Source organism: Lonchura striata, chromosome 5, assembly GCF_050655825.1.
Source record: "Lonchura striata isolate lonStrDom1 chromosome 5, ASM5065582v1, whole genome shotgun sequence".
NCBI classification, from domain to species: domain Eukaryota; kingdom Metazoa; phylum Chordata; class Aves; order Passeriformes; family Estrildidae; genus Lonchura; species Lonchura striata.
The window spans coordinates 9,646,969-9,719,057 of NC_140707.1; the positions used below are offsets into that span (position 1 = coordinate 9,646,969).

At 37.0% G+C, this 72,089-nt stretch overlaps 1 long non-coding RNA gene across 2 annotated transcripts; it reads right to left on the reverse strand.

The window, feature by feature from the left end:
• Window positions 1-6,358: 6,358 nt before the first annotated feature.
• LOC110473831 (uncharacterized) lies at window positions 6,359-40,383 on the reverse strand. 2 transcript variants are annotated; one of them, XR_002465974.2, is made up of 7 exons: window positions 28,420-40,383; window positions 19,759-19,862; window positions 19,150-19,260; window positions 18,068-18,193; window positions 14,928-17,539; window positions 11,786-11,894; window positions 6,359-6,832 (listed from the first exon to the last, which is right to left on the reverse strand). It is a non-coding gene; the product is annotated as an uncharacterized LOC110473831 (long non-coding RNA). The 2 variants fall into 2 exon arrangements; XR_002465975.2 differs by lacking the exon at window positions 19,759-19,862.
• Between the last annotated feature and the right edge of the window lie 31,706 nt (window positions 40,384-72,089).

The window sequence follows — 72,089 nt, forward strand, 5'->3', positions numbered from 1 at the left end:
GTCACTGCTGATTTACCTTTGGATCACCTTCTTGGGAAATACATCTTCCATGGGCTGCTCTCAGGCTCTGGGACGTTGGTACCTTCCCACTTTAATAACAGCCTGGATCCTCTTCATCTAAAGAAAATGCTGCATTCTGATTTGTGGCTTTCAAATATCTGATGGAAATTTTCAAAAGCTTTTCAGGAATGACTGGGTTTGTTAAAAAATTATGCTACGTGGCAATCAGATCCACAAGTCATGGTTTAACCAAACAATCTATATAATATTTAACCACAGGGAATATTTCTTCAGAAACTGAAGCATTTTTGAGGGAAAAATATGTAATTTACTTGACAAATTATCACTTAAGACTAAAGATAAACATGCCTTCAACTTGGTTTATTTTGTTACATGAATCTTATTATTCAGACTTAAGTTAGAATATTTTTTGGTTAAATATTGAGTTATGATAACACTTGTTTTTATGTATGCTGATAATGAACTGGACTTTAGGCATTTAGCTTTCCCTTAACCTTTGGGTTACTGTAGAACTTGACACAACAAAGGTTTATACTTTTTTTTGTTGTTGTTGTTGTTCATTTCAGAGTATTAATAGGAAATTAAATGAAACTCAAATTGAAGAAACTCAATGAGGAGAACCAATAGATACTTCCTTACAAGCTGTGACTTCTTTCTCCCCATGCTAGGAGAAAATGAAGAATTGTTTCCAAGAGCTGGGATGATTTTTTTGTACCTTTAGAAATGAGAGATTTAAAATTGAGAGATGCCATTCTGGAGGAATTGCCACTGCTTATATTGTGAGGAACAAGAGAGAATCTGGGAATTTCATTTCCAATCAAAAAGTTAGTCCAGTTTACCCACATTGGAAAATAGAATTATGGAGAAATTGGTCTAAGGAAAGTAGGGGAGATCTGTGAGTGAATGTCCTGGCAAAATGAATCCCTTTCCTCAGGCCTGCAATTTGATTGGAGATGAGATGGAAAATTAAGGGAAGAGCAACAAATTATAATAATCAGGTTTTGATTATTAATCCTAACTCAATATCACTTATTATTTGCATGTTTTTAAAGTGGAATAGAACATTAAAAGCAAGTTTCTTATGCTTTTTAACTTTCTGAAAAACTAGGTAACAGTCTTCTTAACTCACTTACTTGGAGAACTTCTTTGGGTTTTGTGTTCTATTTGTTTTGGCAGTTCTGTTTGTTTTGGCAGCTTGTTTTCTACTGAAGAGAAAGCAGCCTATGCCACACTAAAAGGAAAATATTACAAGTGACAACAGCCCCTGGAAGTTACAGTCACAAATTTGATGACAAGTCTTCATAGGAAATGGACAAAATTAATTTGATTTCAAAATAGTGTCACAGAAATTTCTTTTAGATTTAGAAATTTCTTTTAGATTTCAGCTTGAATCTGTTGAAAAAATGAATGGCAGTTACCGTGTATTTACCATTTTAAGGCATCTGTGGCTCTTATAGAATGGAAAACATATTTTTAATAAAGTCAAATAAAAATATTTTATTATCAGGAGTAGTGTGTGTTTGTTTAGTGAGAACTTCAACTATGTTAAATTCCTGCTTTTGAATTCTTGTAGTCTTGAAGTCAAAAGGTAGAGCAATGAACTTTGTAAACCTACACTGTGATGGAATTAGTAATTTCTAATTGAAAGAAAAGAAATTAGTAGCCACATACCATTTCTAGATTGTATGTGAAACACCTATATCGAAACACCTGTCTGTTACATTTCTCTGGAGGAGAAAGAACAATGTCTGTGGCAGCTGGATCTTGCTGGATGCTGAAATAGCAATTAAAATTAGTCCATAAATAGAAATAGAGTTTATTATATGGAGTTAGTTTGTATTCTGTCCAAAAAAAGCCATGCAAATAACTAACTAAATAAAAATATAACCAGGAAAATAGCAAGTATGCATGCTATCAATATTTGGCTTTAACCCACAGATTGCAGACTAAAAGCTACTATAGAACTTAAAGGGAATAAATCAGAATCCCAGGGTGGTAGTGTGTCTGTTGCTCAATTTACTATTAAAAACTTTTATATTTTTTGACAGCTGCCCACAACCAGAAAGAAGCTAATAGGTAAGGAGAAATAAATCACAGCAGAAAAGATTAAAAAAAAACCAAAACACCAGAATAGATTGGCTTTTGGAATTTCTAGGTTGTTGTATTCTCACATATAAGGTTCCTGGGAAAGGAGGAAAAGGAGATACTGCTCTTGGTCCCAAATACCATTAGAAAGTAGTCCCAGTTTAGGAGGGAAGGCATTCAGTGGTGTTGGGCCCACCCTAAAATCTGTGGAGCTTCTCTTTCCTAAAGCATCACCCACACCATTCCCAAAGACTAAATCCTTCCTCCACAACAGTAATAAAAGGATCTCCACATTGAAAAAAAAAAAAAATATTGACTTGCTATTCAAAGATTTGAGACTGCACAAAATCCCTTTCACATATTTTATTCTATTTTTTTCCCAAAATCTTGAGGACCTTTGATGGCACAAAGCTCCAATGGAGTCCAAAGAAAGCTAGGATTATTGGTATTGCTCCTTCATCACCTCTCAAAAGAGGATCATAATTTCATCCCTTGCAGAAGTGGAAGGGATAATCAGGTTTTAGAATTCAAGCATTATTGGGATATTATGTAGATTTAAGTTAGCATAAGGGGGATTGTAATGCCATAATCTATAGAGGCTGAGAAACCAAAGAGACAGAGCACTGTAAGCCTCCAGTTGCAGTATGGAGCAGTAAACCCAGGAAAATGCTGACATCTGTAATGCATCAGGAATGTAAATGAATTCATTGAAACAGAAATGGTAATGGAGAGCTCTCACTGATAATTTTGGATGCCTGAAAATTTTTAATTTTTTTTTTTAATTTTTAATTTTGGAGCTGTATGAAGCTTTTAGATACAGTAAGGGTTGGTTTATTCCCTTAACTGTTTCTATTTGTTGCTACTGCATTGCCTGTGTTTCCTGATATTCTGGTTTTGTATGCAGAGACATTATAAAGTTTCTCATAAAAGTTGCATTTCTGCCTATGTGCATGTCTTTTTATGTTAATGACTCTATATTAAATATATATTCTACATTGCTATATATTATATTATATATTACTACATATGACATTATATTATATATTAGTATAAGGTTTTATTATTATGTTGTTATGTTATGTTATGTTATGTTATGTTATGTTATGTTATGCTATGCTATGTTATGCTATGTTATATTATATTATATTATTATATTATTATATTATATTATATTATATTATATTATATTATATTATATTATATTATATTATATTATATTATATTATATTATATTATTATATTATATTATTATATTATATTATATTATATTATATTATATTATATTATATTATATTATATTACATTCTATTCTATTCTATTCTATATTACTATAGTATTACTAACTGTGTTACAGTTACTCAAGAGAACAAACATGTTACAACATTAAATTCAGGTTTAAGGCAATCTAGTATCCCAGCTCCCATTTTCCTCACAGTATCCAAAAGATTGTAAAGGACAAGTGAAAAGGCACTCAGAGTATACGCACTACAACTAAAATGTTTGGTTACCAGTGGAATATCTTTTGGCCATCTTATTAAATCAATAATGTTTCGTATCTGAACGCCAAGCAGTTTATTTTCCCCTAAAGTAAAACCTCATGGTAGAACTCAGATTAAAAATGGCCTAAGGATTTAATCTGATTAGAAGATGACAGCTCCATCCCATATCAATTTACAGAAGTCAGAAGTGGTTAGTTATATCAGTTTTCCTTGGTTATTACGTTCAATCTTGAATAAATGAGGGGGAAAGTCTGTCTGTGCTCCTCACATGCAGTCATTTAATTCACTGTTCTTTTCTGGCAAATCTCATTCATAGTGCTCCTTTGAAATGTGATTGGTGATGCCAATTACCACAGGCATGTTGGCTGAACAGAATATATTTCATTTTATTAGAGAAAAAGACGTCAGTGGAATCTGCTGTAATTTCTGTGTCCCTTGCTATTTCATTCCTACACTGTTTATTTTTTATTTCAGAGGGTGAACATGCATCCTCTGCTCCCACTCAGTTTCTCCATTAAGTCAAATTACAATATGATTCAAGAATATCCAAATTGATGAAAGATGGTATTGCTTTAGGTTTTAAAAGCTGAAGAGCCATAGAATAAGCAGCTTCCCTCATCTATAATCTCAGTCTTATCAGATGCTTAATTCAGTTGAAGGCAATATAAAAGTGGGAGTTAAAAAAACAGCAACAAAATTGATAAATTGCCTACAGTAAGGATATTTTATCATGCAAATGTCAATAATCTCAGAAATAAGCTTTAAAGGAGAACAGAAAATTCAAATGAAAACCAGGGAGTTCACCGACATAAGACAAATTGTAATTTAAAACTGAGTTTGTTAAGAGAAGAGAGTTTTATATTAAAGTCTTACTGATATTTTAAATTGAGTTGAAGTCCTGGCTTCAAAAGAGTTTGGCTTTTACCCGCAGTGTACAGCCACATCCATCCTTCCTCAATAACAGGTACTTGCTGTCTGGCAAGGGTTGGCAACCTGTTCCGTTTTTGTGGGGTTTATTAATTACTGATTAATTACCATCTCTGCTCTGTCAGGAGGTTTCCTGAAAAAAACCAACAGAACTGAGCTGGTCTCTGCCTCACCCAGAGCTTGGGAATGTCATCCTACTGTGCCGAGCAGGCTCCTGCACCCTGGGCTGAAATGCAGCAGATAAAATAAAGAGCATATCAAATTAGTTAAACACTGCCACAGCAGTTTAAAATAGAGCCTTACCTAAAAATCTCCAAAAATAGATTTAAAAAGTTAATAATAATATAAATTAAATTTCTATAAATTAATACTATAAATTAATAAAGGTATATTATTACAGTACTAATAATGGTATTATACTACAGTGCTATTATATACTATATAGTATAATATTATTACACTATACAATTAGTACAATAGCATTATTGGACTAATAGTATAGTATAGTATAATAATATTATATTATTATACTTACAGTATTATTACACTAATAATACTTATAGTATTATTAGTGTAATGATACTACAATAGTAATATAATAATATAAGATATATACTATTTATCATTTCTCACTTTATATATATATATAATTATAAGAGAATACATAATATAACTATACTATAATATATTACACTAAAATTAATAATACCATAAATTAAACCACTATAAATTAAATAAAATTCCATAAAGAAATACTATAAATTAAAATAGAATACTATAAATTAAATAGAACACTATAAATAAATAAATATTCGATATATGCATCTATAGAATATATTTATTTATTGTTTATATCCTATAGACTATAAATAAATATATATTATATTAAATAAATAAATATTCTAATAAATTGAATAATACAAATAAATACTATAAATTTTATAAAATACTATAAAGTAAAAAAAAAAAGTCCTGGTGTATAGTGCTAGAACAGAGCAGAGCAGTGATTTCAAGAGCAGCTATTTGTGATTCCTGACAGCGTGGGTGATCCCACAGCCCAGCACTCAGGTCTGTGCATTAAGTGCACCAAAAACTCAGCCAAAATCAAAGGTGCTGCCTCATTCTGATGCTCTCACAAACAACTGACCTTTGCTGCTGCCCTTTTGTTACATTTTGAAATGCTCACAAATGCCACAAAGAGAGAAATAGCATTTTCCTTCAAAATTCTCAAAAAAAAAAAAAAAAAGTGGATGAAGTTTAGTAATAAGGTGATGTAAAAGACAGAGGTTGTCAGAATCCCAGAAAAGATAAAATTCTGAACTCCCCTGATTTACCAGGGAGGCCCAGAGCTTAAAATACCTTTTCCACTTCATTGGACACAGCACAGTCTGCTGGTCCAGATTTATCTATATATCTCTTTATCTATATTATACAGATGTATCCTGCAGCCTTACCCTGCCCAGTCACACTCACTTTTTAACACAACCTGTTGGGAACTCACCAGCACTTCTGAGCTATAGCTGCATCTCATCTACCAGCTGGAAAAAGAATTCAACTGGGTTTTTTAAAAAAAATTATTTACTTTGAGAAAGCAACTTCAATTTCTCACAGCCTGATTTTTATGCATCATGTGGATGAATCCAGCCTATAATATAAAACAATCAGAAATATTTAAATTTTTCTAATTATTTAAAATATGATCTTGCTACTTAAGGGTCTCCTTTAACTTTTAATATATTTCAACAAATATATAAAAAAAGGTGTTTCACAACAATGAAAACAAATATAAATACACAATTACAGTTTGACTGAAAGCTCTCTGATGGGAACAGGGAATTTTCAGTCAAACTGTAATAGTGTATTCATATTTGTTCATATTCATCCTGAAAACAGAGTGGAAAGCTACAAGCCCTGGTATACAATATTTTTATATTTAAGTAAAATCTATTATATTAAAATATATTCTAAAAATTAATATAATTTGTAGAATCAGATGTCCTAAGGAAGACTCTCACTTAACAAGCATATCTTTGCAAATAGGAATTTCTCTTCAGCTATGAAGAGAAATCTTGGTGGAGATATCATATTGAAAGGATGAGGGAGAACAGAAAGTTTTAAGACTGCTGTAAAAGAGACCAAGAAAGCAGCAACACAGTATTAGACACAGTGATGCAAATAGAATGACCCAGGAAAAAGTGTATTGGCAAGGTGGTCTTGGAATATTCTATAACCAAACTAAACTTCATAGTCTGTACCTTATAGTCTGTGTGGATTCGAGGAAACGGGATTTCATCATTATTCTAGGGGAAAAAATAGATTTATTGCAAAATAAGTCTATATACGTGACAAAATAATTCTACATATGCAGACTTATGCACATATTTACATACATATGTCTACATGTCTACATATTTAATACATATAATGCTTTATTCTTCATTCTCTTTCTGCAATGCATAGTTAATCTCTCCAGCAAAGGTTTTTAAAAGTCATTTTTGTGCAGTACTTGAAGCAGATTTTACTTGAACTCCTTGCAGCTGCCAGGACATGCCTGGGGTGAGCTCCAAGCAAGAGCAGAGTGCTGGAAGTTGGTAATCCACATGAACTGGGGAGCTGCAGGCAATGTTACTGCCTTTGCAGGGCAGCACAAACACTCCAGGACTTCCCGTGGGTCGAGATTTAACCCCAGCTGGCAGTGCTGAGGCATCCACTCCCTCATTCCCACCACACCGGGATGGGGGAGAGAGTTGGAAGGGTAAAAGTGAGAAGACTCATGGATTGAGATGAAGACAGTTCAACAGGGAAAGCCAAAGCAACCCACAGAAGCAAAGCAAAGCAAGGAATTCATTTCCCCGTCCTGATGGAGCTCAGCCATGCCCAGGGCAGCAGGGATCCATGCCCAGGGCAGGAGGGATCCAATGCCCAGGGCAGCAGGGATCCAATGCCCAGGGCAGCAGGGATCCATGCCCAGGGCAGGAGGGCTCCAATGCCCAGGGCAGCAGGGATCCATGCCCAGGGCAGTAGGGATCCAATGCCCAGGGCAGGAGGGATCCAATGCCCAGGGAAGCAGTGATCCAATGCCCAGAGCAGCAGGGATCCATGCCCAGGGCAGCAGGGATCCAATGCCCAGGGCAGCAGGGATCCAATGCCCAGGGCAGCAGGGATCCATCCTCCATGCCCAGGGCAGGAGGGATCCATGCCCAGGGCAGCAGGGATCCATGCCCAGGGATCCATCCTCCATGCCCAGGGCTCCATGCCCAGGGCAGCAGGCCTCCATCCCACAGGACAGGGACCTGGGGGGACAAACACCACCCTCCAGACATCCCCTCTTCCTCCTCCTTGCCCCAGCTCCGTAGGCTGAGCCTGGCCCAGAGGCTCTGGGACATCCCTGGGGCTGCCTGGGCTCAGATGGGTCCTCTCCCAGTGCCTCCCTGCTGGGCTGGGCTGAGAGGCAGGAAAAGTCTCGGCTCTAAGTGCTGCTCAGCTGCTGGAATCCAAAATGTAGGTGATACCTTTAGAAGGCTGAGCTGGAACAGAGGCTGGACAGAGCTAAAGAATAGAACAGGGATTGATTAAAAGCATCTCCTCCATGGATCCACCTTGGGCAGCACCAGAGCCCAGCCAGGGCTGCACCCAAATGACCCAAAATGGTCCCAAAATGCACGAGCGCTCCCGGGGCTCTCCCTGGGATCAGTTCTGCTCCATTGGCACCTTGGAGTTCATTGTCCCATTCCAGCTTCAGCCCAGGCAGCCCCATCCTGCTTGTTTTTCTCTCTCCAGCCCACGGTGTTTGTGCTCCTGGGCTGAGATTTGGATCATTTGTCCTTGGTGCCCAGCTGGAGAAGGAATTGTTTTGTGTCCCTGCTCTGTGCAGAGCTCAGCATCCCCTCATGGGAAGCTCAGAAGTGCACACTAAAGCAGCACAGAATGGGAAAAATAGAAAAGCTGAAACCTGAGGCATCACAGGGAACTCTCAGGACTTTGTGCCTGTGAGCCAAAGCTTAGAATTAAACCCAGGATTTGATCTGAGACCTTGCAAAACGCTCCCAAACTGAGGTGCCAGAAGCGAGAGTGTGGATTTGTAGTTTAAAGCAGAGACACGTTAAGTTAAAAAAAGGAAAGCATAGAGTTTCAGAGTTTATGATATAGAAAAATAAAAGTAGTGACAGAAGTAAAAACAAGGAGTTTAGAATGCAGCACTGTAGGTTTGTGTGCCATAACAGGATTGGCTAAGAAAGCTTGCACTGTAGCATGGGTCAATAACACTAAATATTTAAGGATGGGGTCAGAAACATAAATATCCTTGTTGGCAGTGTTTTATTGGTCAATAACTCCTTAAAAGGAGTCTTTGGCCTTCTGAGCCATGCAGTGAAGATGTGAGCCCAACTCACCCTTCCTGCCTATGAAAAATAAATCCCATCATCAAAAACAATTCAGAGGTCCTATCTCTAATTCCTTCAAATCCTCACACACAGCAATAACAAAAACACCCCTACTCAAACACTATTTCCAGCAAAAATCCAAAACACAGCCCTACACAATGGGAAAAATAACTCTACCTCAGCCCCAGGCAACACACTGTACTACTGAAGAGATTTTATTGTTTTTTCCAATGTTTTGGTACTGACACAATTTTTCATTTTGGATCATTGATAGGTTGTACACATCAAAGACATATTAGATGAACCCAAGATAATTAGGCAGCAATCAGCTGAATCAGAGAAAATCAGTTTTGACCATTTCTTCATTAATTTTATGATAAAAACATATAAAATAAAATAGCTTTTTAAATTTATATATATAAATATATTGTATAGACAGTATATATAGAATAGCTCTTCATAAACAATACAGTTAGAAACTCTAGTTAAATTCTCAACAGCCCTGTGCTACAGGGATCTGTGGAAATAATCTAATAAAGAAATCAATCCTAATAAAGAAATCAGTCCTTGAATCTCCATGTTTTTTTGCAGTGAGCTTTATGCTGTTTTAGCCTCTCAGTCATACAATGCACATCTTTTCACAATCAGATCTCTTTTTTAGCACCTCTACCTCTGCAAATATTTTCCTGAGGCATAAGTTCCCTGGTTGGGTTTATAAGCATTCAGATAAGCACAAGTTTTTGCAGCTGGTTGATCATACAAGCACACACCTGTTTGGGTGATGCCAGTTTAAAAAATTTGAGTAGTAACAATCAGCAATATGCCAGTGTGGCAAAATATTCAGGTAATGATATTACTACAAATTTCTCTCATCATTTTAGTTTTGGAAAATAAAACAAACGATTCCTTTTAAATACTTCAGTGAGTGCTTAAAAAAAATCAAGGTACTTGATTTTTTTAAAAAAATGATTGATTTTTTAAAAAAACCCCAAAAAACAAGGTACTTGGGCTTAGCCAAAAGTATCTTTCTGAGTGAAGTTTGGTTCTGGAGTTGATTATGGCCAACAGATGGTCCAGATATTGCTTAAATTGTAATTAAGCTATTTTAGTTTTCATTTCTATTTCATGATTGATCTTTTTCTTTACTGAAGAAAACAGCTATTTCTGCCCTAATGCTCAATTTTAAAATTGCTGGTTTTCCTGTACATTTTGTGTCCAGAATAGAAATGTGTTTTGCCCACAGTATATGTTGTAAACATATGCTTGGTTAATCCCTCCAGTCTGATTTGGAGGCATTACTTGTAATCTTCTGTTGGGCCTTATTTCATGATGTCAACACCCTCAACAAACTGCTTAACACATCAGCAAGCCACACAGTATTAAGGTTATTAGCACCAGTTGTTGTGTCTTACAATCCATGCAATTTCAATACAGCTTTGAGGAAAATGTTTCCAAAAGCAAAATGAAAAGGTCCTCTCCAGTTCTACAGCACATATCCTAAAATATGACCACATGACCAAGTGCTGAAATATTGACTGCTTCTCCATAGCAATGAAAATAAGCTGTTAAATTCTGAAAGCAAAGAGTATCTCACAGTATTTCCACTCCTGGCTGTTTTGAGAGTCCCCCAAAGGAGTTGTTAGCACTGAATCCAGTTTTACTGTCCTGTATGTGAATATTCATGCACATATCCATAGGACTATTTTTTAGTCTCTGCAAAGATCATCGTTCTTGCCTTCTAATCAGTCAAAATACATTTACACATAAATCACATGTACATTCAGGTGTCTTGCTAAGGCCTTCATAGACTGTAATTAATCTGATCAGGATCTCACTGGGGTCTTAAAAATCAGTCTTTGATAAAGCTCTTATATACCATGAAAAGTACTGTGTTGATCTAGGATATAAAGTGTATTGAAATCCCTCTGCATACTGTACATTTGCATTGAATTTGAGTCATTCCTGAGTTTTTTAGTCCATCTGTTGTGGGATTTCACTACCCCTGGAGAGGGCTCCTTGTCTGAGCCAGTGTAGCTGCTTTAAAGGCTGGTATTCACCTTCCTAAAATGGAAATCATGTATCTCAGGTTACTGAGCCTGAAATACTGAAAAAAAGCGAGACAAAAATAAAAAGAAGTATTCAGGAACACAGAGCTCTAGCAAATGCCTAGGTACTGTTCTCTTCAGAACAAGTCAAAGGAACAAATAATCTGTTAATCTGATTTGTATCTAAATTAGTCCAAGGGTTCATATATACAAAAAATTAATTAGATGCCAAAGCAAAAACAGCCTATGTCATTTTCTTTCCATGTTGTGTTTAACAAGCCATTTCCCACTATTGAAAGACATATTTTGGCATAAGGGATAGCTTGAAAATAACCCAAATTTACTTCATATTGCCTGTGCTTTCTATCTAGTACTTTGCTTGGAGAGCACCTGCTACATGGTGACAGCTCTGGTACACAGTAATAAAATCTGCTATATTTAATTATATTTTGTAAACTGCTGGGGCTTTCCACACAGAGGTTTATCTACTTCACTTTAATATAATATTAAGTGTCACTTAATTAAAAAAAAAATTGGTAACTATTAAGTGTCTCTTGCCTTGAGTGATGTTTATGGATTTGTAAAAAATACAGTGGATTCTACTCTTTTGTTTTAGGAAACCTGAACACTACACCCCTTTTGTGAACCTGCATCCAATAGTTTTGGTCCTCAAAATAGACAATACTATTCCTCCAGTGCCCCATAAAAGATCCCTTTTGCCAAAAATTTGCACAGACAGAGCTTCATGTGGCAGAAAGGCTTTTCTAGGTCGAAAGACATAAGTGCTAAATTGTGTGAACAAGTTTGGAGTTGCAAGAATACTTACATTTCATAAAACCTTCCAGCAAAAGCTCCTAACTACACTCAAAACAGTGCCTTGCAGGATGCTTTATGACATCAATCTTGCAGCTTTCTCCTTCTGAGTTTTTTGGCATCTAGGTCAGAAAAAAATGTGTTATTTTCTAAGTATCATCACCTTTTTTTCCACATATGTCAAAGATACATGCAGTACATCTATGGTTCACATAATGGTCCCATTATTAGGTTCATATGGATTTGTAGAAATCAGTCAGTACAATCAGAGCTATTATGGAAAATACCTCTGAAAAAGGAGAAAAGTGAAAAATAACTAAAGTACCTGAAGAAGTTCCAGAAATCAGGTGGATTAACAAAAATATTTCAAAGTGAAAAAAATTCTATTTATTTTAAATGCTTTTTTGACATTTACTTTTCTAGTATTACACACAGTGTTCCATCAGGCAGTGAGGATGGTGTTGTACCACCTTATTAACATGTACCCACTGCTTAAAGCTCTTACCCTTAAAAATGAAAACAAGACAATGTTTCTAACATGCTAGGATAAAGAATTTATTCTGATTTTACTAGTTTAGTTTAAGCTACCAACACTATTTCATTCATTTGCTCATATACTGGACATTAATAAATCAAAATTTAATAAAAGGTTGAGTTATAACAGTTATCTCACAGAAGGAGAAGATGGTCAGGAAGAAAAATCTAATAAATATTATTTATTAGAATAAAATCATAACCATAATCACCATTAATATCACAGGAGTAGAAGGTCACATTGCTGAATGGCCCATGATGAAAAAACAGATGTGTAAAAGATGTGTAAAAGGGCAGTCTCTCCCTGGCTGTTGCAAACGAGAAGTCTTTGTACTTAAACTGAGTTGCAAATGAGGAAGCAAATATTGCAAAATCTGAACCATAACTGCTGGAAGACAAGGGAGATGCACAATGACATCTTATAGGGGAAAATTTGGGTGAATAACCTTTGAGTAATTTTTACTGAAACCAATTTAATGTAAAGCCAAATCCAGAAAAATGAATTTTTCTATCCACAATAGTGAAAATCTCATTTTCTTGCTACATTTTTATAGTTGTTTGGTTAATTACAGGAAAGAAAAACATACTGTAATTCTTTGTATAGAAAAAGCTTTATAGCCGGAAAAAGAAAATTTAAAGATCAGGACTAGAACATAGGACTGCCTTTTGATATATGCCTTCAGTAATGTTTTCTGAAACAACTGAGGGGCCTCAAGAGTGGATTTTGTTTGGGTCATGAATCTTAGTTTTTCAGATGAAGATGATCCTTGACGAATCAGAAATTACTTTGTGAAGGACTAGGAAACCCCAGAAATTATTAAACCTGCCTAGGAAACTGCTGAAGAAGGGACAAGTGAGAGGATATCTAACAAAGGAAACTTTTTCTTTTGCACTCTCCATAAAACTGCTCAGCCATTTTGGTCTTCATGTGTCTGAAGGGCTTAAAGAATATAAACTGTGGCAATTCCCAGCCCATCTTTTTTTTTCTTTTAGCAGAAAATTTGATATTCTAGTATCAAATGTTCTGCTAAAAATATCAATAATGCCAGGTTAGCATTGTTTTAAAACATTGGCTTTAAAAACAGGGAGGTCAGAAGACTCAGATTTACTCAGTTCTTTCAGGGACAACAGTCAGTTCTCTATAGTGTAAAGAAAGCAGCTTTTAAATCAAATTTTTTTTTGTCATTATAATCCTGAGTTGATTTATAGCTAAAACTGTCTGACACAGAATGATATGTCAAATGCAAGGGGATCAGATATCACAATATTTACACTTCCAAATGTTTACAACTCGCACATAAGCAGATTAAAAGGTGGAATTTCTCTGTACTTTGACAGTAGTTTGTACTGAATCACAGTACTTTAAAAATTCATATAGTGATCATGTCATACAAGCAATGAAAGAGATTTTCAATACAATAGAGGGATTAGGAATTAATTTCCTAAATCTGCTTCCCCCCCCTCCCAAATGCTTATCAAAAAGAAAAATAAAAAATATTTAACTACACAGATTGGTAGATTCAAATGGGTAATCACCATGATCATCCAAGTTTGCATTACATACAGGCAAAATAAAAATTTTGCATTTTTCTTCAGCACACAGACTCCAAGATTTTCTCAATTCCGGAATTTGTATTTTTAAACCATAGCTGAGGTAGCTCAGGTAGGATGTTTTAAGAGAAAGTCCTGGGTAAGTGTAAGATAAAGCCCAATAATCAAAGCCTAGATAATCCTAAACTTTCATTCCTTATGCTGTAACAAGATATAAAAGGAGCAAAGCATTTTTCAAGTAACCAAGTCTGTTAATTGTTAACTGTTAGATCAGTTAACCACTGTTAATGCCAATAGAATGACTTTAATCTCAAGTTGTGAAAACACCAGAACAGGAATTTGTGTCTAATTTATTTTAGAATTACCTAGAATTCAAAATTGAACACTGCACAGTATTAAGGAGACTCCAAAGCTCTTTGGGGGAGGGAGAAAATCTGCAAAAATGCAAAATGCAAAAAACATCATCTCTGCTCCCAAATGGGTGGAAAAATCACTGCACAGGTGCCTCTGGTACCTGCAGTATCAGTCTGCCCTCCACACAGAGAAAAACTCCCTGCACATATTTAAAAAATTACATGTGAAGTTTGACAATTGCAGTGTTGTTTTTGTTTGAAGTGAGTAGTCCCAAATAGGGTTTGCATTCATAGTCTGTAGCACATCAATGCCAGGCAAACTTTTCAACATTCTAAAATTAAAGAGAGAGATTTCCTCCTGGTTTGTAAAGTGCTTCCTTTCTTTCTTCCTTTTCTTGACTTTCCCTTTCTAGATTTCCCTCTCTTTTGAAATTATTTGTGATGCAGCAGCAAAGCCCAGTTCTTTCCAACATGACAGCTTTGCAAAAGATGTGTTTGTTTAACTTCTTTCCCATCTATTAATTCTCCAGGCAGCATGCCACTCATTAAAGTCAGCGTACACATTTTTAGCCCATCGATTCAGTTTTGCTAGCAAAAGCATAAAAAAGAAGTGACATTGGCAGTTTTTGAAGCAAGGCTGATATGTCAGGAATCCCTGCTGTTACTAGTTATACCTACAGAGTGATAACTACCACACAATCATCCTTTTATTATCACCTCTTATTGAACTTCGTCATTTCCACAAGCGAGATAAATGGTGTTGATTTTCAGGAGCTTCCACAGGGCAGCAGCTACCCAGGGATGGACAAAGTAGGAGTGAACATTGCTTAGGAACTGGAAGAAAAAATGAGGAAAAGAAAAAAAAAAGTTATCAATTGAGTAGGCGTGGATCTAATCACTGTGAAGCAGAAATTGCTTGGAGAGTTAAAATACAACTTTTGGTGGAGATTTTCAAAGGTACAGGAGGAAGTGAGGTGTGCAGCACTCACTGCACTTCAACAGAAGCAGCAAGATTCTTGTTTTGGTGCACAAAAAAGGGATTGAAGGTGGAAGGCACTGAAAACCAAGGAAGTCACCACAAAGAAAGTGTTACACTGCTCACTGAAGAGTACCTCACTCTTCAGGTCCTTGGCTTAATACAGGACTGTCCATCCCCTGTTTTTATGGCAGGTTTTAATTGTTAAAGTAGTCACAGAGCCTGATTATTGTCCCACTCTCAGGAGCCTGTTAAAATACAAAATACAACAAGGCTGGACAGAAATCTCTTCACTCCATAAAACAGGTTATTATACATTTAAAACTAATAAGGACAGACAAACAAAACCCAAAAAGAACTATTATTCTCTATAATTCTTCAGTTATCTTTTTATGAAGAACTTAATTTCTGGTCTTTCCTCTCCATTATTGTCTGTCCACATGCCTTAAATGTAATTAATTCAGTGGTATTGTGTGGAATAAGTTGTTGACGTCTGAGCCACCACTTCTGTGGTGTCTAAGTCCTGGCATTGATTGCACAACTTCAATTTTAAAACTTTCAATAACTGCAATGATATTTGGAGATGGTTATAATTAAAAATTAAATATATAATGTAATGTAAATGTTATTAAGTAATCAGAATTTACTGGACTGCCACCCATCTAATAACTAATGATCTAAAAATATAATTGTGAATTCAACATGAAATTCCTTCTTATTTTTGTATTTGTTGCTAATCTTTTAGTTAACCTCACATATTTGTTTCCATGTTATTCCTCTTTCAATTGACCAGCTTTGGGGATTCTTGAAGGAGTTAAGAATGAGATAGAGACGAGACCTCTGAATTGTTTTTGATGATAGGATTTATTTTTCTTATGTTCTACATAGGCAGGAAGGGTGAGTTCGGCTCACATCTTCACTACATGGCTCAGATGGCCACCAGACCCTTAATTACAAGACCTGTTAAAGATCTATTAACTAATAAAGACTGCCAAAAAGGATATTTATGTTTCTGACCCCATCCTTAAATATTTAGTGTTATGGACCCATGCTACAGTGCAAGCTTTCTTAGCCAATCCTCTTATGGCACACAAACCTACAGTGCTGCATTCTAAACTCCTTGTTACCTTTGCAACTACTTTTATTTTTTCTGTATCTTAAGCTCTAAAACTCTAAATTTTACTTAGCTTGACATGTTTCTGCTTTAAACTACAAATCCACACTCTCGCTTCTAGCACCTCAGTTTGGGAGCGTTTTGCAAGGTCTCAGATCAAATCCTGGGTTTAATTCTAAGCTTTGGCTCACAGGCCCAAAGTTCTGAGAGCTCCCTGCATTTCAGATTCCAACAATCAGCTTATAAAATGGGTCCATGATTCCAACAGTCACAGAACCCCAGAAGATGCTGAATTGGAGTCCAGGCATAGCCCAGGCTCTTCCTGAGCTCAGCCTTGGTGCTGGGCCCACTGGCCTGGGGAGCTTTCTTCTTCTTCTGCCAATTATTTCAAAGGCATTTAGAGCAATCAATCTTTACATACTCCCAGTTCTATCAAGAATGCAATAAAAATGATTAACAGTAGTATCATAAAAATTCATCCGAAGCCTATTCTGAAATGTATATCATCTTGTATTCAATACTGATCAATTAATAATTCCTAAGTAGCCTGATATTTATTTAATATAACTAACCTTTACACCAAATCTGATTTTCAATAGCATTTAATTAACCTGTGCAATTACTGCAGTTGTGTACATAGATTAAAAATTTGTAAAAGTAATGGTCAGTTAGGCAGCAACCAGTACAACTTGTACATACATTGACATTAATTATGCTTTCAAATTAGGCACATCATTGCTCTGGATGATGTGGAATTCTGGCATTATAAGCGTATTCCCTTCAACTTTTCACAAACATTTTCAAGTAATATCTGTACATAAACTACTCATTGTTAGTCCAAAGAGATCCTATTAAGATACAAAAATAAACTGTGTTTATCCAATGCTAATTTCTTTTCTAATAGAGATTTTTTTTTTTCTAATAGAGTTATTGATTTTTAAGAAAATAAAAAATCAAGGTAAAGGGTTTCCACAGAAAGTTTTAAGCATTTATTTGGAAACAATCTTCTTTTGGATCCATAACAAAATACTATAGGTGAGAAAAACAATCTATATGCAACTTCACACACATAGAGTTAACTGAAACATTTTTTTCTTTTTTGTTCTTTTAACTAAATATTTTATTTGAGATTTTCTTTTTTACCTGCAATGTCCACTGCAAGCACTTCTTCACCAGCATCACAATTTTAGTTTTCCCTTCTCGCTTGTGTCCTGAGTGCGGCTGTTGTCCTTTCACTGCCTGTGACACCAAAGAGGTCAACAGCAAATTTGTGTAGCACAAAAGCAACACTAACTCAGCTAAAGATTCTACTTGTTCAGCTGGATTTTTTAGGCAAAAACTCATTCTGGGTTCTGCATTTCTGAATCCTCTGTCACCAGGTTTTGATCCTCACTGCAGTCTCAGGGACAAAAATGAATGGTAATGTGGAATTCTCTTTGAGTGTCCTCAGCCACAGGGTATGCTCCCCAGGCAAACTCACTCTCTTTCCTCTGTCCTTTGGAGAGTAAATTAAAGAAGGTAAAAGTCTATTTTCTAGGTATAAAATGGGTATTTGCTGGTTTTGCTCTGCCTCAGAATTTTACAACGTTAGGAGTGGTTATTTTCTCTTTCAATGGACAAGGAAATTTCTCAATCCCAGTTCTGGAATACCTCTGAATTTTCCCAGTTCACCCTCAAATGAATAACCATCCCTGCTCTTTCCTACTGTAAAAAATTCTGTTCACAAGAGAAAAATAGTCAGTGTGTTAAAGAACTGGAAGGAGATACCTTTTTTGATGGAATGAGCAAACTTGAAAAGACAGTCAGTCCTAAAAAGTTTCTTGTTTGAGTCTTCCCCAGAAGGTCACAGGTTTTCAGTGTCTGGGATTTTCAGAATTACCACTTAGTGGCTATCTGTTCAGACAAGGAGAGAAAGGAAATATTTGTCATTAACTCTGTTCCCTATATCATTTAGTTACATGTGATCCCTGCCCCGTACCATATCATATCACTACAGTAAAAAAACCAAAACACAGCCCCTTGCTATTTTTCCTTGCTATTCCCAGTTGTTATTTTTAAAGGGACAATATTTTATACTGCACTAGAAGAGTCTGTCTCCACCATAGAAAGCATTCTTTATTGCCATACAATGACAGAAATTAAAGAAAATACTGGTATATAGAATTACATAGTTCACATTTCAAAATAACTTCAGACCCCCAGGGTGAAAAAAAGTCATTTGAACACCACCTTCATTTTGCCTGGCAGCTTGTGATATGATACATGGACAGGTAATCACATGGAATTTAGGACTTTGCAAATGCAGCCCGCTGCTTTAGGACTAAAAGAGTAAAATAGAATAAAATAAAATAACAATCACTAGGTCCAATTCAGAAGAAATATCTAGTGAGTCTAAAGGGATTTTTAGTTGGAGTGGCTCCTACTCCTCTGCTGTAGCAGATCTGAAATGTGTTGGAGTAGGCTGACCCCAGCCAGCAGCTCAGACCCACCCAGTGGGGTGGGGAGAGAATAGCATGGACAAAAGTGAGGAAAACCTCATGAGCTGAGATGAAGACACTACTAAGTGCAAAATACCCCAAAAGCACAAAATCAACTGATGCAAAAGCAATCTCTCCCCATGTCCTGCCAGCAGAGGATGTCCAGCCTGTGTCAACAGCAGCTGGAGAAGATGGCATTTTTTCCCCAATTAACATCAGGAAAACTACTTTTTCTACCAAGTTAGTTTTTATATCCTTACACCAATTAAAGCTGCTTCTGCCTGAACTGATCAAGAAAACATTTTCACATTTTTATCAATGTTATTCATACATTCCAGTATTTCTGTTAACATTTATTTTTGCCTCCATTACCTGTAAGAGCAATCTGGCCATAGTTATTTTCTCAAAAAGAGGCCACCAGAATAATTGTGAGTGTAAGGGCTGGACTTGTTGATCTTTTCCAACATAAATGATTCCATGACCCTGTAACACAGTGGAAGCTTGCCTGGTTAAAGATAAAAAATTGCAGCAGCAATTCTGTAGTGATACAGTTCATACAACAAATGCTGTTGTGGCCAGCTCAAAATAAAGTATTTTTAATAACAGCTATAGACTGCTGTATCTGGAAAACAAAATATATGATATAAAGAAAAAAATGATGTTGAATCCTACAGAAGAAAAATATAAGAGTAGGTAGGTTTTTTTTTTCAGAATAAGAATCAAAAGGGGGTTAGAAGATTAATCAGTGAGTATTAAATAAGTGAACTCTGATGAGTTTTCTTTGAATTCTAGTTTTTGCAAAATCGGTAAACAATCTGGGATATAATGAAGGGTCGGTTTTTCAGAAATGTGTGGAAGAACTTGAAAATATGGTCCAGGGCTTATAAATCCTCAATCTTATGGATTAATTTTGATTTACAGGAGATGCAGAGAGAATGCTGCTGTTGGAGTCAGACACTTTTCTCTGTTAATGAAACCTACTTTGAATTTCTGTTGTTACTGCTGAAAGACAGAGTTTCTCTCTTCATGGCTTCACTGACTGATTTAATACCTCTTCTGTCATGCTGCTGCTGTGGATTTTATCTCTTAAGGGGAAAAAAAAGAGGCAGAGAAAAAAGTATTAAACTGCACAGCAATCTATAAAACTATTGGCATTTCGAGCATTGTCAGTGTGTTTCTGATTAAAGGCAAATAGTGCATACATGCTGATGTTTTCTCTCTGTTTTTTGAAGGACATCATGCCTGGCTTCATTATAATAATACTAATCAGAGCCTCTGTAACAATATCCTATTTTTGTTTGATGATATTGTGGCCCTGAGATCATTCCTCATGTTGGGAAAGCTTTAAAGCAGAGAGCACTTCCCATATCTATCCAACAGGCCACTATTGAATGACTGTGATTCATTAGTGAGAGGGGAAGAAAGTTCCTTGAGATCAGCCCTGAAAGCAATCTGTCATTAGAGCAGCACATTAGCTTTCCTCAAATTCATTTGTGAGACTCCTTGCAGGAAATAGTGCCTAATAAAGTAAGGAAATGACAGGGGAATATTGGAGACCTATTAAAGCATTAAACCCTATTCTTTCCCAAACACAATAAAGGCCAGCCAGACAACCATCTGTAATGTTGCATTAATTTTCTAAGAAATAGTGAAGAGTGTGTGTTCATAACTCTGGGGCTTTAACACGAGCCAGTGCAACCCTCCAAATTGTCCTTGTCCTTGCACAGTTGGTGTGGCTGCTGTAGCCTGGACACTTGTCTTGGTTTGTAAACCAGGTGTCTGCTGAGGAAGGCAGGAGCGTCCCTTGAAATGGAAGATGCAGTCCCCCTCCCTCTGAATTACTATAATTTTGAAATTAAGGGGCTCTCAGGCAAAGATATGGGAGTAGAAATAACAGTTCTTTACTAGGAAAATTAAAAATACAAATGCAATAGTACAAAAAAAGAAAACAAACCACTGCCAGATTCAGAGCAGCCCAGGGCAGGGAGGTGTCTCAGCCCCATCCCAGGGTGGCTCAGCCCTCCTGCAGTGCCAGCTGTGCTTCTGCTGGAGCAGGATCCTGCACAAGGGGGGAGTTTTCCTCTGGAGCTCCAGGGCTGGGGGAGATGGGCCTGGGCTCCTCTGGGAATGCAGGGGGAAGGAAGCTGCTCCTCTGGGAATGCAGGGGGAAGAAAGCTGCTCCCCTGGGAATGCAGGGGGAAGGAAGCTGCTCCTCTGGGAATGCAGGGGGAAGGAAGCTGCTCCTCTGGGAATGCAGGGGGAAGAAAGCTGCTCCTCTGGGAATGCAGGGGGCAAAGGCTGCTGTGCTGTTCCCAGGTCAGATTGGATCCAGGTAGGAATGCTTGGCTCCTCCCCTGGGCAGAGCATCTCCCCATGGATGATGGAATTTTATCAGCCATGCAGGGACATTCACTCATTGTTTTCTGTCATAAACAGAAGATAATTAATAATAAATGGCTCATGAACAGAAAAGAACTCCTGGAGGGAGGATTGGCTGTGGGACAAATAAAGAAAACTGCCCAATGAACAGCAGAGAACTGCCCCAGCTCTGACAGATGGCAATAGAACATACACCCCAGCCACATCTTGCATTTGCAACCTAAGACATAACTTCAGTCCAAACAGCCAGGGCAGAACCCCCACTCCCAAAAACAGAGCCTGGGAAGGCAGGGGTTGTGCTGAACCCTAACCACTGGGTTGTATTTTTAAACTCTTGCAAAGACCTTTGAGATCTGAAAGAACAGCTTAATTTTATGCTGATAAAGCATTCTGTGAACTTGAAATATTGATAGCTTTATACAAACACTGGTCTTCAGCGTTTATACTTTTTACTGAAACTATATTAGAAGAGTAAGTATGATGCAATATTTTCAACAATGAGATAGAATTGGAAGCTGGTATTTAAAAAGAAAGACAGAAAAACAAAGGAAGAAAAACTGCATGGGAAAATATTCCAAAGAAAGTATAAGGCCATTATTCTCTTGTGACTTTTACCAGTTCATAATCTCAAATGATTCCTTATTCTTGTCTTTTGGGAATCCATCCTATTATCAATTTCACCAGTGTTTTCTTGCCAGGAGTATTTGGGTATTAAAAAGCAAGAATTCACTTCATGTTTTGACTTGGCATGTGAATTGCTTGAGAAAATAAAATAGAAGAGATAAAACTGTATTTTGTGCAAAATGTATTCTGCAGTGAATATATTCCATGTCCTTCATCTAAGGATTCATTTATATATGTATTTGTAAATTATATAAATTTATAAATATTTTTTTTCTTCCAGTAGCAGTATGTTAATACAAGAATATTCTTATCTAGGAACCAGAGCCCAGGATCCTTTCTGGTGTGCTGGAAGCTGGCAGTGGAGCAGCTACAGGCCCATGCATGATTTACTGCCCTCCATGTCAGAGACAGGAGAAACTCACTTTTTGTTAATCTGAAGTACCAGAGGAACACTGGCTGTGAGATTGATCTCCCAGCTGGTATCCTTTATGGACAAGGCAGCAGAAATTATGGCAACTCCCTTGGGCATCTCCCAGGGGGTGCTGGAGGGAGTCATGGTCTCCTGGCTTGCCGTGTGTTTTCTGGACACTCCCAGGGCTTAGCAGCCTTTTCATTTTCTCCATCGTGCTCACATGCAAAGGCCAAGTACATGTGCAGTTCTGCACAGGGAATTTATGGAGTCTTTTTCAGCAAGTAGCTAAATTAGCCTCCTCACCTCTCGCAGACCTGTGTACTGCATCTCTCCTAAGCAGGTAAAATCTCTTCTATTAGCAATGCTCCTCAGGGAGCATCTTGGCCCTGCTACACTTTCACATCAGATCATCTTCTGGGCTGAAAGGCCACACAGTAATTAAACCAGTGAGTGACCTTAGCAGGGGAAGGCTCAGGGTTGTTTTTATATTCAAGTACTGAATATGTAAAAAAGGCATTTTTACATGGTTAGTCTGCCCCTAAAACTAACACTTATCCATAAGTGATACACCGAGTTTCTGAGAACCAACTTTTATGCTGTGTTCCAAGAAGTGTCAATATAAGATTCGCAATTGGTTTAGAGTTTGATACTGCATCTAATTCTCCCAAAACATAAGAAAATATTGCCATCTCTTGCTCCATGCAGGAAGTGCAGCTGCTTCCTCCAGGCACTCCTCGATTTTCATTGCCCTCTGTGTACCTCTGCTGTTACAACAACTCAGTTGTTTCCAGAAAAGGTGGGCTACTGTGATGCTTTTCTATTTTTCACATTCTGTGCTGCTTTAGTGTGCACTTCTGAGCTTCCCATGAGGGGATGCTGAGCTCTGTGCACAGAGCAGGGACACAAAACAATTCCTGCTCCAGCTGGGCACCAAGGACAAATGATCCAAATCTCAGCCCAGGAGCACAAACAGCGTGGGCTGGAGAGAGAAGAACAAGCAGGATGGGGCTGCCTGGGCTGGAGCTGGAATGGGACAATGAACTCCAAGGTGCCAATGGAGCAGAACTGATCCCAGGGAGAGCCCCCGGGAGCGCTCGTGCATTTTGGGACCATTTTGGGTCATTTGGCTGCAGCCCTGGCTGGGCTCTGGTGCTGCCCAAGGTGGATCCATGGAGGAGATCCTTTGAATCAATCCCTGCTTTATTCTTTAGCTCTGTCCAGCCTCTGCTCTAGGCCAGCCTTCACCAGGCATCAAATTCTGTTTCACAGAAGCAAGCTTAATTTCAATGAACTTACATGGTAAAATGTTGAAACAAGCATAATGTTCTTATTTTCTAATGGTGGGGTTAGTTAAAAATTAATGAGAATTATGTCATTCAGTATATTTATTGTGGTTTCTTAAATTTTTAGAGGTTCAGTTTTGGCGTGGCTGTTGAGAAAAATAACAGTGCATTTAGTGCTGTCAGTGCTGCTTAAAAATCCTTGGCTCTTATCTTGATGCTATGGCCTGAGGTGTGTGTTGTGGAAACTGTTTAGAATTTGTAATAGAGAAAAGCATGGGAAAAGTGATAGTCCTGTTCCAGTCTTATTCCAACATATGTTCCCTCTGAACTCCTGATACGTACAACAATCTAAGAATCTAAACCCACAAAATACAAACACATGGTTAATACCTTACCTAGTCCACAACCAACCTTACCTCAAATAATAAAAACTTAAAAGATAAAATCTCCTCAACATATAACAACAATTCAAATTTATTGGAAAACGAAATTTTTAAAAAATCAAAAAACAAATCAAAGTCTCAAAAAAGCCCTCACAACTCTCCATGTAACTGCTCAACAAAATAATTCCACATAAATAATAACAACAAAATTCACAAAAACCCCTCATATTTCAAATCTAGAAAATTAAAACATATCAAACAATATTACCCAAAGTCTTTGAAAAACACAAAACCAGCAAATCATTACCCAAAATAAAAAAAATAAACACCTTTACAAATCAGTACCATTCCAAAATAAATGTAGATAAAAAATCTCTACCCCTACCAAAAAACTCCAAAAAAAAACACAGCACACCAGCACACTCTAACACAAATAATAACAGTAACTCATCAATTTTTATATTAATTTTTCTTCACACAGATACTTAGGATTACAATTTAATGTTGTGTTGAACCCCCCAAAAAATGACCAAAGCGAAAAATTCCACACAGGACAAAAATTCTCTAACTCCAAACAAGATTTACAGTGCCTACAGGCTTCTGCTCTATTCCCAATTTGTTCCTATGATTTGTACCATAGGTGAGTAGAAGTCAGTGTTTTGGCTTTCTGCTTTTATCAGATTATAAATAGGTTTTCTCAGAATATATGTGAGTGCTGATGTTTCATAAGCATTAAAAATTCTTTTTTGTAATTATTTTTTTTGATTAGATTGTTATGAAATGAAGATTTTCTTTATTCATAAACTGAATTTTAACATTTACATCTGAAGATTTATTTTTCTACAGTGAAGAAGGCCATGTTCTTTGGGCCAAAGTGTAAGATTTAATTTTCTTCCACTCATCAGTGATGTTGCATCATGTATTTAAAGTTTTTTCACCCTTGAATGTGATTATGTATTGTCTTAGAAGTGACACACTAAGAATATTACTACTGACTTATTAATTTAATACAGATACTGTTCATGACTTAACCTTTCAGTTCTCAACATCTTGCGAGGTTTTAGTCCAGTAACCAGTCAGTAATTTCAAAAAAATTAGAACATACAGAGGATGATACAGATACTCAGTTAAGTCAGATTCAGGGACAGGGACTTATGTTCCAATTGCAATTAAGCCTAGAAAACTTTAAAGACAAGAATTATGATCTATTTTTCCCACTATCATTCACCATGGTTGCTGCAGGAAGAAAACAGAGCATTTCCCTGATAGAGAATTTCAGGTCAGACACGGTGTGGCAACAACATTCCTGGCCATTCCCAAAGCCTTGCTTTGCTGGCTTAATGCTGCTGAGGTCCCCAAGCAGGTCATGGAGGAAAAAGACACAACCTAAAATATGCAAATACAAAACCAAATGAAAACCACGGACAAAGGCTAAAAATCCTCAAGCCAGCAAACCTCCCACGACAGGAAAATGTCACTGCTGTAGTTCAGAGATTTCTCTACAGCAGCTGGACTATGAAAAGATGGTCAGAAGCTGGTGATGGCAGAGCAGTGGGGGAATGACCTCAGCTGTATCCCTAAGCTTTGATCCTGCTCATATTCTGGGAACTTATTTTCCTTGACGTGTAGGTGAATCCCGTGCCTGAAATAAGAGTTGAAGTAACACAAGAGGCAAGGAGGGCTATTCTAAGTAACTTGATAAAAAAGGAAAATTCAGCAACTTAACAAAGAAAACGACAAAAAAATGACTCCAGACTCCTTCGAAGTCAGAGGTGCAGCAGCTAGAACAATTCATTAATGCTCCATGCAGGAAGACCTGTATTATTTTAAGAGCACTGTATTTGCATTTTAGATATAGCAGAATGAACTAATTATGAAATGTATGCATCAAAGATTTCAATTTCAGGCTTGACTTTACTTTGGAGATTAATTTTTTACTTTATCATTTTTGCAGGCAGTTCAATGGACAGCCTTATTTGAATGTTACTCATTGTTCAGTGATGTATGAAGTGTATTTAATCAATGTGAAGAAAGTAATATTAAACTATTATCAGAAGCATCAAATGTTCCAAAAAATCTCAAAAGGAAGGTCAAAAGGTAACATTTCTGCTAATAATAGGAGAAACAATATATTTAACTTATTCATTACATACAAGTTTTTCATGGCATATACATTATCCTTTTGACATAAAATCACAATGGAGAATGTGGACGGTTATCCCCTTGACTAAAAATATCACATGTAGAGTTGATCAAGTAAGCTTTCAGTGTTTAGTAAAAGATATTTAAATAACTGTTTTAGAGATGGTGTGCATTTTAAAGGCTTTGCTGCAAAAACATTTGGTAGAACTGTCCTTGTGCTCATCATTAATTTGCTCCAGATGGGATTTCAGTCCCTGCCCAGCCTTTTACAAGCACACCCACAGTGGGTGTCACAGGTAAAATCTAGTTAATATAAGGCCAGAACTCTCTCAATTCCACTGCAGATTCATCCTCAGGGGGTCAGCTCAGGCGCACCAAGCCAGCTGGAAAAGTGGCTTTTCCAAGGCACCTTAAACTTGGACTGGAAACATTTATTTTCCATATTCATTGCCTCACACTTGTGGATGATGTGAACAATATTGGTGTAAGAAATATTAAAGAAAAAAAAAATCCTCCCACGTCTGTATGTCTTGCACTTTCTATGTTAAGGAAGATTTCAGCTCTAGCTCAGAAGCCCAGAGGTTCCTTATGAAATGAGCCGAAGGGATTTGAAGGAAGAAAGCATGTGAATGCAAACCACTGACATGGTAAGATATGCTCAAAGGGTAATTTTCAATGCCTCTTTAGATTAAGAAATAAATTCATTGCATAGTGAAAAATGGTGACCTGCACTGTGGTTTTTAGAGCAAGCTACTGATTAAATTATGGAAAACTGATTTTTTTTTCTAGCTTAAGATGTACTCAGAGTTAACTGGGATCAAAGAAATTAATTTCATACCACTACTAAAATGAATTACTGTGTCCTTACTTTCTTTTTACCACACTTGTGATATCTCTTCCAGTAATAGCTGATAGCTTTGCTTTTGTCTCTTGCTCCATCACATCAGCTTTGCATTTTTAGAGGCATAAAGCAACAAGACTTGTTGATGGGGACTTCTCTAGTGAGCAGGCTATTAAGGATGAGCAGCACTTCAAGTGGCTAGTGCAAGTCCTTCCAGTGAAAGAGCAAAATGTTACTGCAATTTGATAGACTTGCTTCAACAAAACCACTCAGCTTTTGTTTTGGCTCATCAGCATCTTGCAGAGAACTGTGTATTTAAAGTTAACCTCAGACCAGTACATTGTAAATGTTTGTAGAGAGCAAGAGCATCCTCTGTGCAAGAGCACAAGGGAAGGTATTTCCAGCTTCTCAGCCTTGAAAGCAATGGACATGTGAGACCATCTGAAGTTTCAAAAGTGTTCCACAGGACCTGCTACGGCTTGTGTGACCTTCATTCTGCAGACACAGCAAGCCTCTTTCAAACATCACTGCCACTGGGATGCTTCCCTTGGCTTGCAGAAATCAAGCATAACTAAGTCTTCTCAGGAGTAGGATTTTACTGTTGTGCAGAATTCTCTGCCTTCTAATTTTATGATCAGAGGTGACTGTAGAACATCCCTGGTGGAAAGTACGATTAGAAATGCACCTGGGTGCTTGAAAAAGTTTCTGGTGTGACTTCCTCTTCAATGACTGTTGAGCACACATAAATTAATGCTGTCCCCATTTCTTCCCCTCATACAATTTTTACATCTCTGTTTCAATGGATGTATTGCAAGTGAAGGCTACTAAAACTACACAGCTTGAAGATAACAGTCACTTACTGAAGCAGACAATTTTGCTTCAATTTTTGATTAATTATTTTGTTGAGTAAGGTCAATCTATCAAGTTTAGGCTTAATACAGCTGTAAAGTTTTATAATTTAAAGTCCAGTTATGTCACCCTAAAACACTCCAAGTTGCAATTGCCTGTTATCAGTTGCAACAAGTGTGTTCACATGATTAAAAATGGAGTTACATTCTTCAGAGGCAGTAAAACCATTGTTGCTGTAATTTAAAATTATTTGGTATATTAAAGAAAGCCAACACACAAAGCTGTTACATGCAAATAAGCAGGACAGATATGAAAGGATATCTGTGGGCCAAGCTGAGCCCATGCCAAGGAAGTACATATTTTTTTGACTTCATGTGATTTGCAGGTGAACATTAATGAAATAAGCAATGGGAAAAAGCTTCTCTAAAAATCTAAACTCTCGGTACCATGCTGTCATGGAAATGGCAGCCTCTGAAGCTTGGTGTTTCAGAATTAAAGGTCAACAAAGCAAATGTTAAAGTTTCATTTTATTCCCTGTGATTTTTCATAACCAACGAACACTTTCATTTATTCCTTTTCAAACCTTCACACAATATGCCTGCACAGAAAAATTAAACCTGCTCTGCATTGTTAGATCCAGCAGAAATTAAAGAAACTACCATCAGTGCTGCTTCTTGTGATGCACTTACTACATTCTCCCCTTGGAAGTAGGGACAGCATGCATTTTACCTTGTTCCACAAGGAATTTTCTGCTTTGGAATGTGTCTGCTGGCCAGGTTGCATTGTCCCTTCATGCTTGTCCCTTCACAGTTATGTGAAAATATAGGTAAGTCCTATAAAAGGAGAATAGAAGACATTTATTAAGTAGATACAGTGAAATTTCTTCCATTCTTTCACCAGAAAAGTTGTAAAGTTACCACTACAAAAGTGGTAAAGTTGCAAAATTATGGGTTTGGATGTTGAAGATTGAATGCTGAAGCTTGAAACCTGCATTGTGTGCTGAAGGAGATGTCCAGGAGGAGTTTCCACAGATGGAGAACACAAGCTGAATTGTATCAACACCCTGATACCACAGGTGATCACGTGCACTTAAACTTCCAGGAGCAGGTGTCAGCTTTTGGTCCAGGTCTAACGTTGGGGCTTTGATCTTTGAGCTTCATTTTAAACAGCTGCTTGATTTTACAGTCCACTCAGATGGGCAAGCACTCAACATATTAAAATAAATGTTACTGCATTGCATATCAAAAGTTAAAGTAAGCATTAAATAGTAAATATTACAATGTACAGTAAATAAAATGATCAATTAGTATCTGTTGTCAGTGAGGAGCACCACCAATTACAACTTATAAATATCACCATGTACTTCAACTACAGAACCCCCCACTTTCTCAGATGCAAAAATGTAGGACTCATCCCTTTGTGAAAGCCCACCAAATTTAATGCCTGTGCCTTAATTTGTATTGGACCTATTATTTAAATGACTTATTAGATTCTGCCTAAATTTGTATTTGATCTATTACTTAAATGACTTACTGGATTGTTCCAGCAGTGTTATCTGATCATGTCAGCTGTACTGTCCACTTCCACACAGACCCAGCAGATCAACATTTCACTGCAGGCTCTTTGCTATACAGATCCCAGGTTCAAGTTAATTGTATGCCAAATGTACCTCTGTGACTCAGCCTGGACCACCCTGAAATCCTGGAATCAGATATGAAGTTGAGGCATGTTTTACTTTGAGATATATGTTTCTTATTAATAAGGGTTCCTTGTCTTCCAGAAGTTTGTCTGAAATTCTACAGGTTTGAAGAGTCTCACTTTTCTTCTCAGAAATATAATCAAGATATATAAGAATTTCAGTTAAATCCTCAGAAATTATAAGGTCTTCAAATCACAATATATTTTATCTCTTAACACCAGAGAAATTTTTTAAAGAAAGTATTACAAAGATGTAGAGAAATAAACAGAGTGATAGTCGAATTATCAGGTTAATTCAACATCTGATGTTATAAAAACCCAAACTGAACTAGGGAATCTTAAGGAAACACCAATCAAAATACTTTCTGCAGGTGAGCATCAACAAAGAAAAACTAAAGACCATCCCTTAGAATTGCTGTGGCATTTACAGGGGATGTTCTCAGAACACCAAAAAAGAGCGCTGCAGCAGTGCAGACCAGACAGAGCATCCTGCACATTGCTGGGGAGCAGCTACAGCTCCTGTGCAACTCAGGTATAAAAAAGGAGTGGACTTCAGTGGATATATTTTATTTCTTTAGTTTTGCTTTAGCAAATATGAGATTTCATTTTGCTTTGTTTTCTAACGCCACACTTGGCTGTAGGTCAGAGTAACACAACCAGGTCAACTTCTAGAGAAGTAAAAGAAATCTGTTGTGGAAGCAGAAATAAATAATGGGGAACATATTGATTTAGATATCCTATTCATTTTTAATTGAATGTGATCAATATATTTGCAAAATTCAAATCAAGAGATTTGCTACTTTAGCAAGAAATAGAAGTCAAATGAAACTGAAATAAACACAAAAGCTAACCCTCAGAAAAAATCACTTAAATGGCAAAAAAAAAAGAATATTAGAAATACTTAAGAATTAAATAAATTTGCATGTGACTGTAGTTCAGTTCTCTTCAGCAGTTTAAATGTTGCTAACATTAGAGCCAAATAAACATAAACTATGTAAAAATAAAGATTTGCAGCAGCAGTAAAATACTCTGTCTGCAACTGAAATACAGACCTTTGGGATTTTTTTTGTGTACACTGGATATGTTCAACCCTGCTTGAGATATCTGGTGGTTCTTATACAATAATATACAATATACAGAGTGCACATAATCCTACTACAGGCTCTACTCTGAGGGACAAGAATCTGACCCACGTGAAGTTATGATACTGATCTTTATTGTGTGGCTTTAGTGCTTCAGTTCATTGGTTTAGCACCTGACTTTTAAAGAATAATCCTTTGAAATCAATGAAAATTAGATACAGAAACATCTTTGAAAAACCAGCAGCATCCCGTCCATGGCCCTGCATGCAGCATCCTGCTGACCACCTTAATTTGGGTGCAGAAGGCCAGGATGAGGTCCCATGTCACCAACTGCAGCATTAAATAATTTCTTCTGTCTCTCTAGAGAGGAGTCCACTCGTGGAGGTGTGATTTAGGAAGTTTTTGAAACACTCCCTGATGTTTTCTCAGAATTTGTTCTTGACTGTGCTGCTGTCAGTCTCTGCTACGACAAACTGGTGGATATAATTGTGTATAATTAATTCCTGTGTCCCTCACACACCAGAGCAGCTAGGGGCTACAACTTTGGTTTAGGAACACTTGAGAGCCCTGGTGGCAAAGTGCAGAGGAAGGAAGTGTTTATTGGGATACAGTAGTTTGGGTAGAGAAGCAGTAACTTTCTCAGGTGACAGAAATGCAAACCTGGAGCCTCCCCTGAAATGGGAAATGTAAAACCCTCCCTCTGAATACTATAATTTTGAAATTAAGGGGCTCTCAGGCAAAGATATGGGAGTAGGAATAACAGTTCTTTACTAGGAAAAATAAAAATGAAATGAAAATGCAGTAAGACAAAGCAACCCTGACAGAATCAGAATCTGACCTGGCACCCTTGTGGGTCAAGGTGGTGGCAGCAGCCCCATCCCAGGGTGGCTCAGCCCTCCTGCAGTGCCAGCTGTGCTTCTGCTGGAGCAGGATCCTGCACCAGGGGGGAATTTTCCTCTGGAGCTCCAGGGCTGGAGGAGATATGCCTGGGCTCCTCTGGGAATGCAGGGGGAAGAAAGCTGCTCTTCTTGGAATGCAGGGGGCAAAGGCTGTTGTGCTGTTCCCAGGTCAGATTGTATCCAGGTAGGAATGTTTGGCTCCTCCCCTGGGCACAGCATCTCCCCATGGGATGATGGAATTTTATCAGCCATGCAGGGACACTCACTGGCCATGAAGAGGAGATAATTAATAATTAATGGTCCATGGACAGCAGAGATCTCCTGGAGGGAGGATTGGCTGTGGGACGGATAAAGAAAACTGCCCAGTGAACAGCAGAGAACTGCCCCAGCTCTGACAGATGGCAATAGAACACACACCCCAGCCACATCTTGCAACCTAAGACAAATGTTTTACCTGCTTTCTGTCAGAGGATTTTAATGGCTATACCTCAGGTTCCAACATCCCAAAACACAGAGAGGCTTTAAAAGTTTGGGTCACTGGAGAGTGCTCAAGCTGGGATGTTGGAGCTGTTCCCTGGAGGAAGCAACAGCCACAACGATGGTTAGAAGACAGTCCTGTGATTATTACTCAAACATACTGTGGAGTAAAAGTGACATTTTTCTTTCCATCCCTTGAAAGGGGAACGTAAGGCTCTCTGCCCCAGCCATTCCATTTCAGGAGACGAGCAAGGGCTGCAGCAGGACTTAACAGCTGCCTCCTCTGCTCAGACAAAATGAGACTAATCCATATATCATTTATCATATCCATGTATCATTTCTTGACAGTCTTACAGAAATCCAGAGGTTCACATGACAGCACAGTGAAACTCAGATATTTAAATGAACCTTGCAAGTTATTTGAACCATCTGAAGCTATTGCAACAATTTTTAGCTTATGCTCAACTTGATATCTAATTGTTTTTCTGTATTTTCTTTGTGTAGAAGATGTAGGAGAGTACTTAATACAACGCTTCACTTTTATATCATAACCAATAAAATTAGATCCAAACAATTCTCAAGTCTGAACTAAATGAGAAAAAAAATAATTAAGCACTATTCTTATCCTGACTTATTAAACCTATTATAATTCATAGCAAATATTGATAATCCTAATCTTGATTTAAGTTTTTAATATCTGAATTTATAAGGTGTCCTACAAAACTGGTGAGATGCGACTATCTTGTTTGAATAAGATTAGATAAATTAGTTACAGCTCATAACCAGAAAGCAACATGAGTTTAAAATTATCCAAAGAAATAAAAGTGGGTAAGATAAAAAGTTTAAATTATGATGGTTGTTATAACTTTCACAATTAAAAAAAATTAAGAATTGCAATATACCTACCAAAAAGATCATGGAAAGCTCAGTCTGGTTTGGAATCCTTTAAAGCACTAGAACATCATAAAAGAGGTTCAACTTGTTTCTTACAAAAAATAGATACAAAATATTTCTTACCAATAGAGCTTGATGGGGTGTGTCTCAATGAAATCACAGCCTGTTTCTCACAGAAATCCACAAAAACTCCATCAGTCACACTTTTATCCATCTCTAATTCCGTAAAAAAGGACAAGTTAATTCCTTGTGCTAGCTCAGTATATTGAAACAAGACTGAAAATTTTAGTTAGAATTCATATCAAGTGTTTAAAAGCATAAAACATATTGCAGATCAAAGTCAGTGCTTGTCTTTGTATTTCAGTTAGTTCTGGAATTATTGCAAAATACTATTTCCTGAGCTGGGAAGTTATGCTTTGCACATGCTTTATTCATAGGGCTGAATACTATTTCACAGTAATTTTCTTCCAGGTTTGAGGAGGTAATGTAAACAGCATTGAATTTGCAATTATTTTTAAAGTTGGTATTGGAGCAAAAGATGTAAAAAAAGAGACACTATATATTTCACTGTTAGCAAGCTGTTGCAGTATAAGCCTGTCAGTTTTAATTCCTTGAATTAAGTTATGCATTGCCCCCCTTTCTCCAGTCTCAGAGCACTGCCTGTAATGTATCAGCCACTCACTGATTTCAAGATTGGTCAATTGGAAATTAATCCTTGACCCAGAGATTCTGCAGCCATGAGGGCACTCCATGGTTCAGTGAAGTTCCTGCCAAGATTTCTGTGCTATTTATTATTGATGAACATATTCATTAACAATAATGAACATATTAATGATTGTAAACCAAAAGGTCTTTGCAGAAAACCCTGAGAGTTGCAAATGTCAACGCCTGGTGAACTTTTAAAGCCAATTTATAAACTTTGTCTGTTACAAATAAAACGTTGACATATTTTAATCTATAATGAATTAATGACTGAAACAGTAACTGTTTTTACAAAGAATAATTTTATATCATTACAGAATCTCTTGTGCTTGCAGTGTCCCTACCACGGAGGGTTTAGCAGCCCAATTCCTTGCTGGCAGCACTAGATGGAGATAGTGACTCACACAAAGCTTCCTGACAGATGCTTTCCTCTCTGCTAAACCAACCACTGCCAGAGAAAAACGTTTCTTTTGGTGTGTTCAGTTTTGGCTGTTTTGTTGGGTTTTTTTTTTTTTTGTTTTTTTTTTTTTTTTTTTTTAGTAGTCAAAAAAAGTGAAATAAAATTACTCATGCTTTGAGAAGCTGGCAGGTCTCCCTGAATCTCTTTCACACACACTATGTATATGCAAATAACAAAATTCCAGGCAAACTATAAACAAAGTACCGGAATTTAATTTCCAGGTTTAGTATATGTGAAATTTATTTAGCAACAGTAACACTGATCATGTTTTTATTTGATCCATAAGAAAAATCCCTACCACTACTTTGTAATTAAGAGTTCTTTTGAAATTTCTGGAAATAAACAAAACAAACAAGCAAAACCAAAAATCTATATGTGCTAGTTTACTTTCCCCACACAAAGTCAATATATTGATCTTACCAGGTGTATTTAATTATCTTTACCACGGAGCAGCCTCCCAGTTAGCAGCTGGACAACGCTGTCACGTGCCAGCCAGGAACAGTGATGGACATCCCCTGTTTTTGATTTCCCATGAACTAGGTTTGGGTAGAAATGGGATACTAAAAGAGCAAAGTCAACAGGGAAAGAGAATTGCCTGTAACTAAACAACTGCCAAGAGAGTATTATGAGGATATTTTGGGTTAAATTTCCAGAAGTGGCTCATGATTTAAGGAGGGACATGGCATCAGTGTAACACAATGTGTAATTAGCAGAAAGGAACTACATTGCACTGCAAATCTGACACGTGTGAAGTATTAAAAAGTTGGAAGTCAGGTGTATAGCGAGTCCTTTTATTTAGGCTGCTGTTTAAGACAAAAGCAGCTGGAGTTCTTGTGCTGGTGCACAATCTCCCAGTTGTGTGAAAGATGGGACCTCCTGGCAGTGACATTGTTTTGACTTAAAAATCATTTAAACACACTGAACTGGAGTGTGAGCTAATTTCCCAGTGGCAATCAAACTTCAGATCCTGAATTTGGATGAACCTAGCTGTGGCTGACTGCAGCCTCTGCAGCCACGTTGGAACAATGCATCCAAAAGGACCTTCTTGCAAACATCTGCTCCAGTTAGCTGAGCCCTGCTAGGCTCTTGGCAAATCACAGTAGCAGGCTGCTGATGCTGATCCCAAACTGGCTGGAATTAATACAGCCTGGCCTGTATTAATCAAAATAAATATGGATTTCTTTGCACTATTGCACCTTTCAAAGGGAAAAAGAAGAGAAATATTAATACTGTGCTTCCACTGTGCTGGTGGAAGCTGTTCTGACTTTGTTCAACAACACAAAGATTAATTGGTTTCACCTGAGAACCTTTTGAGGTGTCCAGTTCTCTCTAAGATGTAAAATGCACTAAAATTTGCTGATTGATGTGACAGAGAGCACATCATACTGAAAAAACCACAGGATTGTTTCCAAAGCAAGCAGGACATCTCTCAGAGAACAAGATGCTGTGGGGTGCAGCTGTCCCACAGCTTTTTTTGTCTGTTGAAAGGGAGAAAAGAGCTGGGCAGGCTGCTTGAGGGTCACAAAGTCTATACACTTGGAACTCCCTGATAATCATTCACCAAAACTAACATACTTTACAGGTGGAAGTAAGGAACTTCTGTAATTTAGATGGTCTCTAGCTGAATCCATCTCAGTATTCATGGTTTAATCAGGATTATGAGTTTTTCTGGCTATTTTGGAAATGAGGAGGCTCCTGCCAGTCTTAATGGTTTGTTGTTGGTGGTGGTTTTTTGTTTTTTGGTTTTTTTTTTTTGGTTCTTGTTGTCTTTTAAGACATATTATTACTATTGACATTTAAGTTGAAGAACAAATACCTAAGCATACCTGATTATGTGAAAGGGACCAAAGAAGACTTCTGGAGGTCCTGCTCAGGGCAGGGAGAATTTGTGTTTATAGTTTGAGATGCACACAGGAAAAAAGTCCAAAATATCCTTCAGGAACCTTTCACTACCTGTTTATTTCAATCTTCAATTTCTGACAAATGAACAAGAACAACCACAAAATAATAGCTAGCTTTTTTTTTTTTCTTGGTCCTATTTTTTCAAAGGCTCACTCATTTTTCATGTAATTAGACTAATTATTACCAAAAATGTAGTTACAGACTGAGTAGTTTGGGAAAAACAAATGAATAAATACCCATGTTCAGCTATCCCTTTATTCTGAGTGGCTCCTTACAGTGAAGCAGCTGCAGTGTATTTATAATTCTCAGTGATATTGCATTATCAGAATCTCTGTTAGAGCAGGTAGTTTGTGTTTGTCTTTTTGTTTTTAGCTTGTTTCTGAATTCTGGCTATTCTTGATGCACTCACAGTACCTTGCTTTAATTATTTTCCCAATAAGTAATTACATGCAACTTTTCTTCCTAGAACTAATAAACTGCCACAAGCTCTACTGGGTATGTATATTGACAACAACCAGAGGGAAGTGGGGGATAAAAGAACATTAAAAGTTTCATTATAAGATTTGAAGAGTATCAGGGTAGCCATGTGCTTTGGACTTGATTTTGCTGACAGTAGAATGAATTTCAGAGCATTGTTTTTCCCTTGGTAATTTGAGCTTAACCACTCTGAGTAAGACATAGATGTGACTTTTTGGTATGGTGAACTCTTAAAGCCAGTTATGAAATAACTACTAATAAAGCCCTGCTTGTTTTCTATATTTTCTAAGAAGGCTCCACCTACACAGGGACAGTACCATGAATTTCTTCTTGTGTGGAGAGTCAAATATGAAATAAAGGATTCAATCTTAAGTCATAAAAAGGGATCCTTTCATCTTCTATGAAAAAAACCAACTATATTCTTTCTAGTGCTGCAATGAAGTGGAAGATGCAGTTAATATGATACTGCATATTTGTATAATTAAATATAATTATAATTTTAATATAATTAATATTATACATGTAAAATTATTAAATAGAATACAATTATTAAATATAATATATTATAATTACTTTGGGAAACTCAAAGCAGCCCAATCAGCATGTCTGCAATAAACATGTATGAAAGATTTAACAGATTAGGACTTGTTATTGCCAAGGACTAAAGCTTTTCTGCAGTTACTCACTTTGCACATGGCCATACACATTTTTATTTTGTCTTTAGATTTGTTGTATTTTAATGCAGACTAAAGTTTTCAAACCTTGGTATTTAAAATTGCACTCTGAATTCTTGAAGAGAAGAATAATCAGGTTTTCAAAGACTCTTCAGTGAGGAGCCTGGAAGTCAGCAGAACTGTCTCTTTTTGTATTAGGCTTGAAAAGATAGACTTTATCTTAAGAAAAATAAGTTAAAGAAAACCAATTTGTTGAAATTAACTATTTATGTCTAACATTTATAAAAACCAGCCTTTTCATGGAATCTGATGGAAAATAATACTTCCCTTCCACTTGCAAGCCATAGTATTTTCCACATACCTGGTTTTATGCTGTTCATAAATATTTCTCCATATCACCAATAGGGACTCCATGTGCAGGGGAGAAGGAAAGAAAAGAAATCTTTTACCTTTTACATGCAAAGAAAATCTTTAGGAAAAGTCATCTGAGATTTTCCTTTGACTTCTTTGCCAGGGGAGTACCATGCTGCAGAGTTTAACCTGGTTTGCTAGCAGATGATCCTAAGTGAACCAGTTGGACTTCAAGACAAAAGAAAAAAAATTATGAAATATATTATTCTAGCTGTAAGTAGAACCATTGCTCTGCATTTAAAACTGTTGTAAAATTTCAGATGTAGTTCTGTGAAATGACAATAAGGTGGTTCTTTTAATTTGTATTATTTACAAATATATAGATATTAGTTGAAATGTAGATATAAATATAATATATAAAATATAATATATATTATATATATAACACAAATATATAATATATATATATTTTAATATACTGGCACAGTAAAAAAAAGGTATAAAGGCATGTGAATTACAGTTGGGCTGTGTCCCTGATAAATCATGTAAGCAAATACTGCCAGATTCCTCTAAATTAGAAAAAAAAATGTAAAGAGAAAAAAATTAACTTATACTATTAATATACTAATATTCAAAGCTCTCCAACTCAGGCCTAATAAATGGCTTTTAAAAGTTATCCTCTCAGCTCAGGCTCAGACTGCATTGCTGAAACACAGAATTCCAGCCCCTGAAGATCTAATGCACGGATCTAATGCACTCTGCCTGACCTATTACAGATGATTATAAATTACACAAGTCCTCGTGTTACTATAATTTTCTAGAGATTGCTTCTTAAAGGCAGAGGCTAAAATAAAATAAAAAAAAAAATAAAAACAGACCAGGAAAGGAGTGTAAACTACCATTTCTTTTCTCTATGCTGGATTTAGCTCAGTTAGAAATACAAATTTGGGGTAATCACTGTGAACCATTTATTTACTCCCTTACTTGAACTTTACACCATGAAGAAGCCAAAGCAAGTTTAGTTTTTGAATGTAAAATTACAAGAGGGGGTGGATTCTGTGCTGCCCACTCTTGGGGTATTTGACAATTTGTCTGCAATATCTATATTCCAGAATATTACAATATATGAAATATACTACAATATATTCCATATAGTACACATAAATGAAATTAGGAAAATTATTCCCTGTCCTTTAAAAAGATGAGAAATTAATTATGGACTATGAGATACTATTATGTGACAGCAATGTCATGCAAATACGCTGTTTAGAAAAATAAAAAACCTAGAAAATTTGTATTCTGAAGTGTTACTTACTTTATTTATTTGGGTAAATTATTTGCAGGTTTAAAGCGTGTTTGAAAATTAATAGCAATGTTCTTTGTGTCATTTTATGCAGTCTCAGAGACCAAAGGAGCCTCAGGAATTAATTGCAGCCTTCTAATACACACAATGGTGTAATGACGTATTTTACATTACTGGTTTTTGTTTGATTCCAAATAAATTGCCAATTTTTTTTTCTGCTGTGATACTAAAACAATTACCATTCTGAAAAAGGATAATTAATCTACAATTTTTTCACATTAGATCATATATCTCTAAAGAGTGCCCACAGATTTGATGGTCTTCAGCTGCTGTGTATTTGTTTTTCATTTTTTCTGGTGGTGTACCGCCCCATCAGTGCTGACATTTAAATGAGTGAGTATTCAACACAAATGTGATCGTTTGTGTAGCATCCAACGTGGCACCATACTGAGATGATTGCTTCTGGGAGCCATCCATGGGTTCCCGAATAGGGGGGAAAAGCCAGGCAAAATTTTATCAATTTACATTTTTCTGTGATTAATTTTTATGCAAATAAGGGCCCGACCGTGCTCCCATCTCACCTGAATCATGCGGATCATCAAAGACAAATTGAGCATCACTTATTTAAAAAATAGGCTTTAAACTACTCTACAGCTGTGTTGGAAAATGCTAAGAGTGGGGCATGAACTTTTCTAATGTAACAGGAAGAGATAAGAAAATGCTTCTCTTTGCATTTTTGTCCACACTGTGATAAACATGAGTCTTAACAAAATCCTAAAAATTGTCTTTGTTTTATATTCCTCATGCCCTTGTAAACATTTGACTGTGGGAATGCTTCATAACGGGATTCTTCCAATTTCAGAATAAAAACAAATGGACTTACAAAAACACATTGCTTAGTGATGAAAAAAATTATATTGATTAGCATACTCAAAGTACAGATTATATTTACGTTTTAGATGCAATTCAAGAAATCACCTAGTGGTATACTGCAGTGGTAAGTGCCTTACCTAAACAATCTTCTAATATTCATGCTGTTAAGACACACCAAAAGGTAAGTTCTGTTTACAAATTAACACATTCTGTACTTATTGTATATATCTATCTATGTAGATCTACAGAATAAAATTGCATAAAACTGGATATTTACACACTGTTAAACAACAGGCTTTGAAAAGAAATTTAGGATGAGAAGGTTACACTGATGGGCATTTTATAGTTATTGATACTAATATTGAAATATATATGTGTGAAGAGCTATTCTTACTTACTTTTTGCAAAATTGTATTTCTCTTCCTTTAGGAAAGGGACAAAAGTGTTTCTTTATGGCATTAAGGAATAAGGCAACACTGTCAGCCAGAGCTGCAATTTTTACAGCTGTAAGATTGCTAGCACTCAGGAATATGAACACTTGTGCCTCTAATTTTCACTTGAAATTTGAATCCAAGTGTAAGAACATGTTCTCACGAAAAGCATTCTCTTATAAGGAAGCTGAATTTTGAAAAGGCATTTTTCTCTTCAGAACCATGTTCTGAGAATTGTAATATGTAATGTCAGTTCAGAGACTCATTTTACAAGTCTTTCCACAAATCCATATCCCCAAAGCTGATCTCAGAGGAGTAAATGTGATGTGTAATAGAGAAAAGATGGTCTTTATCAGTCAGAGCTGGAAAAACAGAGGCACTGTGGCATTGGAGCAGAGATGGCCCCACATGAATTGCACACATTAAAGCTGTGATTTTACAGGTCTGATTAACCCACAGCTTAATGAGCTACTTTTCATTAAGCTGCACAGCTGAATGTGTGTTACTGCACACCCAAATAGAATATGTGTTTGCAGACATGACCAATGTCACACTCAGCCCTTCCTCTGGCATGGGAATCAGAAAAACACAAACTTCCACAGACACTGAAGAGTTTAATCTGTGACCTTAGACTGATGTAAAAATACAATACACAGACATAAAGCAGAAAAATCATCAACTTGTGTTTCTACAGTTGTAACTAAGAATATGCCTTAGGTAAGTGAGAAACTGGATTGAGTAAGATGGTGAAGGGTTTATAGCGTAGTAATGGAATAAGATGCAGTAGGTTGTGAATTTAAAAGTTATGTGTGTCTGCGAGTTAAAAGCCCATTGGATAAAAGTATCTGCAGTGCAGCAAAATTAAATAAAGGTGCTAGGTTAGAAAAGCAAAATACACCCTGTGGCAGCTGTCTATTGGGTTAGAAAGTTCTGTATGGCCTTGTAACAAAGAACTTGTGACTACTCTGAGCTATGGCCCTGTTCTTGCTCCTCTAAAATCTCACAGCCTCTGAGACTGGTGTTTATCTGAGCAATAAATCATTCTTAACTTTAAAATAATTCCATCCCTTCATTACTAACAGCAACAATGAGACTCCGAAATGTTTAAACCTGGTTAAACCACAACACGTGAGGTCACAACTGCAGCAAAGCTACCAGGGATGCCCCCACTGGTCCCAGCAAACCCAGAGCTCTGCCTGGTCTCCAGCCTCCAGCCAAGACCTCCTAAATATCTCAGACATATGGAACTCATAGGGTTTGATGCCTATAAATGTCTATAAATTCATTCCTCATTTTCCCCCAGTTGTGATTATTGAGAAGAGCTGTACTGTGGCAAGTCTGGGGATACCCAAAAGCCTGACTACATAAATGATACAATTCATTGATTCAGAAAGAAAGAAAAGGTGAAACTTAAAGTGCGAGGAGTGAAGACAGTTATAAAGAAAAAACCAAATAAACTGACATTTCCCTCAAAAAATGGTGCAGAAGCAATTAAATTTATAAAGAGAGCAAAACATGTTTAAAATATTACTAGTTCAACTGATTTAGAATCCTCCTAAATGGAACCAAGCATAAAATAGTTACTGTTCACTGTCTTTCAACAAGCTTTAGCATCTTCTGTAGAAAATACCCTCTATGATTGCATTAATACAGAAATACAAGAAGAGAACTATCAAGCCCTCCTCTATATGACAGGTTTCCATGTATTACTCTGTCACAGATATCCATATAATTTTTTTATAAGCTGCAGTCATCATGTCCTACTGGAATAGTTCTGCTATTATAATAGGTAATATGTAAAAAACTACTATGTAACAGCTTCCAGTGAGCATTTTGAATCAACTGAAAAGGTGGAAAGTGATATTCTGGTGTTTAATTCCAAATAATTACCACAATCTTATGGGATTTGAGAGGCATAAAGAGATTATTTTACAAGCTGTGGGCACACATTTGAGGATGGAAAATATCTGTTGTTTAATAGCACGTGATCACACAGGACATGTTTCAGGGCAGGGAGTGAATGATCTAGAAAACACAATCTGTGTGCATCACCCCTCCTCAAAGACCATGAGCTGAGATACTTTCCTTTTCATGTGAACGCAAACAGTGCTGAAACCAAACAAAAATCAGCATTTCTATAAAACAAACACCTGTATTCACAGTTACAATAAAATATGGTGAAAATTAGGAAGGAAAAAGTCTTGTCAGGTGAGTGATTTCAGGCTTACAAAGAAGTATTTGTGTGTCCTTTAATTAAAACATTTAAACCAAGACATGTATGTAAAAAGATATCAAGCATGCATACATATATATATACATACACACACATACATATATGTACATACACACATATATACACGTATACATATACATACACACATATATACACACATACACATATTTATATAACGATATATAACATTATATATAATATATAATATAACATATATAATATCTATATAACATTAATATATATAATATATATAACATTAATGTATATATTATTTCATATATTAAAATTTATTGTTATTAAATATTTATAATGAAATATTAATTATTAAATATGTATTAATATAATGTATATTAAACATTAAAATTTATATTTAATCTATAGATCTAGAAATTATATCTATAAAATTACATTTAGATATATAAAACAATTTATATATATAAAAGAGATTTAGGTATACATATATATATAAACACATTTTTATATATTTATATATATGAAACACATTTCTATATATACATATATATATATATTTATATATATGAAACACATTTATATATATATATATATATATATATATTTATATATTTATATATATAATATATATAAAAAACACACATACAGGTATTTCCTCTACAAACACAGGTGGCTCACAAGGCCCCTTTTTCAGCCACCTAGGGAGCAGACAAGGAGCTGTTAAAAGGTGCTTTAAGGCTCCCCCAGAGCTGTGAGCTGAGCTGATTCCAGCTGCAGCTTAAATTCAGTTTCCCTTCCAAGGTAGCTCGTCCCTCACTCGGCTCAGGGCGATGCCCTCAGCTGCAGAATGGCCATGAGAGGGTGGCTGGAGTCCAGCTTTGAAAATAAAAAAAAAAAAAAACCCAAATTTTCCTCACGTGCAAAACTAATGCAAAAGAGCAGAAGCAAAGGAGCTGATGGAGGCTGTGCCGATGCTGTGCCTGGCAGAAGTCAGTGGCAAGGTGCTGCATTTTTGCTGCTGAGGAGCAGCCTTTGGCTTTGGGCCCATCTTCTGCAACCACAATGCTCAGAGGGAAACGCTGCATGGAAGGCAACAGCAGACTTTGCTTTCTGGGCATGAGTGCAGTGACCCAGAAGCAGAGATATGAACTTAAATGTCCTTAAAATATCTTTTAATGTGGTGGTTGCTCAGAAAAGTATGTTTTACTGGGGTTTTCTGTGCAGGAAAAAAAAAATTAGTGCCACAGAAATTAAAGATTTTGAAACCAAGGTGCAATATTTGGTGGAGAAAACCAGAAATTATTTTGAAATAGAATGGTGTGAAACAGGAAAAAAAATTGCATGTAATTCTCACTGAGGTACATATTTGGTGACACTATTTCTGCTTTTACATATTTTCCTGAACCCCGTTTCTGTTGCCCGGAAACTTAAATGTTCATTTTCATGGAATTACTAATATTTGTCAGACATTTTTTATACAGATATTACCATAGGCTGAACCAAGCAAGTGGCATGAAAATAATGAGAGATGGTTGTTGCTGGAACAAACCTATCAAAGTTCTTTTGTACTGTCCAAGTGATTTTTTTTTTTTTTTTGGTACCCACATTGCAAAATTATGAAAAAAGTCATCATGCTTTAATTTCATAATTTTCAAATAAAGGGAACTTTGCACAAAACTTTATTTGAAACATTCTGTATCTCTTTAAATCTACCAGGAACAACACTGGATTCCCATCTGTGCGCATTGTTATTGTTCCTGCAGTGCCAAACTAAAACAGACCCAGTTTATTCCTCACTCCAGCCTGGATCCTCACTTAGCTCACACCTTGCATCTTCTGTCTGAGGATACTTTATAAATCCTGCTAGGGATTACAGAAAAGAGAACACGAATACTAAAAATAAAATTGATGCTGGGAACCTCTGTTTATATAACAATTTCCATGTTGTCTATACCATCCTTATTGTTATTACAGTAACAAATCCTGAACTCCCTGAGCTTTCTGGAAGATCTGTTATTGAAAGATTCCCAAATGGATGCAGTTTCAAAGACCAGGACACACCCTACCATAATCTAAGCCATGATTTTCTATGTGCCCTGAAGATAATTCAGATTCTTTATTAACTGCACTTGATCTGAATTGACCTTTGCACTCCTGAGGTTGATGCCTCAGATTTAGCTTTTCTATTTTTCAGATTCTGTGCTGCTTTAGTGTGTGGGTCTGGGCTTCCCATGAGGGGATGCTGAGCTCTCTGCACAGAGCAGGGACACAAAACAATTCCTGCTCCAGCTGGGCACCAAGGACAAATGATCCAAATCTCAGCCCAGGAGCACAAACACCGTGGGCTGGAGAGAGAAAAACAAGCAGGATGGGGCTGCCTGGGCTGGAGCTGGAATGGGACAATGAACTCCAAGGTGCCAATGGAGCAGAACTGATCCCAGGGAGAGCCCCCGGGAGCGCTCGTGCATTTTGGGACCATTTTGGGTCATTTGGGTGCAGCCCTGGCTGGGCTCTGGTGCTGCCCAAGGTGGATCCATGGAGGAGATCCTTTGAATCAATCCCTGCTGTATTCTTTAGCTCTGTCCAGCCTCTTTTCCAGGACAGCCTTCTCAAGGCATCACTCCCAGTCTCCCACCAGGGCTGAAGGTGCTGCCTGTGGGTTTGTGAGGAGAAATCTGAGAGGTGTGACACCAGCCTGAGCTCCTCCTGCAATTATTGCAATTTAACTGCTCAGGTGAGGAGGTTGAGTTGATGCCTTTTGAAGGCTGACCTAGAACCTCTGTTCTAGGTCTCAAACTAGACTCAGAGCTCGAGCTCAAAGGGATATTATTTAACATGGTCCATTATTCACCACTTTCCTTACCTTCTGTTAGAATGGGAATCTTTTAAAGAACAACAGGGGATTCTAATCCCACCAAAGATGTGTGCAGAGAGGGGGAAGCAAAGCTCGTGGAGGGTGTAGAGAACAAATCCTGTGCGGAGAAGCTGAGGGAGCTGGGCTTGTTCAGTCTGGAGAACAGGAGGACCACTTTGCCCTCCACAACCTCCTGACAAGTCTCTCCTGCCCCGATGCAGGGAGAGAAAATGGCCTTAGACTGAGGCAGGGGAGAGTCAGATTCCACATGAGAAGAAAGCTTTCACTGTCAGGGTGCTCAGGTCCTGGAACCCATGTTGCTGAGAGTTTCAGATTTTCTGTCCTGACAGGCACTGATTCCCAAGAGAACATTGCATTTGACCTAAGACTATAGAAAAGACTTAAAAAATTGAATGATAAAACAGATTATAAGTGTGTAGTTTGAATAGAATTGTGTAATATTGCATAGTAGAAAACTTAGAGTTTAAGGTTTTGGAATACAAAAAAAATATAGAAAACAAGATAGATGTTTTAAAGCAGAAACTAACCCTTCTTCTTCATGAGTTTAGGTAATATTATGTAATTAAATAAAGTCCACATTGTGGGACACAGTTTGTTATTAAGTTAAAAGTAATAACAATTTAGGTGTCATTTCTTAATTAAACAATTTATCTTTAAAAAGCCTTATAGACAAATACAGCTCCATTTTTAGTTTGTTAGAGTGAAGTGCTGTAAAACTCACAGTTTGTGAGACTGCAGCATACATAAGAACTAACAAACATCTAAAAAAACACCATCTCACATATTTAATCCCAACCTTAACAGAAAAAAAAACTCCAAAAAATCCATATAGTGGTGCGAGGTGTGAGGAACAAACTGGAACAGGTTGCCCAGGGACTGTTTCCTGCTAGCTTTTGATGAATCATTTAATATATCTTTGTTACAGGTTTCCCCTCTGTACTACCTCTATTTATAAAGTCTTCTGCAGCTGTAGAGAGAAAAGTTCTGTTGAAAGCTAAATATTACTGTCAAAATATCAGGAAGATAAAAATTTTATTCATAATATGACAGATATATTACCTTTGATATTAAGGAGACAGATGCTAATTACTAGCAGAGAGCTCTGTGCCTGTATTTAAAAATGGGGTGATACTGATAAGCAATGCCAGAGAGAGCAGACATTTATTTTTTCTGCGTATTTACTTCTAGAAATTTTGCCCAGAAATTACATATCATAAATTATTGGTGCAATAGGTCTCAAGGGATAAGTCACACTAAGGGGAACAAAATAAAAAATGGGAAAATCACTTAATTAGTCCAGAGTAAACCTCACCAAACTGAGTTTTAATATTTCCTCTTTTTCCATTTAGCAGCCTAAGGGATGTCCCTCCCTGCTTCTGGCACAGCATCCTTGAAGAGTAACGCTAATATGATGAGCAGGACAGAGTTGTAGGAATTATTTATGCAGGAATTATATATGAATTTGGTTGGTTTTTTTATTGTCTGTTGGGTTTGTTTTGGTTGGGTTTTTTTTGTTGCTGTTCTTTGGGGTTTTAAAAATATTATCTCCTTGTATTCATCTCCTGTTTGTCTGCCCTTAGATATGTTTTTTCACTCTGAGTTTTTAGTTCTGTTCTCTCTACCATTCTTTTACTCAGTTCTTGCTAACAGATTTTAAGTTCAGGTTTGGAACTTCCGAACCGATTGTGGTTCTAGAAAATTCTAGAAGCAAGATCCACAGAGGCAAATGTACTTATTATTACAGCCTGGATGTTTGGAGTCTATTTTCTAGTCACAAAGCACAGCTGTGCCACCACTCTGCTGCCAGTGCCACAGTTCAGAGCACAGTGAGAAGTCAGCACAGATTAAAACTCTCCCAAGTTTTCCACTGGCTTAATCTGAGCTTTGGCTCCCACGTGCCCAAATCACCTTTTGAAAATGCTCCTTGAATCCTAAAGAACTTAGCAAACATCACCCACTATCTTAAAAGGAAATCAAGCTTTTTCATTTTATTATTCTTATGTAATTAATTTAATCTGAGACCTACATAGCACCATCTAGAGATCTGTTTGTCTTCATTGCTGCACATCCCTCAATCACCTCAAAATATGAAGTGAAAAGGCTAACTCAACTCAGCTCTCAAATAAGAAAACAAACACTAGATAATAAAGTTAGGAATATTTTTATGACACTTTAATCTAAGGAACTGATTTTTAAGATAATGCAGTCGCTCTGACATTACTTATGCAAACCCAGTGGCATTTTGTTCATTCAAATAAGAATGAAAAGAGGGAAAATACCTAAATGACAGCTCATGTAGGATTACTCTGATAAAGGGAAGCAGCGTAGTATGGAAGAAATGTGATTTTTCTTCTTCATGTCATGAATCTAATTTCTGTTAATGATGAAATTCTGATATTAAACACTGCCATAGCAACACTTCCACCCATCAAATCCCACAGCTGGTGGTGGTTGCTGCAGAAGAAATTCATCAGCAAACAATTAGGGCATGATTTTCCTCTCCATAGAATTTCCTGCCATCTTTAATAGTTAGGGGTGCTCTACACCCTGACTGATGATTTATCAGTTGTTGCATCAACCTCCAGCTCACCTGTTCTATAAATTTTAAGAATTATGCCAATGAACAGATGGTTTTCTTGATAAATTTTTGCATTTAAAAAAATATGGGGCTGCAAGAAATTCAAATCAACAGCAAGAGATCCTTCTAACAATCCAAAGTACATCTCCTGCTCTCCCACCAAACTACCACAAGCAACTCTGTTAATTGTGCCACTTTATGCAAATCAAAATAAGTTCCAGGTATGCACACACTTCCTTTCCAACTTTACACAGCTGTTGTCTTAACACCTGAACAAGGAAGCCATTCAAATATTCAAAGATGTCTTTTCTTCTAGTTGGATTTTTTGTTTTTAATTTGGTCCAAAAAGAACTCTCTCAGCAGCATTCAGGGCTGGGAGTATCTGTGGATGCACAAAGTATGCAAATTGTCAGAGAAAGCACACATAGGACAAAAAAGTCACCAGGGCAGGAGTCTAAGGAAACATAATCACCAAGTCCCTCCATCAGATGTAAGAACAGAAATATTGGCTATTCAGATTTCATATAGAGGTTAACCCTCCCAAAAATCTATGTCCTTGGTGTAATTTGTAAAAAGGATGTCAACACTTTATTCTCAGCAGCTAAAAAGCTATTTCCTCTTGAAAAAGAAGAGTGGCAAACACCAGCAAACTCTTTTGCAGTTTAAAAGCTCCTGTCTGTGCACATTACTCTTTCACAGAAAAAAAAATAATAATAAAAAATATATATAAAAAAAAATCTCTGTTTTGCTCTGTACACAAGGCTGCAACTAATTACAAGAAGAGACAGATGCTGGGTAGCCTTAAGGCTTTCCCTGCCACCACAGTGAGTCTGTGCACTAGTCAACAAGCAGGTAGTGAGTGAACTCAAATGTTATCTGACAAGGCAGCAGATCCCATCACCTAGGGTTAGAACACAGACAAGCAACTCCGTGCTCAAAAGTAAAGACAGAGAAATTTCAAGCAGATTGTTTCTGACAGAAATCATATCACAGCCTCACTCCCTGACAAAGTCTCTGCGAATGAAACTCTCCACTTTCTGTTTTCCATCCTCCCCTTTAAGAAACAGCCAGCATTTCCAAGGTACATTGGAGGTGACAGCTCAGTGCACAGTGCTTAGCAAGTGCTTCTATGCTGCTTTTCTCTTTGGAAGGTTTAGGGAACCTCCACTCTTTATCTGTGGGGCAGCAGAATTGTGCCCCACTTTTTCCTACCCCACTTCTTCCTCTCTGGTTCTTTGTTTCTCAGACACGTCCAGCTTGCTTACAGATGTCAAATGTAATTTTCACAACATAAAATCCTGGCATGCAAAAGCTTCACGTGCCCACTTGGAAGTCAAGTTAGTGAAGTTGCCCCACCCTGAAAAGGAAAATTAGCAAAGGGATAAAACCTGGTTATAATTGCCAACACTGTTTCCTCTGAAAGACAAACAAAAGCTCCCAGCTGAATCCTAGCAGAGAATTGTTTATTAGTTTTGAAGCAGAATTTTTCCCCTTCCTCACAATAACCATGATCTCCATACAGGTTTGAGTGCTACAAATCCTTGCAAAGTAACAGATTTGAAGAGTTTTCTTGCTTTCCTGCCCAGAAAGGATTGGGTTCATCGAGATTGATTTGGCTGCTTCACTGTGAGTAATGTCAAAACAAGACAGGAGAAATGCAGTGCTCAATGGAGCACAGCAGATTTCATGTACACAGGTTCTAGCAGTGCTGTGGATTTTGACCTGCAAGCTGGGCATTTGCTCCCAATGGCCCGTGAAAACCCCCAGGGAAGTTTTTGGGCTCTACTGACTGGCATTACAAATACCACTTTATTTTGCTGAAGATGAGTGTTTTCCAACCTCAAAAATTAAAAACAGAGGACGTGAGGCATGCTTGCTTTACCCTGGGGTGTCGCTAAGACACAAGGTGAATGAGGCATTTATTTCTAAATATTCCTTTCAGCAGAATGGGATGTATACACACTGCTAATTACCCCACAGGTGAGGAACTATAACAAGCAAAGAATTACCAAACCTTACAGACAGAACATGGTCACCCTGTGTTAAAGTTACTTTGGACTCCAGTGTTCTTTTGCATTTCCATTCATCACACTAACATTTTAGGAAGGACATCAAGGATTAAGACATTAAGTTTAATAGTGTGAATTCACAGCACTGATCTCTTCCTTTACATTACTGAAATGACTACTGCAGCATATTTCACTTGAGATTATACCAGCAAAACTAGTGGCTTGGAATATAGAAAATATGTCTTGTTGGATTCAGTTTCGTAATCAGTGCAGCACACAGATTTCCGTGCAAGACATTGACTTTTATATAAAACTATATATAAAGTTATATACTTTATATTTAATTATATACTATAACTGAATTTACATGGCTTGGGATGATACCTTCCACAGTGGGACAAGGTATAACTTAGATAATATTCTAAAAGTCTGAAGTTTTGAGCAGTCTCTGACAGATTTTCCTAGGCATCAGAGCTAACAGACCTATATTACCAGTACTAGCTCCCAATGATAAAGCATATTAAATTTGGTTTATTAAGTCTTCATACCTCATCAGAGAATTTTTAACGCTGGAGTGTTTTCCTGCCTTAAAATAAATTATTTGATGGAAAATCACTAGCAGTACTATCTGTCCTTACAAGTGTAGTTAGCAAGAGTGTGCTTGCCATCTTTACCCCACTGGAGCTGCTTCAGCCAGCTCCTCACCTGGTAAAGCTCTGCTCACTGCTGCACTACAGCAGTGCCACACACTTCATCAACAACTTAAATCACTTCTACTTTGGGGCCAGTCATGCACATCATGTGTGGATGTGAGTGTCCTGCCTGAGGTTATGGAAGACCTACAGTCCACTACTCTTTAAAAGGAGTCTGAAAAACCAAACAAAAAAGAGAAAAAACATCATTTGCAACATCAGAGCAGCTTATTTCTCCATTTCCTCTGACAAACTCTTTGGATCTCTGCTAGGGAAATCAACAAGCAACCTTGAAATGTCTTTGAAAGGGATTGGGAAGAATAAAAACTTGACAGTTTTTGTATTGGTAGAAAATGAGCAAGAAAAATCAGACCTAAAAAAATTAACCAAAACCTTGATGCTTCCAAACTTCTGGTACCTCAAACCTGATACACTGTTTAATTCATCCAGGCAGACCCTGGACTTGAGAGCACTTAGGCTTTGGACCTTACTACTGAAATGATGGTGGTAATAAATAATAATAATAACAATAATAATAACAATAATAACAACAACAATAAAATAAAATTAAAATAAAATAATAATAGTAATAAATAATAATAATAATCTTTCTCTAATGAAATGAGCTGCCTGGTCTCTGTGAAGTCATTATATCACGAGTGCCTGAACATCATGAGTTCTCCTTGATTAATTTGACCAGCCAGGAAGGCAATGCTCACAGAAGGGTGAAAATTACCAGAAGTGAAAATTACAAACTGATTACTAAAGAAAATGACGAATATAACCCAGTGACTCAGTTACTCTGAGGTTGCTCCAGACTTTCAGTAGGGTGAAAAGGAATTACTACAAGCATTATCTCTTTTCCCACGTTTTCATCCTGCTCCATGGAACACAAGCTGGTAGTTCATGGCTCCCCAGACACAGGACCAGTTGTTTTAGGAAGCACTGGGAAGCTGCACACAGATAGGTCCTGAGGTATTTCAGAGATGCTCTCCACAAGTTTGGGAAGGGCTTTTAAAATCCTTCAGAAATTGTAGCTTCATCACCACTATATCCTGCTTTGTGCCTACATAAAATTCCAGCTACTTCAAGGACACTTCGTTGATCTTTTTGTCTATTTTGATGACCCAAAAGAGAGAAAAAGGCTGAAAGAAACTTTTTGGAATGTTTTTATACTAAATTATGTAGATTTTCCAAAAGTTGTCACACATAAAATTAAATTAAATCAATAAAATTACTGAAAACATCTGATGAAACAAGTGTCCATTGCAAAATCAATCAGAAAGCATTGAGCAGAATGGTGGATAACTTCTGTTAATAAATTAGGGTTGATTTATCAAAACTACAGTGGAAATAAAAAATAAATTAAAAAATAATTAAAAACTAAATTAACATTAATTAAAATTATTAAAATAATAATTAAAATTAAATAAAAATAATGAAATAAAATTAATTAAAATTATTACAATAATAATTAAAATAATTAAGTAATAAATAATTTTTTGAAAAATTTTTGAGCATGCAGAAAAAGATATGTACGGATTTTGGATATGTTCCTGAAGGAGTCCCTGATAGGTGGCAGGGCTCTGCTGTAGCTATGGCAGGGCTCCCCATGAAGGGGACATGCACAGCACTCAGGGCTCTGCTCAGAAGTTAACACATCTCTGGTTCTTTGAAAAGAGCCCACACTTCACTTCTCAAGTTAGAAAAAAATAAACTTAACAATCCAAGTGAGTTCCTGAACACCTGACTGGGGAATTCTGAGGAGACCCTGCTGACAGTGAGTTAAGGATAAGCAGCTGCCTGAATTCTCTCCCTGCATTGCCTGAGGGTCCAGAAGTCGTGTTGTCACACAAGCTATAAAGCAACACGAGCAGCACAGGTGCTCAGGAGAGCCCAAAATAAAATTAAAAGTGTGTATGTGCTCCGAGTGCATTGAGAACTTATTTAAGGATGGCATGTGCATTTGCAGAAATCATTACTTTAAGGGTGTTGCCTCTGCAGAAGAAAACACACATGAATTGTCTCTTAATTTGGGGATAAAGCCTTGTTGCAAGGCACAGAATGGCCAATTTAATATGTCATTTTAATTATTCTAATTTGTGGAAAAACAACCAAACCTGCACGATGGCCAAGAGTATATTTTTGTCCTGCTACAGATAACTGACAACTACTGAAAGGATGTATAATTTTAGTTCTAGCTAACGAAAGAAACCAAGGAGCTTTTCTTTCTTCCTTTCTCTCTGCTGTTTCCAGGCAGCTGTTGCTAGTTAGTCCACACAGTTAAATGATTTCTTGTGCATCAGGTGCTTCCAAGGGCAGGAACTTTGCTTTGGTACACATTTGTAAACTCCTGTGGGTACTTTGGTCCTTTAAAGGATAAACAACACTCCTATGCTTCACTTAACATGTCTAAAAATATTTCCCCCCCCAGGAACAGCATGCAGGCACTCTGTTACTGGCCACAAGGCCAATAAAGGGTGATGCACATTGAGGATTGTCTCTCCACATCCCACTGGCCATTGCTATGATCTCTGGCTCCTGCTTACAGCCCTACCACACTGGGAGCTGCTTATGCCAGTCATTAATAATCAGGGTCAGGTGCTGGTACTATACACACCTTGACAAGGCAGACCTCATTTTGACTTCAAATATTGAGCTTTGCTCTTTTCCTCACCGGGGTCCTTTGCTAAAACAAAACACACAAACAAAAATTGTTTTTCAGCCCCCCCAACCTGGTAAATTAAAGAAAAATATATTTTTTGTATAGAAAAAATTCTACAGAAGGGTATGCTGTGTATAAAGGTGCCTTTAGACCTTTCTGGCACAGCACTTGCCAAAAAGGAGTTTTTAAACCATGCCTTCCCATCAGTGGCAGGATTTGCTGCCTGTGCTCCCCCCGGGCTCTGTCCTTTGGCAGGGGCCAGCTGTTCCTTCCATGGACACACAATTCCCTCTCTGGCTGCCCTGCAGGACCTTTGATCATCATGGACAGCCACCCTGCTGCTCTCAGAAACACCAGGAGGGAGAGCTGAGGGGCAGGGAACTTCCAGATGCAAAGTCACTTCCATAAAGAATGGCCACAAATCCAGAAATCCCCGAGCATTCCAGAGCCAGCAGAGCTTCTGCGTGAGGAAAGCAGCGTGGGCTTCTTCAGCAGCAATTCTGCATCTCCATTGCTTCTGCTAGAAATCACATTTACCTTGGCACTGCTCTTGGTCAGGCATTTTTGGGTTTGTTTGTGGTGTTATTTTTTTCTTTTCCTTTTTCATTTTTTTTTTTTAATAGACATTTTGTAAGAGTTTTCACTATTGAAATCACGTGTTTTATAGAAGAAATTTCCTGCCAGTCAGACAGCATTTGTAATGACTCAGGTCCCCTTACTTCTTTGGGAAGCACTCTGAAAGAAAAATCCAGCATAACTAAGAATGGAGTTTCATAAAGATGTTTCAGTTATACCAGAGGCACATCCCACCCCCCTAAGCCATACTTAAACCTCACAATTATCCTTAAAGACAGAAAAAGATAGAAAAATTTGGGTTGGTTTTGCTGTGGGGTTAGAGATCAAGTGAGAAGAATCAGCAGGAGGTTTCCCTGAGAGGCCCTTTAAAGCTGGAGGTGGATTCTCCACAAGGAATTTTCTGCTTTGGCTGTCCTGGAGAAGATCAGATGTGCTCTGCCCTATTGCTACATTTGTTTCTACTAATTTCAAATTAAAAAAGGCAAATCCATACCCATCCTGAGTCTCAGAAGAGCAGCCAGATGTGTGGAGAGCAGAGAAGGGGAATCAGGAGTGATTTTACCAGGCTTCAGGAGTGGTGGTAGTCAAACTATGGGATGTTTATGCCAGCAGAAAGGAGCAAACCATCATCCTGTGATGCACATCCTGCAAGGGCAAACATGGATCTGCCTTGGCTTCTTCAGGATTCCCTGGGGCAAGGAAAAAAGTCAGTCCTGTTACAGATCCAGGGACCAATTCTTTTAAATAACATTTCCTGAGCTCAATTACTAATTCTTTAAAAATATACCTAAATTGTTCTATTAAAGCTTATATTGACTGAACTAGCATCCAGGAGTATGCTGGGGACAATCTGTCCCCTGTACCAAGATTATTTGTTCATTGTTTCCATTATTTATTAATATTTTCCATTATTACCAATAATTTACCCATCAACCAGCAAACATAAGCATTTTCTTGTAATTATTTAAATTTTACACAACAGGAAAGAAGTACAGGATTAAAAATATAGTCACTATCCTCCAAGAAGAGAAGCTCAAGGCTTTTGGGTGTTTAATGAATTAAGCCTTGGATTGTTGTTAAACATGATTTTTTGCCACACTGAAAATTGTTTCTTGGTAATAACAGGTTTTGAACAAAATGTGCTTTTTTTTACCTTTTCTGCCTCTCATCAACTGTTATTTTGTTTCTATTTTTCTCCCCAGCTGCTCATGTTATTACTTGCTTAATTTTTCCTGTTTCTCTTTCGATCTTCCCTCTCTCCAGGTGTTTCAATTCTAGATTTCAACTATTCTATAGATTTCTCTAGGAGGCATTTGTTTCAATTCTATTGCTAGGTTTTATGTACTTACTGTTGCTGCTTCAAATTAATACAATTTTATCAAATCATGATTATTCCTGTTAGAGTAATTTTTGGTTTTTTTTTTTTTTTTTTTTGCTTTTGCATAAATACACATGAGATTAATGTGTGGCTAAACACAGCTTTATTTGACAGTATAATATCATTTTGCTATTTATTGATTACCAGCTCAAGTAAACATACCATCAGCTCACCAAAATCAATATATATTTGGAATTCATATTCAAGAAGATTTGTCTGATGGCAAATAACTTTTTTCTCTCTGTACATGTGAGTTGCAGATGATCTACAGACTGGAAATCATGTTCAAGTTAAGTAGCAGAATAAAAGCTGCATGAGGTACATGACAAAGCTTCTTTCTATAAAACGTATTTCCTTCTGTAGCAGTAGGAAAATCTATTCAGTGATCAGCCCTGGTGGTTTAGGAGGGTTTTTGCTATTGGGCAGTTCCACCAGTGAGGTCAGACATGGACTGAAATGAAACAACCTGCAATTGCTGTTAGAATTATGTGAACAGCTACTTCCCATGCCAAATATGTCAATAACCAATGGTTTACACAGAAATAATCTGATTTTCTGTTACGCTTCCATTGTATTTTGCCACATTCTTGTTATGACATTCACTAAACAACTACTAGAACCTAACATATTCAGTGGTTGAAATATCTTCTTATAGGTAGAGTATTTTGACATCACTGAGGACAATAGGCACCAATGTCTGAACCTGGCTTGGTTCTTTGTATAGATAATATTGGCGACCTACACAGGGGTGGAGAAAAAACCTGAGCAGCATTAAATTTTCCTCCTTACACTGATTTTATATTTGTACTGCAGCAAATAAAATTTCACCAAAGTAAAAACGTAGCTGAGATTTCAGTTTGCTCTCCATCTCTTGTTTTTGTAGGCATTACTAAGAAAACTGATGAGCTTCCAGCACCATAAAGGCCTACCAATATCAGCCTGGTAATTACTCCATAAGGTTTTTCAGCTCTTTTTATTGAGGAGATCCTGTGCCAAAACACAGAAATAAGAGTCTGTGAAAAGTCTCAAAACTAGTATTTAGTTATGGTGCCTTAAATTGGCTAAAGATACAACAGATATCTGCTGTGGCCAGGTTACATGAGCCTTTAAAACTGCATTCAGTGTCATGTGCCTACACACAGTTCTACCCAGCATTTCTTAATCTGCACGGACTCATACAGCAAAAAAAAAAAAAAAAAACAAACAAAAAAAGAAGATGGAAAAAACTGTTTGCCTAAAAAAACCATCGTCACTAGAGGAATCCCAAGGTGGTCTGCGATGGGTCTTCCTCCTCTGGGGAAATTGCCATTATCCTACCTGGGATTCAAGTCAAAATTCAGATTGCATGCTCACTGTATATGCAGTGCTCAATCTTTTCTCCTCTGCAAGCATTTATAAGACAGAGGGTATCCTTTACCAAAGAAAAGAACAGCTAATGATAACATATTTATGAAACTTAAGTGGTTCAATTATTTTCATCCCAGTAGCTTTATGAGAGAGGTAGAAGTACGAAACTCCCCGAAATGATATAACTCAGAGGAATTATTACAATGCTTGTGCATTACTACTAATTCCAGCCTATTAGATGATACTATATCTTTTCATAATGAAGATTAAATGCAGCAGAAACCATATAATGGTAGAACTGCTATAGATCAAATTGAGTCTACCATAAGAAAAATGATCACTGATCCCAAGACGTTATGGAGTAGTAAACTTAAATTGTGCCGCTTTTCAAGTTTATGTGACTATGATTATTTAATTTTCCTTTGTGCCTGCTCAAGTATAGCTGTTATGCGACTACACATGAGAGAACCTGAAATTAATTTGTCTCTATGAGATCAGTGACTGTACAAATTCTTATGAAAACTAACATGCCATGACAATAGTAATTTTGATAAAATTACAGCAAGAACTGCAATTCTCTGCCATCTGGCTGTCTCATCATAACTACTTTGATGTGCTTTTTATTACTTATTTACTTACTTCAACTACTTTAGCAGTTGTTTCAGAGCTTAGAAACATTAACTGCAGAACAATATTAAAGAAACAGCATTGCCAAAGCTTAACATTAATTCCTTACAGAAGTCTAAAACAATCTACAATCATCTTTAATTAAAGCCCTAAAAATAACAGATCTACTTTATAATAGATATAATTTATGAAGCAGACACATTTTCTATTTCATATTTTAAAATGCAAATATGTATCAGTTTTCAGAGTAGTCTGATTAGTTTATTCAAAAGTCTGAATGAACTGCCAGACTCCTTTCATCTTCCTAAATAAAACCTTTCAATTACTTTTGGAATTGAGTTACACTTCTTTTTCAGTCTGTTAATTGTGGTCGTCTATTAAATAAATGTGTATCTAGGTACATTTTTATAAATAAGGACCCCATTTACTTGAGGTCAGGGTATCAGCACTATGCATTTCTAATTCAATCATATTTATTCCAAGGCAAATCATCTCTTTGACGACTTCTTATGAATACTAACTAGCCACCATAGTTTATTTCCTTTATAAGGGGTGGAGAGTGGTGGAGAAGGTCAAATACTGCCTTTATGTTACCACTGCAAATCTGTTTGCTTGGTAAAGGTCCTGATCTCAAAACACAGAACTTTTGTAGTTTTATGCTGTAATCTAGCAGATTTCTAACATAAACCCCAGCACCTCCAAAGCTCAAAGAATCTTTGCTCTTTTCCAGGAGAAATGGACATTTTCCATATCCCCTAGAGAATTATTAAATCATAGTACACAACATGGCTCCAAGCACATGAACACGAGGTATCATCCACAACGTGGTGATTTAGCACATGTGGATGTTATAGAAATGTTGGACTCCTGAAGGCTAAAAGAAGATATTACAGAGCATCAAAAGTCACCCCATGTGCCTGAGAGAGATGTCCCAGAGCTCCTTGAGGCTTGGGGCCGTGCCCACTTCCCTGGGAGCTGTGAGGGGTGAAATCCTTCTCCCAAAAAGACACATCGGGCTAACCCACATGGATCTGGTTTGGCTTTCACCCATGAACCCATAAAATCCACTCCCACTTCCAAGGGGTGGCCAAACCCTCCTCTCCTGGTGTGCAGCACCAGCTCACTGGGTTAGCAGAACTCAGGAACTCTAGGGATTAACTGTAGGAACTAATGCCACAGTGGAGCTCAAATCTGTATCTTGGGTAATAGAGTGGACCTGCAATGGTGGAACTCCACTAACAATGCTGTATTTCACCTTCTCTGAGCTCTAAACTTAAAAGGAATTACATTAAAAAAAAAAAAAAACCAAAACAAAACAAAAAAAAAAAAAAAACAAAAATCAAACAAAAAAAACCAACAACCCCAAAATTAAACCCCCAAAACCAACCAAAGACCCCAAAAAACAAAACCAAACAACAAAACCAACAAACACAACAGATAAAGATGCCATCAGAAACTCCTTGCAGATGGCATAAAATAGCTTAACTACAATTCACTAGGAGCTAATTTCAGTCATTGCTAATACATGCTGGGTAGAAAATTAGTGTCAAGCAACAAAATGGCATGATTTTTGAAAAGCATTTGGATTCAAGTTTCAGATAATCTCTATTAACCAGCATTCAAGTTTGCAGATTCAAATCTCCCCCACAGAATTACACAGTACCAGCTATTCTCTCAGTTTTAACAAAAAGTGCAGAAGATGTTGAGCATTATTGTTGGATTGTAATAATTAGAGTAGTGAAACATATGGCTATATAATACAGCCAGATATTTATGTGGTGACTGGACAGATAGAGCATTTTGCTAATAGCTTGTTTATGTGAGTTGTTTCTTTGCTGGAATGTTTCTGCACAGGAGGTTTTTCCTTTTTTCTGTATTTGATCCCTCCATGGATTTATGAGCACAGATCTGCCTGAATAGGCCATGAATAGACCAAAATTATGGAGACAGAACAGGATATTCAGATTTGCTTCCCCATGTCTGCTTTCTCATTCTTGTAAAATCTTTTCTCTCTTTTTATCTAAAGATCTAAAAATTAGAAGGCTATCAATTGCACCATAAATGGGTATATCAGATAATCTGCAGATTTATCTTGAAGGCAAAAAATTAGACTAATTACAAAAATACTTCTCAAAAGCTTCAGAGCTCTGCTTTGGTAACACGCGTACAAAGATTTAAGCAACACACCTGGGTTATTATTTTTCTGTTGTTCTTTCATGCTTCACAGACTAATAACAAGTTGAAACAGGCAGTAATGGAGGTACTCTGTACATCTAAGACGTCAAACCAAGTTTGCATCTGTATAGAGTTAAGACTGCAATACTATTAATTCTATATATATAAATTCTGCAATACTATTAATTCTACAGGGATTCCAAAGGTTGAGTTTTTTTGGTTTTTTTTTAATTAGAAGGTGAATAGTTTTTGGAAAGAATAATAGATTTATCTTTAAAAACCTGTAGGTTCTCGTAAGGGTCAAGAAGTGGGTTGCATAAAACTGAAGATAGGAACTTGACATTAAAAAGACCCAAACAATATTTGCTTTGTCTTACTGTAAAATTAGAGTCCTTTCTGATCTGTTTTGCACTAACACACATTCCTAAGCTTGACCTGTGTTTATATCAGCCAGAATGCATAAGATGTACAGAAAAAAATGCTTAATGTAGAGGCCAATTAAAGGAACTAACAACAATTTTATCTGTAACTTTCTAAGACCTTTTGAATATAATACATTCCACATTAACCTTTAACACCAGTATTGTCATTCCATATAAAAATTCAGCATTCTCAAGTCCATGCTTTAAGTGAAATCTCTGTTGGGTTTTATATATTTTCCTCCAAGCAAACTGCAGAAGGATAAATACTTGTTAGTTAGAAAGCCAAAAATGTTCTCACTCTAAATAAAATCAATATTTTTAAAGTGTGTTTCTGCTATGAAAATAATAATTACATGGCAAAAACATTCAAATAATTATGCTGGGACAAAACTCTGACTTGGGAGATAATGGATGGAGTCAGCAGGGACTAAAATGTGCAGCATTTCCTGGTCATTTACTCACTGGAAGATTTGAAAATCAGTTTATTCATGGGAGAAAAATAACCTATTGCCACCAGTCCTTGATCACAAAACACATAGAACTTTAAACTCCCAGTGCAATATTGAAAGGAAATAAATGTGCATCTAATCAGCTTTGCCCTTCATAGCAGGTATCACTTTGGCAATCAGGAGCACACTGTGGATAGCAAAAATAATGGGAAGACAATATTCGGAGTGAGGGGGGGAAGAAAACCTACACACTTTGCAAAATACACAGGAAGACTGTAACCACAGGTGGCTATTTCTGCTGACCTAAAACAATTCCCTAAAACGGTGGCTGTGATGCAGCCGGAACACCAAGGGCATGTTTTCATTTTAACTTACGCATTCTTCTGGAATCCTGAGGTCTGAGTAAACTGCACCATCCCAAATAACCCTTCAAGATGCAAAGGCAAGCTCACACCGACAATCCACAAAGAGGTGCATGAAATGACTGCCTCTTAGTACTGAAATCCCACAGAACCATTTCTCTTTACACGTCTACATCAGGAATTTTATTCGCTTCCACTTGAGAGAAACCTGACAAAATGAAGCAACCTTAGTGAACAGAATGGCAATTTTCATGAAATGCACAGTCAAACTGGTAAAGGCAAAATCATCTAAATTCTCCAATTTTTACTTCAATTTGAAATAAAATAATGTGAAATACAGTCATTGTGGGTTTCTTGTAATAGGACACATTTTACAGGTACTAACACCAATAAGTAATGTATATGAATTTTCTGGCAATTCTGAACTGCTTGCCTTTCATAGGATTTCTTATGGCTATTTACATTTTCACTCAGTGAAAATCAATTACCTTCCTGCAATAAGCCTCATTTGCTACCTTTGAGTATAATAGAAACACCATTAGGATGATGACATTACCCAAAAGAAGGGCACCACACAGTTGGTAGACATAAATTAAGGACCCTTTCACATATGCATTAGAAATACTGCTGTGACTGAAATATGCATAAAATCTGTCTCTATTAGAGCTATTAGCCCGTGCCGGTGATGATTTTGAAGGAGGGAGGACGGGGAGGGGGCGAGATGGCGATCCGCTACTTGGACAAAATTATGTATTTCCTTTTTTCCGTGCGTGTGGGGTTCTTTCCCCCCTCTCAGGATGCGCCGCTGATGCAATAAGCAGAGGCCCCCAGCTGAGCTGATTTTGGAAATGCCACTGAGCATGGCGTGCGCGCTTCACTTGGCTTCGCCGGAGCTGGGCTCCATCGGAGGCGCGGCCGCTCCTCCTGCCGCCCTGACCCGCGCTGCTCCGCGGATGTACGCCCGGCTGGGGCCGCGCTCATGTGGAAAACAGCCCCTGCCCGTCAATCCACGGGGTTTAGGGACGTTTAACTTCCATCAGGGCTCGCCCGCACGACAAGGGTAACTTATTACCCAATGCTAATGGGACTAACGCCGAGGGCTTTGTGCGGGCTTGGGGGGAAGAAACTAATTTAGAGATTCCACCCTTGGAGCCTGTTAAGCAGAGGAAGCTACTTCTGAACGCAGTTGTTTTTACCTGGGCTCTTATGAGCTTAAGCGAGACAAAATTATAACCCAGTGTGATGATGTATTATGTATTAGAAGTGTAAAATGCAGTTCCCTCCTTCCTACTTCCATACTCATCTGTCATACCAATGAGCCCGTTAGGAAGAAAGAGAATGTTGAGATGCTGTTTCTCCTACTTGTCAGGTGGTTTTCGACACAAAAGCTTGTTTCTCTTGTAGACATACCAAAAATTATTTGGTTGTACCAGTACTGAGGAAAAAGGCGGGTTAAGATTGCTCTTAAAACCTCAAAAGTCAGGACATCAGGCCTACAGCAGGCGTTCTGCAGACAGTGCTATGAACAAAGAGTTATTTCCACCAAAAAGCCAACATAAATGTGTGAAAACTTGACTAATTACCAAAACCAGAAGTATTTAACATGCAGAAGGGTGACCCAGGACTTCTGGCATTCCATAATGAAAAGACACATTGGACATACAACAGCCTCATTAACCTCATTAAATAGAGGCTCCTCTGCCTTATAAATTAGTCAGAAAAAGGTGCTTGGGAAAGGCAAATGGAAGGGAGAAGAATCAGATCTGGGCACTGTTCTCTGCACTTCCAAGTTCCCTGTCTTTTGAGCCTCCTTCTCCACAGCAGTTCTGTACCCTGAGAGAGCAGTGAAAGTGTTACAGAGTGCTTGGTGCTGAGCACGTGGGCATTTGCAAAAAGTCTTCCTAAAAACCAAACATTAGTGCCTTTTGCTTTGTCAGATGCACAAAGGTTTCACTGTGTTTGAAAAATAATTGTGCTGAGAATCTTGCAAGGTAAAGTCCACAGATCAGCAGTATAGGTAGCAAGATTTTTCCGATTGCCACTAATAATAAAAAAAAAAGGATTCTCCTAGAATCCAACCTATTTATACTATTCTTTTCATAAAGTTGCCATTAAATCCTGACTACACTGGAACTAAAAGAACATGGAGTATTTTCCAGGTAATTTCCCTTCTAACTTATTTCATTTTTCTGTTAGGCACAAAAAAAACGCCCATATATGTTTGCCACACGTGATTTCCAAATAAGCTTGACAGAAATAAGGTGTTACTGAGTTCTTCATTAACGTGCAGCAAAGAACTGACCTTTTCTAATTTTTTTCCCTTGGATAAAAAAGACCAAATGGATGAAAAAGTAATCTTACATTATCCACCGACAATGTTATCTATTTACATTAAAAATTCTGATTGGCAGAGGAATGTTCATACCTCTTTGGGCATTTCTATTGCTATAATGCACAGTAGAAAATATGCAGAATGGTTGTGCCTTCAGATTAATCATTTAGACACTATACATTTCATAAGGATGAAGGTCATAACAGCTGAGCAAATAATTTCCATCAACATTTTGAATAAGATTATAGGATACATAGAATTTTCATTCAAACTAGCTGGGCAGAACCTGTGCAAGGTATTGTGGCATTGCAGGAAATTATCTCTCTGAATGAAGAAAACACTACAAAGGAAAATACAGAAGTTCTTTAAACAAAAAAACAAACAAAATCACCCACTTTAATATTAGATGCTTTTTCCATTATCTTGAGGGGAGGTAATTCTAAATACCTGTTTCAGTTTAAGGACACATACAAGCATTACATCTATTCAAATGCTAACTGAGTTTTTTGAACCTATTTGATCTTCTCTTAAAACACATTTCTAGAGTCCTTTAGAAAGGACATTTAAGCAAAGTGTGAAAGGAATGTCTTCTCTGAAGTCAACATAAGAAATTAGTAAGAATTTGGAATTACGATGAAATTTACTATTTATTTATTTACTATTTACTTTGCAAATTAATGTATCTAAAAACAAAATTACCAAGAGCACTAAATATATTGCTTTTCTTTTTCAGGTAATTACATTGTTCCTATCTTTACTATATAAATACATGTGAAGAGAGACGTTTCTTGTTTTCTGGTTAAGGCGTTCTGTTGTATCTAATTATTAGCAATGCTTAATAAATTATTTGATAAATGCCTTAATTAAATAATTGATGGATCTCATCCTTGAAATTACCTAATCTAGCTAGGCATCATTACATTCCTTGTGAAAATTTCTCTCTGTATTTGAGACCAGGACCTGCTGAAATTGATGCTTTTCCTTCCCTGCTTCTCCTTCCTCCCAGCCTCCCATTCCCTAAAGCAGAAGAGAATGAGCAAAAATTCTGGCAGATAATGAAATAAACAGTCTAAGAAAACAGTCCTTCTATCACAAATACATTACAGAGTCCAAAATAAGTATGCTTGATACTAAAATCAGGGAATAAGGCAGGAAAAGCTTCAGGAATTTAATATCTCCAAATATTTTGGATAAAGAAAATGTGTCTTATTACACTTCCCCTAATTTAAAACTATTGGAAGTATTTATTTGAGTTTAGTGTCACTTCCTGCTGAATGGGAGACAAAGAGAACAGAAAATGGAAAGGGACCCATCCTTCTTCACCTCACTGCCACTTTTCTACTTCCATCAGGAGCTGTGCCCAGCCTTCAAGCTCAGCCAAGCTACCCTACAGAACAAAGGTAAAACACAAAAGCATTCCTGATGCAAGTCAAGTGTTCCAGCAGTGCTGGGATCCCTCAAGAACCAAATTCAGCACCTTCACAACTGCTCTGCAGTACCAGACAAGTTCAGAGCACCAAGAAAAAGACCAGGGCCTCGGGACTTGATTTTATAAGGGTAACACAACTCCTGCAATGTTCACAGGCTGATGTAAAATGGCATCTACAATTATGAAAAATTAATATTAGGGAAAATAAAATCCTGCAATGAAAATTAGGGAACTAATTCACTGAATGGGAATTTGAACCTTCAGCTCCTTTGTTTTATGTGATAGATTTTTACCTCACTCATTTGCACTAAGAAAATGTCTTCCCCGTGATTTAAAAGATCCCAGTGATAAGTCCAGTCTAGATACTTTGATAACTTAAATGTTGCTTCTTCAACTGGCATATTTGATTATTTTTTCTTGCACTTTAGATGTACTGGAGTATACTGTTTCCAGGAAATTGCCCTGATAGTCCTGTAAATTTGCTACTGCTTAATTAGACTGAAGTATTTCCAAAACCCAGAATTGCAGCAGTCCCTTTGAGAGGCATAAAATAGAAAGGAGTGGTTTCTGCAATGCCTCATTGCTCCCCCTCTCCTGGCTTCCACTGCATCCCTCTGCACATCACAGCCATCAGTTTTAGTTCAGCTAGATGGTGCAGAAATACTTCTGCAATGTTTACCAAACTTTGTCCTTATTAGAACAAACCTTCACTCATAAAGGGAAAAAAAAAAAAACAAAATAAGTTTGTTGTTCTTATGCTTCTTTAGAACACATTACTGTGTTTTCTATGGCTTTTGTAATTATTTAACTCTAGTGCCTGCTGAAGAACCAGATACTGCAATAAAAAGTCCCATGAAGTCTCCCCTGCACAGCAGATCAGTGCCAGGACAGTAGATCATAGTTCGGATATTTTTAGAAAAGAAGCACTGAACAAAAATGAAAATACCCCTATGCTACTGTTAAATCCACAAACAGAAGCGGTTCTGTTAAGGAATGGAGAGGAAGACTAAAGGAATGTGTAAAGAGACAACAAGAGGTGTGCAGTGCTTTCCTAAGAGACTGAGGGGAGTGAAACACCCAGTGTGGGATGGGAAAGCAGGAGCATGAGGGCAGTGGGGAGCAAGGAGAAGGCACTAAGAGATGCTCACTGGCCCACCTGTTCACTGCATATTTCAATTTAGGAAGCAGCAGCTGATCAGATGGAGCAAGCTGGTACAGGTTTCAGAGCAAAGAAAGGAACAAGTGCCTAATTAACCTGTGGAATAACTTGACATATAACGCTGCAGCTACTTAAGGATTACAATTTTTGAACACAGTCAGAGTGGGCTTTGAAATTTCTCATGCTAATAAATGCTTGTAATGTTCCATTTCAACAATATGAAGCATATTACAAGATATATATATTCCAACACATCCAACTGCAGCATTCCTTTGAATTATTTCTGTTGTGGATTCATTATGCATTAAGCAAAATGTTTTTTAAAAATTCTTTTTAATGGACTGGAATAATCATAATTATCGCCATGAAGAGACACCACCACACTCTTCTCCCCAGCCCCCACCCCCTTAAAAATCCAAACACATTATCCTCATCTGCCTCAGAACATATGTACACACTAGTTCAAGACACTGTCATAGTACAGTTATCTCACATTCAGGGTACTAATAGGATGATGGCACTTGTTCCTGGGTCAGTGAACAAGCCAAAGCTGCCTAAAGTCACATTCGAGCTTGGAGAGAAAAGAAAGAGGGGTTTGCCCTTTTTAAAAATTATTTTTTAAATTTGTTTGGTTTTTTTAGCAGAGGAAAATAGAGGGAACTGGTTAGATGGTGCTGGTTCCAGACTGATTTATCTTTGTGTGTGCTCTGCTCCCTGCCCCAGCATTGCTGTGCTGGTAATTTTCCTGCCTCCAGGCCAGCAGGTCAGGGGTTGAAGGACAAGATAAAAACTTAGGCTCTAATTCAGTGGTGCCACAGAGGCACAGTGCTCGTAGGGGAAGAGCAGCCACACTGTCAAAGGTGTCTTCTGTGGATGAAACACTGAGCAGAGGTCCCTACTGGCAAAGTCAAATGAAAAAGGAATGAAAGCTCCACTGCAAAAAATGGGTTTTAAAAATGACTGACACAGAGTTCAAAAAGAAAGTTAAAGTTCTGATGGCCTTCTTTTTTAGCTAACAATTTTTTTTTTTACATCTATCTTGCATATTTATGGAGGTCTGGCAAAAATATTTGTCTTTTCAGTTTCATTATCAATTCATATTAGTATAATTAGACTATTAGATTAGAACATCTATCTTATTTAAATTGATGTGGATTTCATTAATAAAAATTAAGGTATATAGCCAAGTAAAAAGCAATTTCTATCCTTTTTTTTTGGAAACAGATTTGAATGGGGTCTTAATTTTCCCATTTTAAAATTCTCAACTTGCCATTTTCATGTTGGTAGTGGGTTACTACTGCCAAGTGTTTCTGCTGGCAAGCCAATAAGTTAGCTATTTTCAAAGTGGGATGAAAATTATTTAAAATAATTCAGTGAGCACTAAACTGAAAGCAAACAACCAGCATTATTTTGAAGCTCATAGTACTAAGCTAAATGAAGAAAAAATATTAAATAAAATTCCATACTCTAGCAATCAAATAAAAGCATATCTGAAAGCAGAGTTCAATACATTTATAAACAGCTGTAATGATATTGGTCAACAACAACAAAAAAAGAAATCTTGAAATTCCTAAAGTTGGGGGAAATCTGATGCTATTTTATAAAAGAGAAATAAACTCACATTTTTATTCTTAGCTTCATTCCACATAGCTGTGGCAAATTCTTAAAGATCAGAAGGTAAATTTTAAAAAAATGTTAAAAGCCATTAAAAATAAAGTGTTTAAAGTTACTAAAAAATAAATCTGTCCATAAACTTTATAACTTGAATGGTTTTGTGTGGAAAACTTATGTGCAATACTGTGATAGACACACCATCATTGAAATTAAAGCAGAAATTAGGCTTTCATCGGTATATTTTTTTCTTGAGTGTGGAGGGAAATAAACACAGTACTATTATGTTGGCACAAACCTTAATTGTAAACCTTGAGTTGTAATAAATGAGTTTACACTAGGAATACTCTCCTCGTAGGTACAGTTCTCTCATAGGAAGTCATGGTCAGAAAAAATGAGGTATGCTAAGGCCAGAGTTTGTATTAACAGAATAAAAAATCCAGTTCATCTAAAGATGTTATTGAATGGCTTTAAAACAATAAAATACTGGCCCAGGCCAATAAACAAAAACACCTGCACTGTTTTTATTTAGAGGTTGTACAATTATTTACCAGTCTTTACCACTGACCATTCACTTCGAGTATCATACAAATGTTTAAGGTCCCATATGGTCCTATGGAAAACTCATTAAAGCTGCTCATAGGAGTCTTGACCCCAATTCAGACTACTGAATTTTGGATCCTACATGATCCAAGTGTGTTTGGAGACCTAGATAAACTTAACAAAAAAAAACCACTTTCTGTTACATTTCTTCAATACCAGAACTGCCTCTCGAACAAACTTAAAGTGTAATAGAAAAGGCATGTGAGTTAGAATGAAAAAAAAAAAAAAAAAAAAAAAAAAAAAAAAGGGTTAGAGTATTACACACTTTTAGAGCATCAATAATTTTAGAGGATCAATAATTCTAGAGCATTATTTATTTATTAATAGAGTATTAATTGCATTACAGTATTATTACACTTTAGGTATTTCAGAATACAAACCTTTTCCTGGTGAACACCCTTGGAAAGAAACACAAGATTCCCCTGGAAATGAGGTGAGCCAAGGTAGTGCAAGTAATTTAGACAGAGGCATTCCTCATTAAACAGGTTTGCAAAGTAACCACCTTATAACTGAACTAAGCTCCACCATTGCATTGAATGGGATAAATTCCTATCAAAAACATTGCAAAGGTGCAAACCTATGTGGCACAAAGGGAGTGATGGGAGCAAATTGAGCAGACAAGATTTTTTGGCTGAATGTCAGAAAAAATACTCCTAAGAGAGAAGACAACTATTATACTGCAGAAAAGCCACCCCCAAGGGAAGTGATAAAAGTCTCACTCCTTCAGTCCTTTAAAAATTGGGAAATGCAGAAGATGCTGTAGAAAACAATCCCGTGCTTTAAAAAAATTTGTCATGTGACTGTTACACCTGATTCCTGTCATTTTCAGCATGTGAAGCACAGACCATGCATGACAAGGAGGGAAATCTCAGCCTGCCTTTGGGTTCCCTCCCTGCTTCTTGCCATTCCCACCCTTTCCCATCATCTACAGATGGCTGGAGGAGCAGGGGGCAATTACAAATTACACAATTACAAATTAATCTCTGTTATTGCTGCAGAAGCCTCGAGTTGTGCTCCAGCAGCACAGAACTAATTTTCTTGTCTTTGGGAGTGGGAAGATTGGCTGTGCATTTGTCAGTTTTATCCTTGTCAGGGTGTTCGTGGGGGCTATGCTCAATGTAGTAACTGAGTAAAACAGCATTTCTCAATTTTAATATCCCAAGACTTTGTACTGACATGAGGATTGCTGGCACAAAGCCTCTCTATAAAATTCTTTTGTCACATACTGGATTATAAACCTACCAGATTCTCTCCATTTCAGTCACTGACACATTTTCTAACCTTTTTGCACTTTCAGGCTCAGAGTTTCCACATATACCCAAGAAAGAAAACACCCACCAAAAATCCAAAGCCAACCCCACCCCATCTGTTACATTTAAAAGCTTTACCTCAAAAGAAATTCAGGCCAGTTCCCTCAGAGTTTCACTGTCACTCCCAGACACACACATTTTCAGCAAGACAAAGGGGTGCTATAACTATTGTTCAAGCTAATAACTACTCTTCCCTGTAACTGAGGATAAATTCTCAACTTCATCAACCCAGAAACAAGATGTTATTTTGGAAAAAAACACAAAGCCAAACGCCCCACACTACACTAATCCAAAAACCAGCTCACAAACAAACAAATTTGCAAAAAAATCCTCAGGAGAGCATTTGTGCACTACTCAAATTTGTTTACTATTATTTTGTATTCTGTCAATCTCATCCTTCTTCATAATGAAACCCATTCAGTATTTTCCATGTCCTCTCTATATCTTTGTGTTTTTTAGAGGGTTTTTTTTTAATGTGAAAAGGGTTCCTTTAAATGCAATTAAATAATTTGGTATTTTTCTTTGTGGGTAATGAAGTATCACAAACCCCAGAATGTCCCAATCCTGGCACCTGACTGGCACAAGCTGAGGGGATACAACTCAATATTTATTTAATAATATAATTATAAATATAATTGTATCATGCATAATTATTAATATAGTTATTATTAATACAATAAATATATTTTTTTTATAATGCAATCCTGGCACTTGACCGGCACGAGCTGAGGGGATACAATTCCATATTTGATACTTGACAAATAGATGAACCTGGATGAAGACAGCTCTAAGTTTTCAATTTACCTAGATACAATTTACCTAAAAGGAATTTGCCTATTTGATGCTAATTTGAAAGAAAAGCAGAATATTTAATACTATTTAAGGAAATTACCTATGAACTAGTACTGGTGAACATGATTGGACTTTGTACAGAACTATGATGAAAAAGTGTTTGAAGGTCAAAAAATATTTGGAGGTTTAAAAATTGGACTGCTGCTTATTCAAGTCATATTTAGTTCATGTTTTTTATTTATATACTTTTCTATGGATGAAATGCATCCTGTAAAAATATAAAAAACTATCATTGAAAGACATTTCACCTTGTGAAATCTTACAGTTCCTCAGATTATATAGTCATAATTTTTTTAATATGGGAAATGTTTTAAGTTAGCATTTTACATGAAAAAAATAATTTGTGAATAATGTAGAAATGTGCCCAATTGTTGTGAAAAAATGTCTTCTCCTAAATTTTTAATTGAAATTTTCAGTATCTCTTTATCCTTCAAAACTGACAGATCAAAGAGGCAGTATTTGCACTTTCTTGGGAATTTAAGACTGCTTTACACTTTTACAACAGCTGATATTTTTAAACTGGTGGTTAACTGTGATTGTTTATTATGACAATGACAGCAAAAAACAAAGTTTATACGAGTGAGTGCCCAACCGGCAAATAAAAGCTGTGTCTTTTCTTCAAATGCACCACCTTAAATAACAATCTTAATTCATACAAAGAAATCCTATTGAAATTGATATGTTTTTGTTTCCACAAGCCCATCAGACCCGCAATTCAAGTGAATATTAAAAAAATCTCTGATAAAGAAGGGATAGGGTTGCCAAATAAAACTGTCAAAATGTGTAAAATTTGAGGCCCACCATCTCTGCAACTCTTCAGTATTATTACACCATTATTTTTTGAACAGTAGTCTAGTACAAAAAATGATGCCTTTAACTGTCTTAAATGCTAGCATTTGTAATGTAGATATGCTAATAGATGTAATGTAAATGTATATGCTAGCAGGGCTGTTCCTCTGCAAACAATAAGCAAGTTCAAAGACCTGATGTTCAAGTTCAAAGCTCCTCTACAATTCCATGGCTTCAACCACCACCTGTGGCATCAACCCCTCTTAAGAGAAATAACAAATTTCACCAAGATTGAAAAAAAGCTTTTGTGCCAGAGTTCTCACTTGTCTACACCAGAAATAATGTTGTATCCTTTCAGATTTTGCCAAAAACCTTCACCTTCCTCCCACAAATGTTTGTAGAGCTCAACAGCTTCACGTAGAGCTGGGGGACTGAGGAATTATCTCCCACATTCCAGAGGAATTCCAGAAGCTGGGAGGAACCTGCAGCTCATTGCCTGAGCTGTGTGTGATGGATTAGAGAGCTGAGCTGTGTTTGCACACTCCTGTGCACCCCACGCTTTGCTGCACAGAGAAATCCTGCTGCCACTGTGGACAACAGGAGTTCTGCTGTCAACTTCACTGGAAGCCAGAACTCTACCTTCTTTTTGTACCAAAGCCCACAAACCCAAAATTCAGCCCTTTGTGGTTTGTTTTCAACCACAAAGAGAGGTGGCAACACTTGCTGTGAGGCAGTGAGGTTTTCTGGTTATGCCAAACATTATTTAAATTGTGATCTCTCTCAGTCATGAAGGTATCCATACTGTTGGAAATGTCCAGCTTCAGGTAATTTATCAGCATAGAAGTGGCAATACCAACTTAATTCTCCCAGCTGCACTTCTAAGTAGGAAAGGGCACAGCATTGCACTGGTGAGAAGCAAAAATGCAAAAATGGAGCAGCAGGACCCATTTTGGTGTGTATCCAAAGGCTCCATCCCCTCAGAATTAGGCAGAGACTGTATTCTAGAGCAGGTTGCACTCATTTCTACAGCCCTCAAAGGAACCAATTCAGAAATCTCTGACCTCTGAGGTGAAATATAAGTTTCATTTTCCTTGCGTGTGAACACTATCAAGGACAGTTTGAACTTGGGGCATGAATCGGCTGAAGAGAATAAGAAAAAATGTCTAAATACAAAAAAAAGACAACCTAAACTTCCCCAAGGCTGCAGCAGTAATGCAATTAATACTAAAAAGAGTTCAGTTCCAGCACGATGGTCTTTCAGCCTAGCGAGTGCAGTCTTGAATATTCAACTCCTGCAAAGTATTTTGTACGAACCTACGCCAAGCATATTACAACTGAAAAGCAATAAGGTACAGCAACCATGCAAAATACTTCCATTTTTTTCTAACATCATCACATTTTTTAAACAATTATTTAGTAATTAATTTTTCAAAAGTCAGGATTTCAGATTGTTCTTAATCACCATTCAAAATCAGCTAAGAACCCCATTATGAGAGCATTTATTTAACAGAATCCCAGCTGAAATGCTCATAATGTGAGCAGAGTTACCCAAGATTTAGCATTGCTGTACCAGGTAAGACATGCAGCTTTTGGTCAGCCTGCAATAGTAATTGCTACCTTTAACAGTGAATAAATGGGCAAGGTTGTGTTTATTTTATAATATATAACTTAGCCATAAAAAAAAAAAAAATATATATATTTTCTTTATATACATAATAAGTAACAGAAAA